General features: G+C 36.7%; 7 protein-coding genes and 1 non-coding gene across 9 annotated transcripts; 4 read left to right on the top strand and 4 right to left on the bottom strand.

Moving 5' to 3' along the window:
• Positions 1-1,692: 1,692 nt before the first annotated feature.
• Positions 1,693-4,844, bottom strand: LOC113713088 (uncharacterized). Of its 2 annotated transcripts, none has more exons than XM_027236810.2 (4): positions 4,137-4,844; positions 3,796-4,008; positions 3,002-3,205; positions 1,693-2,247 (listed from the first exon to the last, which is right to left on the bottom strand). In XM_027236810.2, exons 1-4 carry the CDS (start codon positions 4,140-4,142, stop codon positions 2,191-2,193), a joined length of 480 nt encoding a protein of 159 aa, XP_027092611.1. In that variant the 5' UTR covers positions 4,143-4,844; the 3' UTR covers positions 1,693-2,190. The 2 variants fall into 2 exon arrangements, with proteins under 2 accessions (XP_027092611.1, XP_027092612.1); XM_027236811.2 differs by having other exon boundaries at positions 3,002-3,202; positions 4,137-4,831.
• A 7,722-nt stretch (positions 4,845-12,566) lies between these two features.
• On the bottom strand, positions 12,567-14,077 carry LOC113713070 (uncharacterized protein At5g48480). Its single transcript, XM_027236792.2, has 2 exons — positions 13,647-14,077; positions 12,567-13,005 (listed from the first exon to the last, which is right to left on the bottom strand). The coding sequence occupies exons 1-2, from the start codon at positions 13,925-13,927 to the stop codon at positions 12,789-12,791; spliced, it is 498 nt and encodes a 165-aa protein (XP_027092593.1). The 5' UTR covers positions 13,928-14,077; the 3' UTR covers positions 12,567-12,788.
• Positions 14,078-16,468: 2,391 nt separating this feature from the next.
• On the top strand, positions 16,469-16,541 carry TRNAK-UUU (transfer RNA lysine (anticodon UUU)). The gene has a single exon. It is a non-coding gene; the product is annotated as a tRNA-Lys (tRNA).
• A 4-nt stretch (positions 16,542-16,545) lies between these two features.
• Positions 16,546-20,889, top strand: LOC113713065 (protein PEP-RELATED DEVELOPMENT ARRESTED 1, chloroplastic-like). Its single transcript, XM_027236780.2, has 9 exons — positions 16,546-16,972; positions 18,057-18,212; positions 18,571-18,639; positions 18,733-18,903; positions 19,364-19,507; positions 19,664-19,822; positions 19,921-19,986; positions 20,266-20,325; positions 20,634-20,889. The coding sequence occupies exons 1-9, from the start codon at positions 16,667-16,669 to the stop codon at positions 20,676-20,678; spliced, it is 1,176 nt and encodes a 391-aa protein (XP_027092581.1). The 5' UTR covers positions 16,546-16,666; the 3' UTR covers positions 20,679-20,889.
• A 5,273-nt stretch (positions 20,890-26,162) lies between these two features.
• LOC113713055 (fimbrin-2) lies at positions 26,163-34,120 on the top strand. The gene is made up of 14 exons (XM_027236769.2): positions 26,163-26,602; positions 26,715-26,888; positions 27,526-27,764; positions 27,860-28,031; positions 28,572-28,610; positions 28,828-28,896; positions 28,982-29,098; positions 29,865-30,076; positions 30,912-31,067; positions 31,256-31,455; positions 31,611-31,768; positions 32,306-32,402; positions 33,067-33,158; positions 33,580-34,120. The coding sequence occupies exons 1-14, from the start codon at positions 26,516-26,518 to the stop codon at positions 33,760-33,762; spliced, it is 1,995 nt and encodes a 664-aa protein (XP_027092570.1). The 5' UTR covers positions 26,163-26,515; the 3' UTR covers positions 33,763-34,120.
• Positions 34,121-41,097: 6,977 nt separating this feature from the next.
• On the top strand, positions 41,098-42,454 carry LOC113713046 (transcription factor IBH1-like). Its single transcript, XM_027236759.2, has one exon. It carries the CDS (start codon positions 41,635-41,637, stop codon positions 42,148-42,150), a length of 516 nt encoding a protein of 171 aa, XP_027092560.1. The 5' UTR covers positions 41,098-41,634; the 3' UTR covers positions 42,151-42,454.
• Positions 42,455-46,637: 4,183 nt separating this feature from the next.
• On the bottom strand, positions 46,638-53,921 carry LOC113713031 (probable sodium/metabolite cotransporter BASS3, chloroplastic). Its single transcript, XM_027236735.2, has 6 exons — positions 53,782-53,921; positions 49,651-53,352; positions 49,082-49,177; positions 48,655-48,961; positions 48,194-48,441; positions 46,638-47,652 (listed from the first exon to the last, which is right to left on the bottom strand). Exons 2-6 carry the CDS (start codon positions 50,232-50,234, stop codon positions 47,415-47,417), a joined length of 1,473 nt encoding a protein of 490 aa, XP_027092536.1. The 5' UTR covers positions 50,235-53,352; positions 53,782-53,921; the 3' UTR covers positions 46,638-47,414.
• On the bottom strand, positions 53,660-55,534 carry LOC113713040 (uncharacterized protein At5g01610-like). The gene is made up of 2 exons (XM_027236744.2): positions 54,809-55,534; positions 53,660-54,159 (listed from the first exon to the last, which is right to left on the bottom strand). Exons 1-2 carry the CDS (start codon positions 55,307-55,309, stop codon positions 54,097-54,099), a joined length of 564 nt encoding a protein of 187 aa, XP_027092545.1. The 5' UTR covers positions 55,310-55,534; the 3' UTR covers positions 53,660-54,096.
• Positions 55,535-60,891: the final 5,357 nt, after the last annotated feature.

The following is a 60,891-nucleotide window of genomic DNA, read 5'->3' as shown; positions in this document are numbered from 1 at the left end:
ATTATATATATGTATGATTTGAATTTTAAATTATGTGATGTGATCTAAATGTATATTGCTGGCATAGTTAGTAAATATTCGTATCATATTTGTATGTTACACATAACATTTAATAAAACTTTTATATTTCATATATTTCAAAATTACTCTGAAAAACAAACATACTTCTCAATTAACCGTACAAAACATATAGTAAACTTTTAAAGTATTATACTTCACGAATTATACTTCAAATTTTCAAAATTTTTTAAAAATTGAATAAGGATAATGACATAACTTTTGAGTTATACAACAAAAAAAAAGAGCAATATATATGATAAAAATGATAGATGCATACATATCTAAAATAATAAGGTGATAAATGTTTAATAAATTTAATGTCTTATTCATAAAAAAGAGTTTAAAATTAGTATAAATGTAGCATAGTCTTTGAAATCTATAGTACATTTCGTTAGTATTTTTAGTTCCGTAACTTTCAAATATATTCGTGTTGTTCACGTATGAATTTGTATACGTAATTTTGCTGAACACGTGTTTTTATGCCGTACTTTTCATCGTACTATTGAAAAAAAAAAAAATGTATTATATCTCGTATTATATGCGTCCCATACTTTACTAACTATGCTTGGTAGATGTTCTCAGCTGAAATTCTGAAGCCGATGCCAATTAAGTCTCAGAATCTAAAAAGATTCAATGACCATTAACTATTTTCCATAATTTTGTTGCTCGGAAAAAGAAATAATGGTTGAATGATGGACACGTGTGCGTGACATGGTAATAAAGATATGTGTTATTGTTAATTTTACAACCCAAACATGCTTATTAGTAGCTTCTTTCATTTGAGGCTTCATCTTGCCACTCTTTCTTTATTTTTGGTAAGCAAGAAAATTTTTGAATCCAAGGTATTCTACTTACAATAATAATATCTCTTACCTTACAATCCAACCTAACGCTGGCTCTCCCTCGAGCTAGCCACTTAGTTTAATACGGGCGAGAAAAATTTTTCTTCTCTTGTGCCCTTTTCATCATCACCTTTCTCCGGTCTGCATGGACAATCTTCTCCTTGTGTCCCAACCATACTGGTTAGTAATTATTTATTAGGCGCAGTATTAATCAGTGAGGTCGTCGTGAGTTTCCTCCTCTCACTAGTCACTGACTGCATTCCCAGTGCTCTACTAACTAAAGGGAAAAGGGCAAAAGGAAGAAGGTTATCTACTTTATGAAACCAGCAGAGACAGGGGGTTAGTTTCCAGATTCATGTGGGACAAAGATGAATTCCATTCTGAAAAGCAGCTCGTCATTCCTGTTGCTGCTGGCCTGTAGGCTGTAGCGTAGATAAAAATCTTCTTGGAACAGCACAAATATTTTACCATCAGAATTCTTGCTTCGTAGTTACTAATAATAGTAGACTAGTGTTTCTAAAGTACGTACTGGAACTGGAAGTAAATTGTTTTTGGAAGAAGAATGCGTCCAAAGTCATCTTGCTTTGCCCCAATCTCGGGTTACCACTTATTACTTTTTTTTTTTTTTTATTTAAACAAATAATAAACGCTAGTTATGCGTACGTAATGTGTGAATTTTCCATTAAGTTTGTTTATCATTACCATTTGCCCTTTTCGGTGTCCACTCAGGAGTAAATCAGAGCCAAGACTTCAGAACATATAATTAATTAAAACGTAAGTACGTCTTCACTTTCCACGGAAGCTTTCTGATCGATCACCATTTCCAATAGAAGAGTAATTTCCCAGCTTTTGAAGATCTGGAAAACAGTACCAATATACAACTACAAGCATAGAGGGCGGAGAAGGGCAGAACAGAACAGAACAGAACAGAGTAGGGGTCTTCCTACAATACAACAAAAGAGAGAGAGAGAAAGGGCGTGGTTCCAAAAAGATAAGGTAGGGAAGGAGCGATGCTCGCAGGCCCAGCAGCAGGGATAAACCGTTGGTAAGAAGAATGGTTATCAATTTATCATATGATCGATCATATGATGATGTTTGATAATGACAACCTTCCTTCCACGATTGATTCCATCCATCCCCGACCATACCATAGGAGCACTCATAATAAGAAGAAGACTCCTTCCCCCCTTTTTTTCCCCCTTTATATATATATATATATATATATATATAAATGTACGCAATGCCGCGGTACTGATGAGGATGATGATGAGCTTCTTCTGCAGCGAATTCAACGGACGCAGCTGGGTGGTTGCATGCAGATTGAAAAGAAGCCCCAGCCCCTCTTCTGCACCACAAAACAACAAACAACTAGCAAATTAGCCCTAAAACTAAAAGAGAGCAGATTTCAATTTAATCACAAATGGAAGTGCAGGCAGGCAACACATAGAAATCGACCCTCAGACAAAGCAGGCAGCATTATAATCACTTTTGGCCAGAAAACTTGAGAATTAATTAGTATATTCAAAAGGTGCAAATTAAAGGACTTTTTGTGTTTAGTCGTGTAGCCCTTTCTCCTTTTTGCATATCATATGATGATGAAGACAGAAGAAGGAAACAGAGGCAAAATTCCAAAGCAGTTTATCGAAGTTAAAACACCCCAGCTAGCCTTTTCTTCTTTTTTTCTTTTCTTTTAAACTAGTAGAGTAGCACTTTTCCTTTTTCCTCATCTTTCAAGGGGCCACAACTCACAACTTAAAACCATGCTTTCCAAATTTCTTTGATTTTTCTTTACACCCCCAAAGTAACATCTACGAATGCATGGGCTGTTATAAAAGATGGTCCAATTTCCAGTGAGGTCAACCCTCCATTGGCCTTTCCTTTCTTTTGACAAAGCGAAGGGATAAATTAATAAACCAGTAGGGCGTGGCAAGCATGTCAGAAACACACTGCTGCTTTCGGATTCAGGTCTAAGAGGTAGTGGGGGCATACGCAGAAAGACAGACAGTAAGTTAAACCACTAATAGTCTAATATCAACCACATAATAAATAATACAACTACTGCGAAGTAGTAATACAATAATCTCTTATCGGACTTTTACCTTTCGGGGCTGTGCTCGGAGGAGCTCCGGCGAAATCTTGTAGAGGTCTTCATCCACGGCTTTAGGAGCAGGAGGGGGAGGAGAAGGTGGCAGTGGGCTTGGTGGCTCTTTGACGTTGACCCCACATTCACAGTCGCACACCACCCAAGCTTCCCCACCTTTTGCTTCTTTCCCCTGCCGCTGGTAACTTGTTGATTTTACCTGCTAATCATGCACCACCATTTTCATTTTCATGCTTAAAAAAAAAAAGTGATGATGATGTGTGTGTGGCATCTTAAAAACTAGTACTCCATACAGCAAAAATTGAATGGCCAATTTGTGAAAATAAAATAAAATCCATTCAAATACTAAATGCTAATCGGCTGTAGCATAGCAAATGGGTGGGTGGACAGAAATAACCGCCACCGATCGGTCAAATCTCAAATCTACTACCCGTACTGGAGAATCTACCCCACTCCTGCATATTCTGCCGCCATACGATACAATCTGACAATTGTCAATTTGCTCTGTCAAACAAACCAATAGTCAATACCATACGGTATGGTGCTTCCACCACGTAGCATCATAATATCCATGGTTTCTGAGAGCAGTAGAAATTAATAAATGTTTTCACATGCCCAAAAGAAATCTGGGTCTGGGCTTGCACTTGACCGAAAAGTTGTTTCCAGCTTCAGTTGGTTATTTATATTATATTAGGGACAGAAATTGGATAGCCTCTTTGTTGGAGTAATGTGACAGAAACAATTGGATGGGGATTAGAGTTGAGGAAGAAACTAAGGATAAGTAAGCATTACCCTGCGACGAGGAACCACAATCATGGCAGGAGCGACAACATCATTCTCGTACAAATCACCAGCAACGTACAAATCACGATCTTCAGAGTAGCTATAGCGAAACAACCCAGTCTGCCTTGCTGTCTCGAAGCACTGGGTGAACGGAAGATCGTCATTGCAATCCCAGCTTCCAAATGCCGGGACGTGACCCCTCCTCCCGTTGAAGTAGTACTCCTGATAGTAAAGCGCATTACTTAAATCGATTAAAAGCTCAAAACAGAGCAATGTAATCATATCATCAAAGCAAAACGCCAATTGGTCTATATACCACTTGTCAAGAGTCAAGAAAGATGAATACTTACATCCATTGGTAGAAGACTACTAGTGGTAATAGCTAGCAAGAAAAGAGGCAAAATTGACTTGTCCAAGCACTCAAAAGGGCTTGAAATTGTGGCAAGTTGAATATGAAGGGAGGGTTGGGGCGGGTATAAAAAGGGCACAGGGGATGATGAGACTTGAGAGGAGTAAATGACTGGTTTCTTGCTTGTGACCTAACAAAAGAGTTGAAAAAACAAAAAGGTAATAATAAAATGTATAAGAGGAAAAGAGAGAGAAGAAATGAGAGAGCGTAAGGGGGAGATGGGGATCCAAAGCGGTGTAACTTCTGTTGCAATCTACAGGAAAAAGCTGGAAAGAGAGAGAAAAGAAAGGCCCCGGGCAGATATTATTATTGATTAGTACTGGAGTATTATTTATCATTATTGTTGGTTAAAGGAGGCATTGCAAATTTGCTATTGCAGGAGTACGAGTAGTAGGTACTCCTCAGACAGGTAAGGAGCACAGGAAGAAGATGAACTGAAAGAAGAGGAAGAGAGAAGAGAAGGGGATTGAATTGATTAGGTTTACTTTTTGCTCTGTATGGGGGGCCGGGGAAGGCTGTGCGGTATGCAGGCAGCAGGCAGGGTTTGAATTCCATCTCTTTCTATTACTACTCTCAACTCTTTATCAACTTTTTTGTGACGAGGGGTCGCTCTAATACTTTGGCTTGTTTGTCGCTGGCTAAGTGTATATTCCAATGTATGCAGATAAAAAGTAGTACTAGTAGTTTTCTTCCCTCTCTCTCTCTCTCTCCGATGATTCTCCCATCTCAAAGCAACCAGAGAGAGAGAAGATTGAAAGTGAAAAATGGCTTTTTAGCCCCACATGCGTCATGCTAAAATTGCATGGTGCTCTGTGCCCCTGCAAAGCTCCAGAGAGAGAGAGAGAGGCACAAATAGTCTAGGGATAATTGCATAAACCTCCCCTGAGGTTTCTGACATTTGCACTGACCTCCCTTGTGGTTTGAAAAAATACACTGACCTCCCCTGAGGTTTCTGACATTTGCACTGACCTCCCTTGTGGTTTGAAAAAATACACTGACCTCCCCTGAGGTTACTAATCCTTTGCAAATTCAATCCAAACGATTAAAATATTATTTTAGGGAGTGAAATTAGAATTTTGTACAATATTTGCCCTTTGTGCTACATATCCAATGAATGACAAAGTACTATAAATCAATTAACAATTAATAAATTTTAAGGAGTATAATTTATGGGCAAACACGCATTACTCATTTAAAGTACCAACTCTTTACGAGTATTTTACTTTCAAATATTTAATTTATGATAAATATATTAATATTTGTAAGAAAAATTCAAAAATTGTTATAGTAATATTCTTGCAAAAAAGAAATCGATAGGTTATTTATTTAATATAAATTAAATATTTTTTAAAAAAAAATAAACGGCCCATAAAGTATTAATTTTTTATGGCTTTCATCCATTACACGAGTAAAGTATTCGCTCTTTATGTGTGCATTTTATTCTGAATCATTTAATTTATGTTAAATACATAAATGTTTGTAACTAAAATTGAAAAAGTGTTATATTAATATTTTTACGGAAGAGAGATTGGTAGGTTTTGTATTTAACAAAAATTAAATATTTGAAAGTAAATACAAATTTGTATTTGAGCGTAAATATTTGTATTAAATTAAATGTTTGAAAGTAAAATACCCTTAAAGAACCGGTACTTTAAATAGTTACCGGCTCTTTATAAGCAAACACGCATTACTCATTTAAAGTACCGGTTTTTTACGGATATTTTACTTTCAAGCATTTAATTTATGATAAATATATCAATGTTTGTTAGTAAAATTCAAAAAATATTACAGTAATATTCTTGCAAAAAGGAAATCAGTAGGTTATTTATTTAATATAAATTAATTTTTTTTAAAAGACCCGTAAAGTATTAATTCTTTATAACTTTCATCCATTACATGAGTAAAGTATTGGCTCTTTATAGGTATTTTATTCTGAATCATTTAATTTATGTTAAATACATAAAATGTTTGTAACTAAAATTGAAAAAGTGTTATATTAATATTTTTACGGAAGAGAGATTGGTAGTTTTTGTATTTAACAAAAATTAAATATTTAAAAGTAAATACAAATATGTATTTGAGTGTAAATATTTGTATTAAATTAAATGTTTGAAAGTAAATTACCCATAAAGAGCCGGTACTTTAAATAGGTAATGCATATTTGCCTATAAACTATACTCCTTAAAGTTTAGTAATTGTTAATTAATTTGTAGTATTTTGTCATTCATTGGACATGTAATACAAAGGACAAATTTGGTAAAAAATTTTAATTTCACTCCCTAAAACAATATTTTAATCGTTTGGACTGAATTTGCAAAGAATTAGTAATCTCAGGGGAGGTCAGTGTAATTTTTTAAACTACAAGGGAGGTCAGTGTAAATGTCAGAAACCTCAGGGAAGGTTTCTGCAATTATCCCAATAGTCTAATGCTAAAGCTGAACAGTAGTACTAGTAGTAGTAGTAGTCCCAGATAGATAGATAGACAGAGTATTTGCAGTTTTGCATTGCAGTGTTGATGGGTCAACAACACTATAGAGGTATCAGCTGCAGCTGCAGGTTTTTAAACTTTGAATACAGGGATAACCAACTCCCTTTAACGGAGTTCGCGATCATTTTTAGTGTGGGTGGGAGGTTCAAGAGATCAAGAGTTCAAGAATTCAATTCTTATCTTTCATCAAAAAATTATCACTTAATGTAATCTTGCTTAAGATTGGTGTGGGTGTAAAGTAGGTATGATCCGATAGTGATTTAGTTACCGTCGATTTCCGTGATCATTCAAAACTCTTTTCTTTTAAGTGGAAGAATTTGAGTTGCCCGTGGAGTATCCGGTACAAACATGCAATTCTCCACTAGTATATATATAACTCCGGAAATCACTGGGCAATGGCTCAGTGGCCATCAAGGAGGGACTTAAATCCTTCCTTGGATTATAGGTGAGGATTCGAATTTTACCTGCAGCGAAAAAAATCTAAGAGTTGTGTCATAGCATTCCCTTGATCTAGTTGGATCTGTATATCCACTAACCCCTACAACAGTCTTCTTAGGCTCCCCCTCTCTCTAGATTAGGATAGAGTAGGTTATACAAATGTATCGTTGTTGACAAAAAAAAAAAATATATATATATAACTTCGTACCTTTGCATAGCAGCTAGCTACTCGGAGATAATCTTCTTAACCACCCATTTAATTGGCAAGAGATTCATTCTCTCTTATCTCGAGGCTACTACTAGCAAGTTCTGAATTTGAAAACCAAATGGAGCGGTAGATTGATACTAGTAAAGTCCAGCTTCATTGCGCTTCCGTCCCAAGAATTAATAACAATTAATATTTCCTACTATAATTGAACATTGGCGTGTTGCTACAGTCTAATTTTTGACTCCTCCTCGCCGATTTATTGAATCTCTTCCACCGGAGAATCCATGCATTGGACAACGAATCTTTATATAAACCTATCCATAAGAAGCACAAATAACTCCGTGTGATTCTCCACAAGAAATGCATTATTATTGATTGGTTGATCGGATCCTGCCCCTGTGGGATGACATTGCAGCACCTGAAGTTCATTCTACTGTAGCGTCTGCGTCGCATTGAGAACCGGGTTTGACTTTTACATTATTGATTCTAAGCTTAGCTAATGGGGAGACCAACTAATAGCCAGGGTTGCCTGCCCACCTCAACATCGGCTTCTCGACAAAGGAAAACGACCATTCAATTTCATCCATTATGGAGGGCGTCCCAGCCGAGTTTGCCCTTTGGTTCTTTCATTGTGCTCCGCACATAACGTATAGTCAAATTGGATACGTCGTCCTGTATACAGATTCTATCGGTCTGGTTAGTCGGATTTTTAGGACACAAGCCCATTGGCCCAATACCCATCGTCGTCCGAAGCCTGAAAGCCGTCCCATTATTCTAATTGTCTGGATTTGGGTCGTTAACGCTTGCAACGGCAAAGGTTTTTCTTTCGCTCATGGGTGGGTGGTTGAGATTAACTCTTCCTTTTCTTTCTTTCTTTTTTTTTTTTCTGTGCTGCTGAACAACAAAAGAGATGCCAATTTTCGGCTTAGGTGGCAAAAATTTATTGGTTCAGTTGGTAACACAAATTGATTCAGTTGATAAGAACGAGTCTCTTCCAATCGTATGTACGAATCCCACTGCCGGCAATGTGAGAGTTGTGTTTGTGGGTTATATGTAAGAATCTCTGTCTGTGTGATTTCAAATGCATGTCTCGACTTGAAAAAGTTCAAAATAGTTGTAGAGCCTTGAGTAAATTTCACAAAACGTACACAAAATAGTAAATTTGTAATATTAATAATTTAATTAAAAAAAATGTGATTACTCGAATGGACTCGTTGAGCCTTTAAACCTTTGAGTACTAGAATTCGGAGTTCGAGTTCAACTTGTAAACTCAAACTTGACTCGAGTTTGGCCAAAGTTGAGCTATTGATTGAGTTATTTGCGAGTTGAAATCGAGTGACCCGAATCTTTTGCATCCCTAGTATCTGCTCTACACTGCAACACCTTCAACAAACTATTTGAACGAAAATATTTAACATATGAAACTCGATGGGAGCCTAAACTATGACATAATTTCATTGCATTATGTATGCCAGGCCATGAGTTCATAGTGGAATTGCTAATGAATATGGAGAAGACAACTAAATCCTCGCTTTGTTCCATAAAACGATGATTTGACCATCCTAATTGCCAACGTATCAACAAACTAGGCCAATAAACTTAGAACTAACAAACCACAGCCGGATTAGAGTACATCCGGACTACAAGAAACAAACACACAAAAAAAGACAAACTCAAAATCATACCTTCCAATCTATTCCCGACATCTAGTAAAATTCCAGACCATTCTATGACCACAAAAATTCAATAAAGAAGATTGGTTCAGGAAACGTACCCAATTACCAAAGCCACAAACATTAGATGACCCCTCTGCATTTCACCACCCGTGACTCGTATGATTGTATCAACTTTAAAGCCGTTCGTGCCAAATTCTAAGTCACGGGCTCACACTTATTATTATTATTTTCGCGGAAGGACTCTAACACTCTATATAAATCTTCAAGACATGCATGTAAGTTAGCCATAAGCCACTCAAGATCGCAATTGAGCAACCAACACTAAAATAATGGCGGAGATGGGAAGTGGAATTGGAAGCAAAACAGTGGCAGTAGCAGTAATGCTGGTGGTGCTGGTGGGACTAGGATGCCCTGAATGGTCAAGGGCTATGAGCTTGTGTAACATGGACGAGAAGGGACTAATGGCATGCAAGCCATCAGTGACACCACCACCGCCCGACCCGGTCGATCCCACCTCCGATTGTTGCGATGCCCTCAAAGGGGCGGACTTGAAATGCTTGTGTTCTTATAAGAACTCCTTCACGTTGCCCTCTCTTGGGATTGATCCTGACCTTGCCTTGGCACTCCCATCCAAATGCAACCTCGCCCTTCCTCCAGATTGTTAAAAGGTCATCAATTAATATTCCTCCTCCACTAACAAGCCGTGGATCTCTAAGATATTCCATTCATCGAGCATGACTTAAATTTACTGAGTAGTATATAAAAAGAATTATAAGTTTTTAGACTATTGATCAACTTTTGTTTTGCATTCTTCCAGGTACGTACGAGGAGTATACATGCTGGCAATGGCCTTCATTATATGGATCACATATAGTTAATTGGTTGAGAGCTGGGACTGCAGTTTTATGGAGTAGTACTGTTTTAATTAGCATCGTCGTTGTACGTATATGGTTTGTAATAGCAACCTGAATTATAGCCGAATCAGCATGGAAGTCTGAAGATCCCTATTGTGGTGTTTGTTGTGTGGTGTAAGAATTAATTCCTCTCTTTTAAGTCTTTGACCACGCTTATTCTGAAACATGAAATCTGCGGCAGGGCAAATGCATGAAATGAATGCCTCTTTGGGTAAAGCTTACAGGGTAAACATACAAGATTAGAGTCGGTTAAACCTGTTTACGTAATAGTTATTATGTCTACGGAGTAGAATAAATGAGACTTAACATTACGAGATGCTAAAGTATTGTCATTTCTGTGCCAAGCTGTTTCTACTCTCTATAGACTGCTACACTCTCTTTCTTTATTGGCCAAATCTTTGTAACCGTGGCCGTAGCATGTATGAAGCAGTCAGGTCTATATGATTCTATGGCTCCTGAGATTTGGGGGGAGTCCATGATGGTGGGAGATAAATGACAATGGATCAATTACGGTTCTGTCCAACATTCGATTATTTTTCACCGAGGAGTGGCCCAAGTTCAACAACCCTGAATTAGTATCCTAGGACCCTGCCATATGCACAACAATCCATGCTTTTTCAACAGGCCCAAAAAGCTAACCACAGGGTCCAAGATGACTGACCCCCAAAAGAAAAATACTGTAGAAATTAATAACGGCGGCATTAGATGAATGTCAAATGTTGATTAAAAGGGAAAAGAATACATACAATTGGCTATTGGAAAAATTCATAGTCCGATGCATAATTCGGGAAACTTGGAAGTTCAGTTTTTATTCAATTCACGAAATCTGATTACATGCACAAATCTAGCCATTATGCGCAAGTTAGGAACATTGGGCCTGTGGAATTTCACTTTCTATGCTTCCGGTACTTTACCAATATCAATGCTGACATGTTCTTTTCCAAGTTTTATGTCGATTTCAATACCCAACCAGCGTTGCTAGCTGAGAAGCTAAAACGACTTTAGTTCGATGAGATTGTCACGTAAACTTTGTTAACACCAACAGGATTGTAGGTTTCTACTTTGATGTATTAAAAAATTTTTGTTCTCTTCATTTCCTTGTCCGTTGGTGTATGATGGATAGTTCACAAAATAACAAATACAGTACAGGAAAAGGGTAATCAAGGACGCTGATGAATAAAAGCTAAAAGCTTTAACAATCAATATACCCAAAAATAAAAATGACGTGAATAAATCAATAACTATAACTCTTCTTAGAATTAACATTTTAAAAGCAAAATTACACTAGAGTACTATAGGATCGGTGAGTCGTCATAGGAGAGAGCAGAAAGGCTAAAAGCTTTTTCTTTTTTCTTTTTTTTTTTTCGGGTGTCTAAGCAAAACGCTGAAAGGTTTGCTGCGTAAGATATATTCAGATTTACTTGGAAGCTTGTACCTTAAAAATATAAAACTAATCTAATACGTTTATTGTTCCGACAATCGAATGAATGTCCCTGAATTTGACTGTTGGTTTTGCCCAGGCAATCCCTGCATCAACAGTGGTCATTTTGCAGCATTCCGCATTTTTGTGCCCCTTCCCTAAAGATTAATCGGCCAATCCTGACACTAACCAATTAGTTTACTTTTAATGAACCTAATTAATACTCTTTTAGCCAGAATCAACCAAGTATTCTTCTAAGACGAGAAAAGAGAAACAATAGGAATACAGCATAATCGCGTGCCAAGCCAGTAGGGGGTAAGCTCGTGCGTCAAGCCAAATAAACAAAGCTATAGCTGAAACCGGAATTGTTAGCACCACCAACATTTATATTTTGTCAGCCATCAATTTTAACTCCCACTCTTTAACTTATGTCAGATGAGGGCTTGAGTAGACCAAGGGAAACTAGGAGGAAAAGTTCCTACCTCCCAAATCAAAAGACACAATACTACACACCTTTCAAATTTTATTGCAAGCGTAGAGATTAATTTCTAATCTGTGATCAAACCTGCACTTTATCTAATATAACCAATCCGCCTAAAGAGAATCGGTTCCACCCTCCCAACATTAACTCACGAGAAATCCACGAAAGGTTACTGGGACCACATCTCTCTGTTAATTTAACGGCCAAGCTCATACCAATACGCAGAGCTGCTCGCCTGAACGTAATTATAGTTTTGCGTTTTCAACGCTCTAATGCATGGCAATGCCTGCCGTTCGTACAACTACTAGTGCCCTAATTTTCAAACCCCCAGACCCCACTTCTCCACACTTCGGGCCCCCCTTTTTACCCCATCCAACCTTAACAACGCCGCCCAAGGCCTTTTTCATTCGTCGAAGTCTCCAACCAGTAATTTAAACAATATAATACTAATCCTTAATAATCATATCAAAGTAAGATACTATAGTCTTACAAAGTAACAACTATAAACCACCACCACCTAGAACCCGCATAACCCATTACACTCTCCAAGTCCAAGGACGTGTCCCTCACCATCGGATATGGGGTTGTCGAAAAGTCAGCACTACCCCTTATCCTTTCACCATAAAACCCTCATTCAAGCCATTAGTTGAGGTAGCTTTAGAAACATGCAACTAACCACAAAAGCAAATCACAAAGCACATAATGCAAGACCTTAACTACTAAGCCGTTTCAGCCGAGAGAGGGAATTAAAGTTGCAATGGATCATCAACATTGTTTCGAACCCAAAATACCATAATGATGTTTCTAAGCATCTAACCAGCTACTGCAGTTTCTGGTATTTAATAATACTAGCTTAATATCTGCAATGCTACCGGACTTGACTGTTTGAGACAAAACGATAATACGACTGGATCGAGTACTAGTAAAAGTTAGAGATGAGAGACATGATGGTTTAGATCCAACGCCTTTTAAGCCTCCACGTCAGCAGAGGCACTCGCAGGCGAGCAAACCAGCCAAACATTTCCGTACGGATCCTTGAGCTTCACCACGCGCCCATCACCACCGCAACAATCAGCCTCACTCACATCCTCCGAGATGGCTCCGGCACCCACAGCCTTCTCCACCGCAGCTTCAACCTCCTCAGTCTCCAGGCAGAAAGCCACTCCGCCTCCAACTGTTTTCACTCTGGACGGAATTAAAAACAGTGTTATGGTGAATGAAGTGAAATAAAAAATGCAAAAAAAAAAACGAACCCTAAAGCAATGAAAAGATCGCACGGAAAGCGAAAAAGTAAAAAACATACGGGAAAACACCGTCCAACCACAAAAAAATTGGAGAGGCGATGTAAAAGAGTTGAGCTCAAAAATTAAAAGATTAGCGCAAAAAATGTCGGTCGACTCCATTTACCCACGTAATTAATACAAAAAATAAGTAAAAAAATAATACAACTATATTTCAGAGGGGGAAAATGGTAATGACAACTAACGTTCACCGAAATATTATGAGCAAAGGACAGACACATCATAAAACTACCAAAACTAGGAAAAAAATCATATAAATGAAATTTTAGCTGTTAAAAAATGATCATACATACTTTTTATCGTTTTAGAATATCCTGATACAAGACAACCAACAACAGAATAATAACCACCTCAACAGAAGAACCAAAAGACCAAGATAAATTAAACAAACAACAAAATAACGTAAAATAAGCCTCGTTCATAAATATCGTTTTGATAATACAGATCCATCCAAACAGCAAGCAAAAAATCGTACGGAGATCATTTCAGCGCTAGCAAAAATTTAAAAAAGGACGGAAAACGTACGGAGCACGGGAGTCATCAGCAATGAGGTCAGAGACGAGGAAGGAAAAGGAACCAAGCTTGAGTTCAGCAGAAAGAAGGAGAGGAAGCTCCTGCTCGGCCTTCCTCTTAGGATGCACAGTACGGTTAACCTCTTCGGCTCCAAATGCCACCTTGTAAAACTGTACGGCGTCGTTCGCCTTTGGTGCCTCCACGAACAGCCACGGCTTCGCCACCTTGAAAACCACCTCCTTCACAGCCGCTCCGTTGGGTGCAGCGCCTGCGTTGTGAGCCTCCTGCGCCATCGCAAATGAAGAAGAGGAAAAGAGAGCAGAAAACTATAAAACCCTAAGTGAGAGAAAATGCGGAACAGAGAGCGAAGGTGAGACTTAGACAGAGAGGGAGGGAGAGAAGGAGTGAGAAAAGCGACTGAAAAAATGGATAAATGGAGGAACGTTGGGTCTGCAGATGTGGGGTCATTTATAGGAAGCGCAGAAGCGGAAACGGTAGTGCTTTAGTATTTTTATCGGGTTGGGGGAGGTAAATATCGGAACTAAAGTATTCTTGGAGAACAAGTTGACTGTTTGCCATTGCGTTTGTATTTTATTTCGGTAATGCCATGCATTCAGCAGTTGGGGGGCATCGGGAAATGGAAGGCTCGTCCTGTAAAATTGGGAAGACCCGATTAGCCTTTGGTTTTGTGGGTTTTACGGGGGATGCCATCTTTCACTGGGCAGAAACAGCCAAATCTCAGATGATTTCCTTGTCATAAGTTCTGTTGGCGTGTCAGTGAAAGGGAAATAAAAAAGAAAAATAGAAAAGAGAAAAGTTGAAAACCAGCATGCATTAATGAATTTGTCCGTTTCCCAGTGGTAAAGTTCATTGGAAGACTGGAACGACTAACAACACGTCGTAGTGCCCCTGCTTCTAAGTTCTAACGTGACGGGGTGCGTGACTTGAGGTTTAGGCTAGAGGGATGTACGCAGTACTACTACTAGCATGAGAATAAAGGGGGAAAATATCCTTTTACCACCATAGAAGTTAGAATTTTTCTAGTTGATGCGCAATAGATAATTGTTAAGATATCTAAATTACACTTAAAATATCATACCATATAGATACACCATCTATGAATTGTGACACTTTTTTAAATTAACTACATTTTTTTATAAAGAAATATAGAACTTGATATTCCTTTTAACAAAAACTCAATGGACATCCATTAAATGTAACGATAAAATTAATAGTCATACCATTTTAAGTATGTATTCATTTGGATTTTAGGAAAATATTTCTCGACGTCAGCATAAATAAAAAACGAGTCAGATTTAGATGAACTTCTATTTACGCTTTCAAATAATTCAATGATAACGTATGAAATCTTTTACCGTTAGTGATGGATTTTATCTTTAATAACGTGTATCCAATTGGCACTACGCCAAGTAAAGAAAAACCCTAATGAAATAGCCAATCCATATTTGGAAGAAAATGATGAAATATCCAACGTTCAATTATAATAGCCGCTAGAAATGCCATCCTTTTTTTTTTTTTTTTTGGGAGGAAAGGTCATCGATTCGAATCAAGTCTATGGCTTCATGGATGGTTCCTAAACGTTTTCACAAGGTTGAGAATTTAAATCACTACTGTATAGTGTTTGAAATTAGCACATATATATATATATATATATATATTTCATTTCTAAATTAGAGACGTGTGTTCTTGAAATAACTTTTAAATGTTGGTCTTAATTGAAGTATAGATTACGTCCCCCCCCCCCCCCCCCCCCCCCCCCCCAAAAAAATGGTCTTAATATATGTATTCCGGAACCTCTCAATCTATGGGTCGACATGGATTCTTGGAAACGAAATGGCATTCTCGATTCTCAAATCTCAAATGACATGAGTAGTGTCCTTATTAGCTACTACTTTTTTTGAAGTTTAATAAAAAGCGAAAGTTTTTTGCCATTCTTTTTAAATTACTGGCATTAACAAAATTAAAACGGAAATATATTAACCCAGAAAATGTAAAATGAGGAAGGCGGTGCTAAAACTGCGGCCATTTTTTCTTTTGGGCCTGTTTGCCGCTTTGTTTCTTGGGCATATCTCCACATTGGGAGGGTGTAGTTGGAGCCCATCGCCTTGACAAGGGGAATCAAAGTAGGAATTAATCAGCCATAACAAGGCCCGTCAATAAATAAATTTCCTTTTGTTGGATGTGTGAAGAGAGAAATGCGGCCCTTTAAGGCCCAATGGACTAAGTATTACTACGTTAAGTATATTATTATTAGTATTAATCACCACTTAACTCATAGAACTTCTACCTTGCATTCAAATCTTCGATTAATACATAGAAACAGTAGCAATAGAGGAATTGCTTGGTCAAAGGCAGTCCTACATTGGAATATTGGCAATTGTCCAGTTTAGAGTGCCGAATGTCAACTGTCTTAATGGGTGTGTTTGAATATCATATTATTTTAAATATTATATAAAATAATTATTATAATTTATGTGTGATATAATATATTTGAAATAAAAACTTAATTAAAAAGATAAAACGATGTATTAAAAAAATATGTTTGTGATACAAGCAAATAATTTTTTGATACATAACACATTGATTGTCTTTTACCAATTACCTCAACCAATGACTGTATTTGATTGTTCGCTATTATTGCAAATCGTTTGGAAATTGAAACTCACATAGTAATACGGCAATTTCAAAAGTCAAAGCAAATTTTTTTTTTTTTTTGGGTAAGAAAAGAAAAGATCAAAGTAAGTATTATGGACGTGACTGGACCTGGTAAATTCGTGGTTAGTCTTCCTAATCAGCATAGGCCACTGTGCGGGGCCGTCTTAGCTCAGCCGGTAGAGCGCATGGCTTTTAACCATGTGGTCGTGGGTTCGATTCCCACAGACGGCGTCGGGATGCCACTTGTTTTCTTTTCGTTGGCAGAAGAAAGAAAATCCGGGGTTTAGCGATGGGGTGACGGGTTTTTGGGCTCCAAGCCGGCATCTGGTAAACCCACATAGTCAGTTTCCTCCTCCATGGCCTCTTTCTCCGTTACCTCCGTCGCAGCTTCTGGGACGACTTATTTAATTCCATCAAAATTTCTCAGTACACAAAAATGGCGTAATTCTTTTCCCACGAAACCCAAGTGGCAGCTAAAGAGACGAAAGTTCTTGGCTCCATGCTCCACTTTTGAAGCCAGTGGAGGTTTTCCAGTGGATCAAGAAAGTAGCAGCAGTAGTGGTTCAAGGCAAGAAAACCAAAACTGGGGCCCATCCCAATATGAATCTCTACTCAAAGGTGGTGACCAGGTTACCTCTGTCCTAGAAGAGATGGCCAAGCTCGTAAGTTTTGCTCATTATTCCTTCTCCCAAGTCTCAAGTCCTAATTTACTAGGCCTTATCCTAATAACAAATTTCTTTTCTTTTTGGGTTGTGCACTTTCCTGTTCAACTGCCTTTTATTTTGGTGAAAATCTTGATTCATCTTACTTCACTAATTATTAATTGCTATTTTGATATTCCTTATCAGGAAAAACAATTGTATGATCTCAAACCTTCATTTGTTTTGGGAGTTAAAAAAAGTAGAACTTAGAAGTTAAATATTTAGTAGAATGAAAGCTGTAAATACTTAACCTAAACCTTGCTGCATTCTAAGGAGCCCAACAGGATTTACTGCTGCAAAATATATTATCGAAATGAATATGCTGAAATTCGTACCACTGCAGGATGGAGAGAGGTGCAATCCTGGAAAAAAAGTCTATCAAATTGAAATGTTTCAATCTTTTCCTATGTTATCTGCATAAAGGTGTTATATTTTTAAAGATGTGGATAATGTGATTGATATTTCCTCACAAATGATACAATGAAAAAGGGGGGATTTCGAGTGAAGATTCAGATGTTTGTTAAATAAGAGGAAAAAGATAACTATAGGTAAAAAGAAAACCACGAACCACATTCTGTTTCCAGAAAAGTCGCCAATTCTACTATATTTTTTATTGTGGCGATTAGCACATCAAATATGCTTTGATTTCACTCTCTTTGGATTTTAATTGTGTTTACTTGTAGTCTGCTTCCAGGTTTCATGTTGGTCGTAGAGTATGCTAGTCTTATCTTGCGTGTTAGTCGATAATGACTGCATGTGTCTTTGTAGAAATAGTTAAATCTTACTCTGCGGTGTAGACTTGTTGTTTCTGTACGTTGTTATAACTAAGATTTTGATCCAGACTATACACTTGCTTGAGTTTCTTCTTATTCCAATTCTTCTGCATGTGTATTCAAGATGTTAGACTGAGAGAATAGTTTCTATCAGCTGGAATGAAGTTTTGAATTACTGCATCTATCCTATTGATAAGCTCCTACTGTATTCTCAATCTCATATCTGGAAATTAAAGTTGTCGTATTTTTCTGATTCATGCATGTCGCAACAGTTGGAAGACATGAATATGGATGAAGCATCTGAGGAGGTGGCAGTACAATTGGCTGCCCAAGGAGTTATTGGGAAGAGAGTGGATGAAATGGAGTCAGGGTTTATGATGGCCCTTGATTACATGATCCAGATTGCCGAAAAGGACCAGGATGAAAAAGTAATGATTTAATATCTCCATTAGTGTTCCATTCTTTTGGGCTATTGTCATCTTGTTGAGTGAGTATTATCTGTTAGCTGTTGTATATGCCTTTCTAGAACAATGGTTTTGCTGTTGTTAAAACTATTTGAAAAATAGCAAGAACAACTAGCTATAGTTGCAGGCATTCTTAGTTGTGCTGAAGCTTTAGAGATTTATTTAATCCTTCTGTTAAACCTACCTATAGCACAATAGTTTTGACATATCGGCTGCCATTTGCAGTATCCTATGTATTAAGCTCGTCGTTGCCAGGTTCTATTCAAATGATTGATTCACTCGAAATAGTATATTTTGACCATTATTACATGTTTCTTTTCAGCGCAAGTCACTGTTGGAGGTGATCAAGGAAACTGTACTATCCCATCTTACCAAGAAATGTCCCCCTCAGGTGAGGATATTACTTGGATTAGTAGTTTTAACTATCTATTTTGGTTATCAGGCTAAAAGTTCATCTTGGCAGTGAATTATTTTCATGGTGCAGGTCCAAGTAGTTGGATTGCTCTGCCGAACTCCTGGAAAAGAAAGCAGACATGAACTTCTCAGGCGAGTAGCTGCAGGCGGCGGTGTATTTGAAAACAATAGTGGCACAAAAATCCACCTTCCTGCAGCAAACCTGAATGAAATAGCTTGCCAGGCTGATGACATTCTAGAGGTTGTGCTCTTCTCAAAACTGAAGGAAGCATTTGTCATAAAAGATGGTTTTTCTATTATTTTATTATGCTTGCATAAAACCCTATGAATTTTTTTATTTTGAGTGAAAGAAAAGGTGGCAAAGTATTAAACCTTCTTCTTGATGAGATTGGGACTGATTATTCTTGAGAAGATTCATTTATCATAGGGGAAGAAAACATCTGTTCTGGCATTTGAGAACAGCTGAGTAACTCAAGAGGGGGAAATCTTTCCAAATTTCATCTGGTTTTCAGTTATTGATTCTGAATTGCTTTTTTTTTTTTGCCCCCCTGGCCTAAGTTCCAACCAGTGATTTAGATTATCATATTCGTCATTACCTAATCTAAATTGCAAACTCCATTATACATTTTGCAGACAATACTGGTCAATGCTTCTTTGCTGATTAACTGGTTAAAACTCATTTTCTGATCTGCATTTTGCAGACAATGGAAACCCGTCCTGTTGTTCTTGACCGCAAGTTACTTGCAAGGCTTGTTTTGATACGAGAAGAAGCCAGGAATATGATGGGAGGTGGGATACTAGATGAAAGAAATGATCGTGGTTTTAGAACTCTCCCTCAGTCAGAGGTCCTTTTTTTCCTCTGAATTGATTCGTGATATTCCAGTTTTCATACATTACAGAGTCATTGCCTTATCAATTGGTAGTGTAATCCCTTGAACAATGTTATACATCACAGTTATTTTGGTATAAGAATTATTTGGTGTGATATTGTGATAATGCAGGTCAACTTTTTAACCAAGCTTGTAGCTCTGAGACCGGGGAAAACTGTTCGTGAGATGATAAAAAATGTTATGCAAGGAAAGGATGAAGGTGCTGATGATTCCCCTGGGAATGAGGAGATTGGCAGTGAGGGAAGGATCTCAAGTGGGATTGCAGGAAAGGTATGATTTAATCAAATATCTAATTATTGAAACAAGTCTTGAAAAACTATGTCTAGTTAGGATGAATCTATTTATAACCCTCTAATCTTGTTATTCAGGCTAGCGTTACTGGTGTGAAACCGTTACCTGTTCGCCCTGGAATGTTTCTTGAGACAGTTTCCAAGGTATCCAGTTGTTACATGGATGATTGTGGCTTTTTCAGATAAAAGTTTTGATAGGAGATTTTGTCAAATATGGGATGCATATAGACTGACGTTTTCTAATAAGGCCGGAAAAGTTAGAAAGAAAGAGTCATAATGGCATGTCAAATATTGAAGCAATTTCAGAATCAAATGTAATCAAGTTCATGGAAACTCATAGCACTTGTTGAATAAGGGCTTTCTACCAAAGAGAATCATTGAATCTCTATTTTCACTGATTCTTATCTTTGTTGGAACTTGTAGGTATTAAGTGGCATATATGCAGGGAATGTCTCTGGCATTACAGCACAGCAGTTAGAATGGGTGAGTAGATTTCTGTTTCTGAGTGCTTTCTAAGTTGGTTAAATTGACAACTTGCATTTGTTCCTTGGGAAAACCTAATAGGACCTTTTTTTTCGTCCTTCGGGATGTTAGTTAAATAGTGTTGGATAAATGTTCTAGTACCTTATAAGCTAATAGGTTTTTATGCTATGCTTTACAGTGGTGCGATTCACCAACCAATTTATTAGTAGGTTCTTCTGATTTCTGGTGCACTTTGTCAAAGCTTATTTACTTCTGCAGTTTGCAATTTTTTTATGGGCTAGTGCTGACTTCTAAGGTCTGTTATTCAGGTTCACGAGAATACGCTACAAATTCTTCAAGAAATTGCATTCTGATTTTCATTACAGCAAACAAAGATGCCGTACATAAAATTTTGAATAATGACTTAGGCTGTAGTGTTGTAGACATGTCAATGCTTGTAGTTGTAGACATGTCGATGCTTTTATGTGATATAGAACAAAAGGCATCACAATCTTTGTACATATGGACATATCAACTACATTTCAGTGCCCCTTTTTGGGTGTAAAAATATCTTCTTCCCTTTTATTCTGCATAGATTTACCTGGATGTTTTGCCCTTTGACCTTCAGCTGCTACAGATCCGTAATCCTGGGAGTCTTGCATCTATGTGTGCGCTAGGATATGTTTTGTTTCCCACATCTTGTAACTTAATAAGCATTCATTTTTTCTTGCTATTGGTGATTGGATTTACCTTAGGCTCTAGAACTGCAGAATCGCTATTCAAAGAAAGATGAATATGGATAAGCATTTTGCATCTTGCTCGGTTTTTTTTTTTGTCGGAAAGGAGCATTTAACTGTAGGAAAAAGAAGGTAAAGGATCTTATGATCATTACCTACGATCCTTTCCCGTTCCACAGTGTTTTTCTGGTTTGACTGCCTGTCATCAACCTTTTGGTGTGGCATAAATGTGACGAACTTTCTACTAGGATTTGACTGGTTTATGGTTTAATTAAAAGTTTCAACTTACTAATTCTCGTCATGATCGTTCTGATGAGAGTCATGAGACTAAGGATAAAGGCTTCTGGAAATGGAGATTCCATATGCTTAGAGACATCGAGTGTTTGTCTTTAGGGAAAATGACAGAAATGGTCCTTACATTTGAAATGATGCAAATTAGTTCCTCACATAAGCAAAGGATATAATAATAATAATGTTATTTGTACTCCATTTACGTTATTTGCACTCTCACTATTCCATTTTATCTTAATGAGACTGTATTACCCTTGCACTAATTTTCTTCTCCTTGCCCGTGAACTAACTTTACCAGATTTTCTCTTACATTCTAAAACTAATTAATTATTCCATTACACATTAAAATGGCTAATTTAAAATTGTCACCAATATGTATCATGGATTTTTTTTACAAAACTTTACGAAATTATATGATGTCAAAGATCAATCTAGCAATGCAATGTGAACAAATTTTAAACTTCAAGACAAAAAATAAATAAATAAATCTCAAAATTCAAAGATGATAAAAAATTGAGTACAATTACAATGTCTCATAATTAGGACACCAATGCTTCAAAAAAGTCTACTGAAAATAGCTCATATAGCCACTATAAAGGGAGTAAAGTTTTCTAATATACTTCAACAAAAGCATAACAACAAAAGAAATGAGGACAGGGGCAATACGGTTTCATTAAGATGAAAATGAAATAATGAGAGTGCAAATAATTTAAGGGGAGTGTAAATAATATTACCCTAAGCAAATTGCACCATTTTATTCCTAAAATCTATTTAAGGCAACTTTTTGGCTTGAAATTGTCACGCGACTATCACATGACCAAAAAATTTCAGGGACAAAAAAGACATCATATGCCCAATCCTACACCAATACGCTATATTCTAATCTGTTTATTTAAGCATTATTGGAATTAATTAATTAAATGATTGAATAATTAACCAACACGTATCTTTTTAAGAAAATAAGAAAGAATTAATTAGCATACAAATCCTTTATTCCGTACAAAACAATCCAACAAAGAATTTCCCAAATTGTTTCAAACATATTTGAACTCAAAATCATCTATCTTAATTAATAACAATAAAGAAGACTACGAAAAAAAATGAAGCACATTGATCTTGTAAACTTGAGATTGCCATGGAAAAGAAAATAAAAGAAAAAAAATTTAAAAAAACGGTAATGATAAATCATGAGTACATAATATCTTTTGTGCGATTGAAATCATAATTAAATCGTGGTCACATGATGAATTGAAGTGAAAAAATTTAATGAAATAGATTTTGGGACTAAAATGGTATATGATTTATATATGTAAGGTTCGAATTTGTATCATTTTACAAGTGAATGACTAAATAACTATAAATGCAGCATGCGAGGTGTTGTTGGTGTCCTTTTTTCTTATTTTGATTCTTTATTGAACTGTACATATTCTCTCAATTATCTCAAATCAAACACTCGTCCTTTTTATTTATTGCTACATAATGTTAATTTTTTTTAGAAGACTATTTGAAATTTACCACTTATTTAATTTCCTATAAGCGGTGCTAATGTTCCTAATTATTTAATGAATGTAGTTATATCGTGCACATTATGTTTCAGGGTTTTTTTTTTTTTGGAGGAGGGGGGGTTTAGAACTATGATTTGTACTTAAAACTTAATTCAAGTGTAGTTAAAACTTAAACTAAGGACGTATTACTATTGGACTCCATTCATACCCAAAGCTTCAGGCACTCCTTTCCTTTTCTTCTTTTGCATAAGCTGAAATTTAAGGAGTGTTGATATTATCGATTGAATATTTGTGTGTACCACATATTTAACTATTTGACACAAAAAATAAGTGGAAATTATGTACCATCTCAGTACTCAATAGTAGTATATTTCTAGTAAGTGAACTCTGGATAAATTCCGAGCATGAGTCGAACCATTCCATGCCCCCGGGGCTAGAGCGGGTGATTGTAACCTAGTTGGGCGAGAGCCTCCGCGCACGTTCGGATCCCGGGTAAACATTGGTGGGATGATGCTGGGCAGCCTCTCTCTCCATCCGTGAGATTAGTTGAGATCGTACGGTATTATCAGTCCATGAGTCCCAGATACCCACTACGAGGACAAAAAAAAAAAAAAAAAAAAGAGTCGAACCATTCCATACTTCTTTCCTATGTCCAATCAGTAGTAATGATGATAATGGCACTCAAGATCAAAAAATCACCAAGACGGGAAACCCATGTGTTGATTGGACCTACCTGTCCTTTAATGGTTACTGTGATCTCATAACTCAATAATAGTTGTCCTTGTACCACTCAAAAAAAAAAAAAAAAAAACGCTTGTATATCCTCCGTCCCCCATACTAATATGGGTTGGAGGAATATATTTAAAAAAAGAAGTTGCATAATAAAAAAGCAAGAAATGCTGCATATGCCTCCAATAATTTGTAGTAGTAGTAGTACTTAAACCCCCCCACCATTGCCTTTTTCTGTAGAGCAACGCAATTGGGAAGTGCTTATAGCAAGTGGAAGGGGCAAGTGCCATGGACTTGGGATTTGACACGCTCCACTCTACAAGTCTTTGGCACGCTGCCAGGGAAATTCGAGATTGCCCACGTGAGGTCCTGATTTTCGTATAATTACCTCACAGCCAATGTACTATATACCCCGACTGAGATTCATAGCGATAATTGAAGTATACACTCCACCGCTAAGAACTAAATAACTTTTTCTTTGGTATGACAGAACTGAAATACTTTAACTAAAATCACTTGGCATGTCCAAAGAGCAATCATGTTAATGCATCCAAATCAAAATTTAAACCCCCCTCCTCCTTAATTAATTTATCAGTAGTTTTTCTGCAAAAATGTAAAATTTTTTTACAAAAAACTGCAATCCAAAAGGACAAGTTCTCATGTACAAAATTCCCTCGACACTTGTCTCTCCTAGGTATTAAAATGACACAAGTATTAGTGACGCAACATCTTCCTTGCCCTTTATATTACTAACTAGATCTTCTGTCATTTTTGTCATATTTGTAATATTTTGTTAGAAAGCATGGAATTTTCAAAATCGATAATCGAGACGTGGGATAGAAATGTGACCATTTAGATAGACGGTCATGACCGTAATTTGATGTCACACGCTTTCAAACGCATCTAGACTAATAATTTGTCGTCATATGTTTCTGATTCAATCAACTAATTTAGGAATAGTTAAAGTAATGCTAATGGAAATGATGCTCGGCCAATTATGGGTCCAATGCGGACAGCCATGAATATCCTAATGCAGCAAAACATCAAAGCGGAAGGTCACGTCGTGTCTGGGTTGTGGAGTATTACAGTTATAAACGGAAGGGAGTAGTCTGGTTTAGTTAAGCCTCGAGCAAGTCCATGTTCTGTGAAGCTCTATTTGAATTTGTACTCTTAACGTCCAGACCAAAAAGAGCCGTTCTCTAATCAATTCAAGCTTTTTCTAAAGCCTACCAAAGCAAATCGTCTTTTTCTGCGTGGACCCGAACCTTCGCTCAAGCAAATGACCAAGCTATCCCTCATCTGCTATCATGACGACTCCGTGGCAGCACTTGATTTCACACTAGTGATCAACTGCAAGACTCAGTATACCTGCGTAATATTTCCTTGTTGGAGAAGGAAAAGCTGCAAGAGATTTGGAGTTACCATTAGGGCCTTTTTTTTTTTTTTTCATTTTGTTTTGAATTTCTGCTGTTGATAAAAATAGAGGAGTTTGCAATATTAGGTTCACTAACAAATGCACCACATTTGCAAATATATTCTGCAAAAAATTTCTGAGAAAAATATAAAATAGAGTCCAAACTTGCTGTGTCATGTGAGTCATCTCGACCAACCTTGCCGCATTGTTACTAGAATCTCGATTAATATGCATTTAAAAATGGAGCAAATCTTAAAGTCACACTAATAAGATTGTTTAAGAGTGCTACTATATGAAATCATAAAGTTCAGTATCAAACCTACCACTTTTTCCACCACCACATCGGGACAAATTAGTACTGGACTAATTAATTACCCCATCCTCCTCATAATCCCAAAAGTAAGTAAGGAGGAGCAGATTTCCAAATTTCACCGCCCAGCTAAGAGTACAACTACCGTGAAGCGTTAATACTCCCCATCCTCATCCATGTGACCGCAATTATTTTAGAAAAAAGAAGAGAGAAAGTTGCGGTTGCCACTTGCCATTACAATTCTCTTGTTAGTGTAGTAAACTATAAGTACTCCTTCCATTCTATTTTGAGAGTTTTTAATTTTTTTTCACATAGTTTAAAAAAAAAGTAGTTAATTTTGTTGAAAAATAAATTTAGATTGCTATTTTTTTTAAAATATCCTTACATTTAATAGAGTACAACTTTATATTAATTATTCATGAAAACTTGAATTGATGGTTTATGAGAACTTAAATTGATGGTTAAAAAAGAAGCAATCCTTAGTCATTTATCAATATGTTTTGAAAAATCTAAATGTATTAAATGGGATATGTTATTTGACAAAAAAAATGTGTTAGGTTACATTCAATAACAATCTATATTAAATAAATTAATTTATACTAATAATAACTTATATTGAATAAGAATATTTTAGAGTAGTTAAAAAATAACTAAATTTTTAATTAAAAAGTGGTCTATAATTTGGAGCAGATAAAAAAAAAGGACTATTAAAGTGGAACGGAGGGGGAAGTAGTAATTTAGTAGTAGCATTAACCAACTTTTCACCTTTTTAGCAGCTCGCCCGAGCCCCGAGTGGAGCCCCGATCCTGTTAGGTAAATACCACAGAGTGTAATGCTCATTTATTAATCAAACAAATTGAGAACTGAGGGGGAGAGAGAGAGAGAGAGTTCATTCAAAAAAGCGGGGTAATGACTAATGAGCTGAGTCTGACTCTAATAAAAACGGTTAACTACAGGGACAGTATGGTCATATTTTGAATTCTATCCGGAAACTTACTCTCCAGCCCACTTTCTCCTCCTCCCCCCACCCCACCTTGCTTTCATTTCACTGCCAGCTCTACCCCGTCCCCATTGTTTGTTAGAGGCCTTCTTCCTTCTCCTCTTCCTCTGTTTCCTCACAACTCCCTCTTTAGTGAGAGAGAGAGAGTACACAAACCAAAAGTATCAATTCACTTCCGTTGGACAAAAGAAAAAAACAGAGATCCTCTGTTTGAATCGCAAGAGAATGGCTGGTTATGTAGGCGTGTTGGTGTCGGATCCATGGCTGCAGAATCAGTTCACTCAGGTGGAGCTTCGGAGCTTGAAAACTCATGTGAGTGTCTAAAACTTGTACTACAAATTATTGGTGTTTGAGAGTTGAGTTTCAGTTGATATGATGCGGATTACGATTCTCCGTGTTCTGATTTTTTTTTCTTTTTTTGCAGTTCTCGACGATCAGAAGAGAAAATGGAGGAGTTTTGAAGGTGGCTGACCTGCCGGCGAGAATGTGTAAACTGAAACACGTTGGAGAGAGTCTTACCGAAGAGGAACGATCTGCATTTCTTCAAGATTCGTACCAGAACTTGGATGAAGATGTTGATTTCGAGCTGTTCCTTCGGGTACGATTTTCTACTTGTGAATACTGCTATATGCTAGTGAACTCATTTATGTACTCAAACTACTGTTGGCAGTTGAGCAATCCAAGAGGATTTCCAAATTATATTTTAAAGGTAAAATAATGCAAAAAATGAAAAACAACAAGTTCGAGAACTGACGTCTGCTCTTTAAGAATCTCAGGTCGAGCAAAGTTAGATATTGAAACTCGTTGTATGTCCTATTTAGACATAGATATTCTCGTGACACTTTCATCTTTAAAACGTGAATGCAGAAAATTAATGAGCTTAATGTTTTGGGAGTTACTCAAATCTAATTTTCCAATTTTATTGGATTTGATAAATTTTTTTCCTCAGCTTTTTTGAGCTTTGTCTCCTAAAAGCGTCCGTACTGATGTATCCTAACAAATTTGCCGAAATTATGCTTCTGGAGTAAAGCTACTGGGACGAAAAACCAAAATTTCTTTAACATTCTCCGATTACACATCAGTTTAATGTTTTGTGTGTTTTCAATTGAGGACAGTTAAAATTCTGATTTGATTCTAGTTTTCATTTCTTTTTTTCTTTTTCAAAAGTTGCTAGGATGTGTTCTTTGATCTTTTACTTGGTTTGACTCATGAGAGATGTTTTAAACTCATGGCAGGTCTATTTAAAACTTCAAGCACATGCCTCTGCAAGAATGGGAAGTGTAAAAACTTCATCTGCTTTCCTCAAGTCTCCCACTTCTACCTTGCTTCACACAATCAGTGAATCCGAGAAGGCATCCTACGTGGCACACATTAATAACTATCTTGCAGAGGATGAGTTCATAAAGAAATACCTCCCCATTGATCCTTCAACTAATGACCTGTTTGAAATTGCCAAGGATGGAGTTCTTATCTGGTGATTGTAGTGTGTTGCTTGCTTTACTAGTCTACGTGTTGAATACAGTCAACTGGATGGTGATATATTCTCTTCCTTTTCATCCTCCCGTGCAGTAAGCTCATTAATGTGGCAGTGCCAGGAACAATTGATGAGCGGGCAATAAATACCAAGAGATTACTCAATCCATGGGAAAGAAATGAGAATCATACCCTTTGCCTCAACTCTGCCAAGGCAATTGGATGTACTGTAGTCAATATAGGAAATGAAGACTTTATTGAAGGAAGGGTAAGTACATGTTGAGCAAATGGTTGATTATGGTTGTGAAATCATAAATAAGCATTTAAAGCCTAGATAAACTTCCGCAACTTAACCAGTTTGTGTGGACTTTTCATGCACAAATATGACATTCCCTAGTTTAGGAAAGTGGTGTTATTTTGCTCCATCAAATGGAGGTTCTGTTAAGCTCATTCAAACTGTGAGGTTGGAAAGCGAAGAATTTACTTTTACTACAGAACAACTTGTGGAACATTTTGAGGCTTCTGGTTCTGATTCAACAAATATTTGACTAGTCTTCCAATTTTGGTTGGCCTTAGAATCTTATGCGTGACTAAATTGCTAGTATTAGCATATCCTTCCTCAACAATTTTTTAACGCCACCTGAATAAATTGTCTTTAGTTATGATCGAAGTGATGCTCCACCTGGTAATTCCACGGCTGATCTTGTTTAAATTTGTCTTCACTCTGTAAACTCTATTTCTTCTTGTTTAATTTCTCTTTTATGTCCTCCTGGATAACGGTTACTGACATCAAATTTTTGTATCGCAGAGGCATCTTGTTCTTGGATTGATATCGCAGATTATAAAGGTATGTTCTGTCCAGAAAATAGTTATTTTATTATCTTTAGCTGAGAAGATTCTTACTCTGATGTTCTACTTCTGATGAAAGGGCTTCCTATGTATAATCCTCCTAGGGGTTATTATAACTTCTAATGTTTAGCCTCGACACCGTTGTTATCAAACCAATTTAACTTCTTGTGGTCTTTTAATATACTAAAGTTTATGCTGCAATTGTTATGCTTTAGATACAACTACTGGCGGATCTCAATTTAAAGAAAACACCTCAATTGGTGGAATTGGTTGATGATAGTAAGGTGAAGATCTTCCTCCAGGTTTATGTTTCCAACAATATCAATTACTTCCCATGATACAATCCACTTTATCTTTTGCAATGCCCAGGACATTGAGGAGTTGATGAGCCTTGCTCCAGAAAAAATTTTGCTTAGGTGGATGAATTTTCAGTTAAAAAAAGCAGTATACAAGAAAACAGTCACAAATTTCTCTTCTGATGTAAAGGTATATGCATTATCTAATATTCAAATTTTAGTGCCTTTCAGTGTACTGAGGCTTTGTAGTTTGAATGCAAATGAAAATTATACTCCTGAAATGCTCTAGTTCTTTGAACAATCGAATAACTCAACTTTTTCACAACCATGTGTTTAAACTGAGAAAATTTTTTACCTCTCTCAGGCTTTCATTTATTCACGGTATAGAATAACTAGAAGCCACAAGTTTCAAGTTGCACATTAGGTTTCATCAACTCTGGTTTGCATGGTAGGCAGATGGAAGTCTCTTCTTCTACCTTCTTAATAAACAATGCATCAATGAAATGGCTGATAATTTCGTAAGCTTTAGTTATACCATGTTGAAACATTGCACAAGGAAGTTCCTACGCAACAAGTAGTTGTTGTTGCTGGATTAGTTCTTTTTCAGCAAGAGAAACATTTTTCATGTCTTGTTAGACGCTTGATTCGACTGCCTATATAATTTTTAAGGTGGTAACATGCTGTCACCACTTGATGCAGCCATCTTGTGAACTAAAATGTCCCCTTTAGCAAGAGCCTCTAGTTTCAAACTTTTTGCTGGCTGATTTTCGTTGTTTTTATCTAATCAGTCTTACATCTGGTCAACAGAACTTGGTAAAGAGAGTCCTTCTGAAATACTGTCATAATGAGGAAAAGTTTCTCCTGTTAGTTGTTTCCCACTTCTTTGAAAATGCATGTACTTGTTTTATGGTGGGATAGCGCCTGATACTTGAGGTTTTCATCTGCTTCGGCTACAGGATGCTGAGGCTTATGCTTATCTCTTGAACATTCTTGCTCCCGAGCATAGTAGTCCAGCTACATTAGCTACAAAAGATCCTTTGCAAAGAGCAAAGCTCGTTTTGGAACATGCAGATAGAATGGGCTGCAAGAGATACATAACACCAAAAGATATTGTGGAAGGATCTCCAAATCTTAACCTTGCTTTCGTGGCACATATTTTCCAGCATAGGTAAGGAGTTACTTCCAATATGATGAGTCCTTGCTTATTTGCTAGCAGATACCAATTTTCTTTTGGTTGTAGCAAGTACCTTGACCAAAATGAAGTTGATGTATTTTGCCTTGGCACAAATGATGACCCAAGTCAACAGTAAATAGCATGGTTTTAAAAAGGGTGTATTGAAGTAAAAACATGCTTTGATTAGTGTAGTTTCCGTGCTTTTTTCTCATATTTTAGCGACATCTTTTATTCGGTACCTTTGCTCCATAATGTTTTGGCACCAGGCCAGCCATCTACTTCAAAATTTAAAATGCCCCACTCTCCAGTTGCCCTAGTGGAGTGTGGGAATAGACTCTAGAATTGGAAATGTGGCACTATGTCACTGTTATTCTGATTCATACTCAACTAAAGCTTCAAATGCTGAAACATGTACTTGTTGCAATGCATGACAACTTTGAAAAGTTTGTTTATAGAGAAAGATTTAACGTTGTGCTGCTATGAATCTCATGGGAGCCAACCTTCTGAGCTTTAGCTAAGGAGCCGACCCCCTGAGCATAATGAAAAATTTTGAAGAATTTAGAACCCGGCATCGTGGATCATCAACCAGGAATTCCTGTAGCTATGACAATGATTAAAGATCAAATGTTTTGAAAGTTATATATGTTGACAGATCAACTTGTTCTATTTCTGGGTTGTTTCCAAATGAAACTGTCCATTTGAAGCTGTCTGATTGTTCTTTGATAGATAATGCATTTTAGGACGGTATTTGTGCTTTCCCTTCCTTTGTCTTTGCTTTTAATCTGTCAGTGTTAATTTTGTAGTAGCTAAGTAATGATTCTGCTCGCAGGAATGGTCTCTCTACACAAACAAAACAGATATCTTTTCTTGAATCATCGCCAGATGACACCCAAATCTCCAGAGAGGAGAAAGCATTTCGATTTTGGATAAATAGTCTGGGAACCTCAACATACATAGACAACATTTTTGAAGATGTCAGAGATGGGTATGTGACCCTGCTCGCAGTATATATGCTGGATCTTTACAAACTTGTCAACACAACGGGATGAAAAAGTTTATCCTCAATAGTGCCATTTTACTTTGGATCTGCAAAATCACGTAGCGGTCACATACTATTGCAGGGATTTGGGTTTATCTATTTTCTCATTCTCTGTAGCTTCCTTGTGCCTGCAGATGGGTGCTTCTAGAGGCGCTCGACAAGGTGTCTCCGGGTATTGTTAACTGGAAAATCGCTTCTAAACCTCCAATCAAGATGCCATTCAGGAAAGTTGAAAACTGTAACCAAGTTGTCAAGATTGGGAAACAATTGAAGTTTTCGCTGGTTAATATTGCCGGAAATGATATTGTTCAAGGAAATAAGAAACTGATTCTTGGTATGTGCTTTTCCACATTTACCTCTTGGGGACTAGTCTTCGACACGTTAAACAAGTCCTTCCATTAGATGAAGTTTAACCGTTCACTTCTTGTTTTACTAACTTCCAAAATATTTAATCTATTCTAAAAACAAAGTTTTGGACTTCAATTTCAGCTTACCTTTGGCAGTTGATGCGATGTAACATGCTTCAGCTCCTGAAGAACTTGAGATTCCATTCTCATGGAAAGGAAATAATGGATATTGATATTTTAGAGTGGGCTAATACCAAAGTCAAAAATTCAGGAAGCAACAGTCGTATGTGCAGTTTCAAGGTACCATTGCTGTAGTTTGTTTCTTTCTGCAATTGTGATTCTTGGTACCTGCGAATGTAGCAAACTAAATTGTTAAAGATTTCTTGAGGATTTTTTCTTGCTTATTTACTGAACAAAGGCATATTTCCTAGAGCTTCTACATAATAATAATAATAATTATTATTATTATTTTCTGTTTTTTTTTCAAAAAAATTTTGGGTCAACCTCTCTCTCGCTCTCTCTTCTTCTTTTTTTTTTTTTGTTTTTGAAAATTACGTGTCTATACCTAATTTTTTGGCATAAGAAGCACAAATGGTGTTGTGAGAGTAACTCCTAAAACAATGAAACAAAGACTTTCACCTCTAGAAAAAAATTACGTGTTCTATTTTTTGCTGTGAACTAGTCTAGACTTGGATAGGAAAAATCTTGTGTCTGGAATAGATCGTGTACGCTCTTTATTTAGTCAAAACAAACTTGTGTGGGCCAATTATTTTTGTAACTTGTGTTGAGATTAGCTGAAATTCAATTAATAAGGTCATCACTGTGTCTGACTTGCAGGATAAGAGTTTGTCTGATGGCACATTTTTCCTTGAGCTGCTTAGTGCTGTAAATCCTCGAGCTGTTAATTGGAGTCTTGTTACAAAAGGAGTAACTGGTACATTCGGTTCAGATCTCTCTTGATGTTATCCACTTGCTGCTTGTTTGCATCTGATTATAAATAATTAAATATACAAGCTCTTCTATTATGATCAAGTGATAATTCACTTGATTTGACGAATAATACCAGAGTCTAGTTAAGAAATGTGAGCTGTTGCCTAATGCACTAAATTTCCGAAGTTGACAGAATGTTGTGCCTGTCAAAGTACAAAGAATGAACAAGTAGATATCTTTACGTTGTTATGTGGAGTCAAATGCAAGTTTTACCTGCCGCTAATCCGATCCTGTAGCTTCCTTTTATTTTCTCTCCCTCTTCCCTTTTTTTTTTCTGTAACAGTTTGTAGCATCTAGATTATTTATAGAAGTTTGTCTTGCAAAAACTGGCAATCTGGTAGTCTGGTTAATGGTAGTCTCCATTAATGAGGATTATATTTTTGAAGAAGTTTTGCCAACTTGTTACTTCTAGTTTTTCGATTTATTGAATCGAAGTTCTCGAGATTGGTCCCTTTTAGTAGAGCAATATGAGTTATTAGCTTAACTAGTTAGAAGTACATTACATGTTCAGAGTTTATGCTATCATTTTCTTCAATTTCAATCGTTGGAGTTCATAAAGCTACTGTGATATAACTCATTGCAAATTTCTGTGAAATGTGCCCATATAGAGGAGGAGAAAAGGATGAACGCAACCTACATTATTAGTATTGCAAGGAAGCTGGGATGCTCTATATTTCTCCTTCCCGAAGACTTAATAGAGGTAAATTTTTATTTATTTTTCGTGTTTATTTCTATTTCTAATGTCCAAGTTTTCCCCGTTACTATTATTTTAAACGAATTTTCTCCATTTAGCTGCAAAGTAATAGGTCACATTCATTCCTCCAATAAGTGCCAGAATATGCCTTTTAGCATTTTACTTGACAATATATGAGATATCTAAGTGTGAGTCGACTAAGGAGCAACTGATATCCGGAAATTTCGTACTGGGGCTGCTTCCAACTAAGAACACGTAAACAGACATGAACAGCTTGTTATCATGCTTCACTTAAGCTAAACATCGTTGGTATCATGCATATCTTAGATATAAGTTATATCACATTGTCCTTTCTTCTTTTAATTTTCGCTGATGGTTAATTTACATCTTTTAGTAATACTAATAATACGATGACATGTTCTTTTAGGTGAACCAAAAGATGATCCTGACACTGACGGCAAGTATTATGTATTGGTACTTGAAACAACCTACAGAAGACCAAACATCATGTGGATCATCTGACAGCGAAAGCCTTCTGGATACAACCTCAAATTCTGCAACAGATGATACGGCTTCTGAGTCATCCGCAGATGAAAATAGTAATAGATAATTCGGCTCTTTTCATAAAGTTCTATGTTGCTATTGCATTGTTTTGATATGAGGTTTTGAAGGCCCCCATCCCCCACCTCCCGAAAAGGCAAAACCAAAAAAAAAAAAAGAAGAGATTTTCAAATTTATGGTGACGACCCTTTACAAATCAGTGTATTGGATGGATGTTCTCTGTCTAAAAGCAAATGCCCATGTGAATAGATAGGAATACGTATTTGTACTAGAAGAAGAAATGCTATGCTGGTGATTGATTTTTGCCTGTTGGGAATTCTGTCAAAACCACTATTGAAGTTCTGTACTTCAACAAAGAAGTATGGCAAAAATGGAATGCCTTATCGTGTAATTTCAAGTTGTAACAATCTCAGAGAGTCTCTTCCTGTCTTACTGGGACGTATGTTTTTGGTTTTCCCTGCTGTAAGCGGTCATGTAATTGTTCTATGTTGCATTGACTAAAAGCTATTGCATATTACCCCCCCAAAAAAAAGACAAGGATCTATAACAAATATTATTTGATTAAGTGCCCATTTGAGATTGCGGTAATTTATTAAAAGGCACTTCAATCATTAGAACATTTGATTAATTTTTTTTAGTAGGGAAAGGGTGAGATTTAGGAGGCAGAGAGGGGGATAGGGAGATTTGAATTTAGGACTTCTAATTTCTGGAATCTTAACCTTAATCACTAGACAAAGGCTTCCTCGACTTTTGATTAAAGTACCAATTGAGTGTTTAGTCATATTGTTTGGATCTATACGTGCATAAGTGATTATTCCATTTGATAATGCATAGTTTTGAATTTTGAAACATATTTATCTTTTCATTTAGTTCAAAATTTATAATAAAAAGGTTAAAATTTATTTTTTTTCAATTTTTTGAAGCATAAAAGTTGTTTTGACAAAGTTAATTTTGAACTTGTGCTAAAAGTGCTTTCGGGAGCCAAAAGTACTTACTTCTCCTAAATTTAAAGAATTATGCTAACCACATATTTTAAAAAAGTTTTTACCCTTTAAAAGTATTTTTTTTTTTTCAAAAAAAAAAAAGCAAAAGTGGTACCACAGTTCCAAACGGGGTTCTAAAGTGCAGGTGATATTTGCGCTCTAAGAATAGTACCTACGACTCCATTTTAACATTTGTTCATGTGAAGAAAGGTGAAGTGCAACAAGATTAGTTTGGAATGTAAATATCATTTTGACTAAAATCACCGCACATATAATAATAATATTGGGTGTTGGATGCCAGAATTTCCTTGAAAAGTGACAGAGCTTCAGATTGCTAGATGCCAGTCCGAACGCGCAAACTTTCAGCAAGCGTGGCGCATAGTGGATTTGAGTGCGTGAATTGGGAATCTTTCTTGCACCTGTGTAGGTTATGAACGAATACTAATAATGCTTCCATTGCCCTGGTTTTTGTGAACTAACATGTTACTTGAAAGCAGTAAGTAGTAACAGTTGGTAGGTACTACGCGCAAATTGTCGTGCTTAAAGGGGGGCCAAAAAATGTCCTCAATTATTTTCGTTTTCATTTGTCTCTAAGGGGTCCTCGAATTTTCATGGTAGATTGGCTGTCACAATTATCTCTACAATTATCTTAGTTCTTGGTTTTAACACTTGTGCAATGGCGAGCATATTGCGGGATCTGCACTGGCAAATTTTTTCTTGTTGGTATGACACTGACTCGAGTGTCTTTTTAACTGTAAGGCGTCCACCACACCGCTAATTCTCCCAATAGGATGGGACAAACTTAGTGAGGGAGAGCGACTGAAAGTTGCAACTACTGCTGACTGATGTTCAATCCTTCCTTATTTTTATTGGTTCTGGCAAAGGAAATTAAAAGCTAGCTGCGGCGGAATTGAGAATTTCTTATTCGAGCAAATTTTTCATCTTCAATCTATTTAAAGGACAACAATAATTCAATGGATTTTGACGGAGGTCAAGAACATTGATTAGGTTACTAATAACTAATTGAAAAAGAGGAGATAGCTAGGAATCCTCCTCCTGCTCATAGGCTTTTAGCTAGATAAATTATTATTAATCCACAGCCCTTGTCTTTGGAATAATAATGTAACAACCTACCAAATTACTACGAAGAAAAATTAAAAAAGAGAAAAATTGTGACTTGAAAAATCCTTCTTGTTCTATTATTGCAAAAATTTCTTTATGGACAGTTAGATGCTGATGATGATTTGTCATATTGCACCAGAATTCCAAAGCATAAAGCATGACATTAATTTGATGCGATAAAACGTTCTTATATATATGATCTATAAAATCTTCTTCTAGTGGCCGGTCTCATAATAAAAAAAACACATTTCTTGAACAATTACTAGACTTCATCATCAGCGGGGGTCTTTATCTCCTCCTTCCACTTGCTGCGCAAAGTTCTCTAGCTTGGCTACAACTACATTCCTTTCAATCGCAATACTCGTTTATTTTGAAACTTAACCAACCATGTGTCGCGTGTCGCGTGTCGTGTGTTTTTTTTTTTTTTGTTTTTTTTTCAATAACGCTTTTATTATGCAAAATCCCCAAGAGAATATTTTTGGCATCGGAGTGTAATTATATTCAGTTTCACAACATAATTAAATTGAATTTTTTTATTTAACAAAAAGAAAAAGAGAGAGAGTGAGTGAGTGAGGATGGAGGAGTAGTAGTAGTAGTTGTTGCTGAGTCAGTGGGCAATTTAGTGGTCCTAATGCAAGCATGTGGATGGTTGCTTATCTGAAAATACTTGTCTAATTATGAGATTAGTTAAGGAGTCCTATTTTAAAAATGTTTGACATGTATGTCATCCTCTAGGCAATTGGACCTACCATGTTCCTCTTTTCCTATTGAAGTATTCCTCTTCAAGAATGGATCCAGCCAAGCGTGCGTTTTCCATTTGCATGTCTCTTTCTTTCTTTTATACTACACACACATATATATATGTATGTATATGTATATATATATTTCTTCAATTTCATCCAGAATAATTTTGATATATACTCATCATGAATGAAGATTACAGCTAGCAAGATACATTTGTATATATCTTAGGACAAATTCGCATGTTTCCCTAGAAACATACGTATATTGTTGCTGGCAGTTGCACTAAACATTACGTTTCCATAGATATAGATCTTCTCCTTCAAACATTCGTCCTTTCTTGGGTAATTTTTGCTCTACGATCGATCGACTATATATCTTCCATGCAATCATACCAATAAACGAAGTAAATTCTAGAAGGATTGAACGTGAAATATGTAGAGTATATATATGTAGGGCTAGCATTAATTGGTTTGATTGATCGGGGAACTAGCTATAATCATGAGGTTTGGGCTTCGTTTCTTCTATTATATATATACTCCTCCCGTGTATAGGCGTCAAATTAAATTCCTTTGTCAAAGAGTATACTGCCAGCTCCTTCATGCTTCTAGTGGCTACAAAAATTGTCCTACGTCCAACAACAACTACTACTACTACTAGCTATTACACACACAGAAAGATAGATATAGATATAGATATATACACACACACACACAGAGACACACGTAACTACTCACAGACAGACGTGTATATAATTAAATTCATTGTACTCTATATATACAGACATTCATTGCCATATCCTATATCGCTTTTTTCACTTGTTGGTTTCAGTACGATAGCTGACTAATGCATATAATTCCAAGGCTTGGCAAACTCAAAAGACTGGGCTAACTGATGATGAGCACTGACCGAAGGGTTAGTTGATCTAAGCCTATCAAGGAAGAAACCAAACCCAACCGAGAGGGGATTTAACACCACTAGCTAATTGCTAGCTATATCGCCTTTGTCTGGTGGACAAGAAATCTCAACTAGCCAACATAGATTGATTGGTGATGCTTAATTATGCAAAAACACACACGCATGCATACACAGACATAACTCAATTTAGTAGGAAGGAACGAGATATTTTTTGCTGGTGCAGGCTGTAACCCTTTGAATGGTTGACGAGATGTGATCAGAAGTCAGTCTGCACATAGAATAAGGATAAGGAATTAGATAAGGTTTCATAGCTTAGCACCAAAAGATTGATGTATCACGCTTCACCTTCACGTTTCATGAAGTTTAGCTTTCGTACGTAATCATAATTTTGTTGGATCATTTCATGTGGATACCTTTTGATCATACTGTCTGAACATCTTGTTTCGGTTTTCTCTTTGTAAGAAGCGTATATTGATCAACCGGCTTTGTTCAGTTAATCTAACTGATATTCGGATAAGTCCAGAATTGTAATCAAACACGTGATCATCCTTCTTGTAACACTTGGTAATATTTAAGACGACAACCTTATGTTCACATTCCTGAGCATTTTCAGCGATGGAGAGACGAAGCAAAGAACCTCCAAAATTCTTGGGCAACTTGACCACGGATTGTGAATAATTGATGCCTCAATTATTTCCAATAATTCAAGTGATTGAGGTTATCCAATTAGACGTACGAGATATTAATTGATATTTGGGATTTCTTACTTTTGAAATGCATGCATGATCGGTTTTTAAGTCACATGATATCTTGATAAAATATGGAGATATCCCTATTGATTACGAAATTCCAGTCCCTGATCTTCGTAGCCATGGTCGTAAAGAGAAACCGGAGGGTGCCCTCAAAGTCATTGACGCATCCAGAGGGAGACGGGAAAGGGCAGTTCTTCTAAGATAAACAAAATCTACTTTGACCTCTTGAAATTTTACCCCTCGTTTCTTGGAAAAGAAAAAAAAAACCCTTTTTAAAGTAACTATGCCCACACAATACTAGTACTATAACATTTTGTTTCCCTATTATAAGTACAATATATATTGGCCATATAGAGTAAATTTTGGTCTCAAAGCAAAAGTATCTCCATTTGGGGAAATGAACCAAGGAGTGAGTTGGATGTCTTCAACTCCGAAGTGTGCCCTGTGTGCTTGAGCGTGGACCTTTAAAAGCATTCTTGAGAAGAGGATGCACTGAAACCAAAACAACTGAACTGGAGTGATTGTGATGATATATGAGGATTTTACCCTAGTCTGTTTGATGCTTGAAGTTGCATTTCATTCTACACTTATAGTTAGTTTGGGAGTTGAGGATAGAAAAGAAAAGAAGAGAAAGGTTAAGTTACGAGAGAAATGAAAGGATAAGAAAAAAAGAGAAGAGATTTTAATGTTGTTTGGGAATTTATGAAAGAAAGGAGATGATTTTGGACACATTGATTAATAAAAATTTCATTTAATAGCTTTTCAAGAATAGAATGAGCAACTAAAAAAATTTTTTTGGTGGCTTTCCTTTGCTTGCTATCCGATTTGGAATGGAAATTTTTTAAAACTGTAGCTCCTCTCAAATCAGTCCAATTCTTTTCTTCTCTGTTTCACTAAAACTCTCAAATGTTGGAAGCACCTAATTTTCTCTTTCCTTCTTTTCTTTTCTGCTCAAATCCCACCTCCCAAACTAGCTATTAAAGTTCCAGCCTGTGTGTTCTACAATATGATCAAGAAATCATTAGGAAGGGGTCACCCACTACCAACAAGAAAGCGATTCGCTTTTAACTCCCTACACTTCATGATATTTGCAAATTAGTTCTAGGCTCTAGCAGTCTTGGTACCAGATTAAAATACCAATCACATCAGTAAATCTCTCACAACAGTAGTAATAACTGGTACGATGTCAAGTGTTAAAAGTCATCGATGAAAACTCATGCGTGGAAAATGAAATTGTCCATTTTCTTCTTCAGAGCCAACTCCTCTTGTACTATAATTATTAAGGAATATCTTACCAGAAATTAACATTTTCTGTTTACAGCATCGTCTACCAAGCCTTAAGGCTTTGGTGGGTGGGAGGCAAGGGTTCCACCAATATGCCACTCTTGTGGCTCTGCTTCAAATCCAGACAGGTGCGTAGTGCACTCGTCTGGTTCGGTGGTGATTCTGTCCCCATCGATCTCCATAAGCTCAGTTGAGCCTCCCCGTAGATAGAGTAGGAGTAGGAGTAGGGTTGACAATTGATAAAAAAAAAAAAAAAAAAAAAAAATATTATACGTCTTCTTCTTCTGACAGTTCAAGGGGAGAAGAATCACAAATGTACAGACGAGGGAAAGAGAAAAATAGAACATATAATTCGCAGGATATATATTATATATATGGTGTGGACGAAACTATACAATTTGGCCAAGTGGTTCAATAGAACATATGCCAGCAGATCAACGACATGTGCTTGGAATTTGGAAATCCGTTAGTTAATTGGGCATAGAGATTAATCTAATATTGTAATGCGAAAGAAAGAAGGTTGTGTTCAACGTCACGTACGCTAAAGAAACGAGAAAAGATGGCTGTCAAAAAAAGACAACAGTGTTCACTTGCATGTTAACATGTAACAATTTCAACGAAACACTTTGTAAAAGTCAAAAGCAATCATCGATTTGAACCGACTTTAATCTTTACTATTCGTCAAAACACAGAATCATGGAATTATTACTTGCCCAGCTCAACACGAACAATAAGCTAGCTAGCTTTGGAGAAAATTAATAAATTTAATGACATCGGTCGATCGGTCCTACTTTTCCTAACAACAAAAATATATATAAGCACCAGATTAAGTACGTAGCACAATTTTAATCCTCTCATTCATTCATTCATTTTGCTATACGCACGCCGCTGCTTCCATTGCCGCCAACCCCCATTAACTTAGTTAGGAGTTCATATATAATTGTGATGGATCATATCATGACCCTTCTCCTCCTCCTCAAGGTTACGCGTCTCGTCTCATGTTGATGTATTGACACGACACGTGCCTTTCTCGAGATTTATACTCCACCTAATTAGTAGTAGTACAGTGTTATCGTGATAGTTTTAAGAAACACTACGGGTCTCCATATCATATGTCAGAGCGGGCGTGTAATACCTAAAGACTGGTTGTCCATCCCTGGAGCCGCCAATTAAAAACCTCTCCGGAACTGCCGGTGCAGCCGATCGAGTCCATATGATCTCATCTCTTATAAAGTCACCGGCCGCTACTTCTTTTTCTTCCTTTTGGGGTTGAGTCCAGTAGTAGTAGTGTCTCTCTGCCTCAACGCCCAAAACAGACAAATTGGAGAACATAGCAAGAAGAACATGAGGGAAATATATACTTTGCAATAATGGAACCAAACTAAAAATGCCCCACCATTCAAGTGGGTAATGGAACCATGTGCGATCATATGGTGGTTGGCCCTTTCAAGGCCCACACCCAAAAAAAACTCTCTTTTTAACCCCAAAATCTTGAAAACGAAAGATGGAGGGAGCATACAACTATAATTCCTTTTTTTTTTTTTTTGTATTTAGAAGAAAATGTTTTCAATTCTATGAAAAATACAACCAACACAATAAAGATTGATTCCCTTAAGTCGTCTCTCCTCTTTCTCACCGCCCATTCTTAATCTTCTCTTCCTAATCTTCTTTTTCCTTCATTCCCTTCACACGTTGCTTCCTCACATTTCCCAATCTCTCCCTCCTCACCTTTTCCTTTTCCTTTTCCTTTTCCTTTTCCTTTCTTCCTCATATATGTTATGTAATTAGTACAGTAGATAACTAGATATTGTGTCAGAAGTCAAGAAACTTGTTAATTTCCCTTTTGTCCTTCTGAGCAAAGAGGCCCCTTTGTGTCAGAAGAAAATCTTTTATCTGCAAGTACATACCCTCCCACCACTACTAGTATTGCCTGTTTCTCTTTCAATCCCGTCCCATGAATCCAAACCAAACCAAACCCTTCCTTCTTTCGTAGTTCGGATCATCCTATATAACTAGTATATATTTACTTCCTAGAAAGCTACAAGTGCAACAAGTCAAGTACCCTCAGAAACCCTAAATTTTTCCCACCTAGTTCTTGACCCTGTCTCAGCATTCTTCTCAATGAGCCCTCAACACATGAACATCCCTTTGAGTCGTAGGTCGATCAGAACCAGGTTAGCTTACCGGTTCCTTCGAGCCCTGAAGAAACTGAACAGGCAAAGAACCGGTGCTGTAACTTCTTCAACTTCGTCATCTATCAGAGACACTTGTAGACGCTATCATATGGTTAAGATGGCTGCTTATGCATCCATGGCTTCTGCTGTCGGATCAAAACGAGCATGGAGCCGTGCTTTGCTCTCGAAGATTAGGAATCGAGGGCTGAACCGTTGGCTTGTCAAGCGAAACAAATCTCGTGCATTAAGGGGAAGAAGCTCATCAAATGCTGTAGCAAAAGAAAACCCTAGCAAAGGGTCAACAGTTGGTCTTGAAGAAGCTCATCAAGAACTTCGGAAGCTCGTTCCGGGAGGTGAAGTTATGGATGTGTTGAGCTTGTTCGATGAAACTGCCCATTATATAAAGTGCCTCACCTCCCAGGTACAAATCATGAGAAATATTGTGGATTTTTATTCGGATTGATGATAAGCCAGCTGTTATGGTTATAAGCACAACAGTACATCATCATCAACAGCAGTTCATCTGATGCATAGATCAGAAAGAGATGATCCCGTCTGGGGGTGGATGCAGAGGTAAGTGCGTGCCAACGATGACCAAGGAAAATAAGGTGGCTTTTAATTAGGTTCATGTTTCATACGAGTAAATCTGAGGTACGACTTTTCCAACAGTAAGATGTGAGGGTCACATGTATGATAAGATGAAAAACTGTGTCACTGTTATTGTACAGAAATATTCAGGAGTTATTGTGTGTCTGTTTTGGTGCTTATATTCCCACTCATTCTTCTCTTCTCTTATTTTCTCTCTTGTATCTGGTGTGTGTTGTGTGTGAGACTATGACGATACTCTTAGATCTCTTGGAAGATATTTGCAGATTTTTGGCTCAACCGAGTGCAGCCCAAGATATGAAGCAAGTAAAGTATATATAATGATGGAGGTGAGACTTGTTCTGTTTGCCATGAATCATTATGACTTTAATTCTTTTTGTCTTCAGAAACCCGCAAAACAAAGGTGTTGTGAACTTTCTAATTTTGGAATCAAAGATAGAGAAAAATGAGAGAACTTTTCGAAAGAATTATAAGAAACTGATTTTGAGTAATAGTAACATGTATGGTTTAAGTATATACGCATAATTTCGGTCCTCAAAATTTTTTTTTTTCTGGGAAAATACTGCTGCAAATATTTTTCTCTGTCACCTTCTTCTACAGTTATTATTCTGTCTTTATTGTTTGATTTAGGAGCTAGCTTCTCTAGACTTGAGAGAGTTTTCATTTACGATCGATAAGCAGAACGTTCCACTTCGTATACATGCATCTGCAAATGCGTATTACAAAACTTGGCCTGCAAAGAATATTCCAGCTTTCCTGCCCGACTTTGAAAGATATTAAAGTTTTTCTCAAGAATCTTCTTCCCTTTTTATTTGAGTCAAATATTTTTCTGTTCAACAGAGTTTTGTGCACAGTGCACATATTATTTGAGAAAAAAAAAAATTGCAGATCGCTCAGTTTTTTTTTAATACATATATTTATTTTCCACTAAAGTTCCAGATGCAGGGTATTGTACTTTTTTCTCCCCATAAGCGAGAAGCTATTCCGTTGAGTGAATGTCTATTTTCTACTTCACATTGTCTTAACGTATTACCTTACTTTTTGAAAGGCAATAGAATATGCTAAACCCGAATTATGGAGTGTGCTAAAGTAACATCTTTCCTCGGTCTTAAAAATTTCCATTTCTAAAAGTTTCCCAAGTAGGATACTTGGATTACCTTCGTGCATCCAAATTAACACGTTTTGGGACTCTGTGACCTCATATGTGTGTGTGTATATGTATATATATATGTATGTATGTATAAAACTACTGCTGCTTTTGAAGAATTGAAGAAAGAGAATTCGAGCAAAGATTCAGGTGTGGTTAACATCCATAGCACGTACAACCTACAATTTGGGGGGATTTCGATATGGATATGCTACTAGCTTGTAAAGAAGACTTAACCTACATATGGATTCTTTTTCTTTAAGGCTTATAGTACTACTCATGCAGAAGAACTTGCAAAAAATAGTTCTAAGATTAGGATTTGGTAACGTCAAAGGCTTATTGTGTTGTGGGATCCAGAGAAATATCTTTCTATTAATCTGAGTAGAATAAAGAGTGAGGATTTCAAAAAGTTACTTGCCATGAACTTTGGGTTAGTGAATTTTGTGAATAAAACAAAACGTAACTTGCTTACTTATGTTACACATTAGAAGGAATTGTATGGTACAATTTGTTAATTCCTACGACTTTAGGATTTTTTTCAGTGTTATTTTGTTTCAGTAGTTTAGGATTCAAAAGTATTCAACTTGGTGGACTTTAGAATGCCATAAAGAGCTGTATTAGTGTTTGAGTTCTATTATTATCGTTATGTCTAATAGATTCCGCATAATGTTAAAAAAAATTTAATCTCATAACAAACAACTTTGGTTCATCAAAAGGAAGGGATTAAAAAAAAAGAGTAGAAGGAATTAAATTTTAATCCCAAGATCTCCTCTCGCCAAGTTTTCAATACTTACTATTTTCGTATATTGATTTATTTCAATTCCTATGAAAGAAAGAAATGATTTTCATGAAAGAAATAAGAATAGAAACAAATGATTTTCTATTGTCATTGTTGTGTCTAATATATTCCACATTATTTTCAAAAATTTTATCTCATAATAAAAACTTTAGAGCTCGTTTGGGTTGTTATTTTGTAGAATTTTTGTTGAAAAATATACTGTAAGAATCTGATGTATGTAAAATAAAAAAGCGATTGAAAAATGTATTCATAAAAATTTTTCAAGAAAAATGGCAGTCCAAATAAGGCCTAGATTCATCAAAAGGATGAAAAAAAAAGTAAAGGAAATTATACTTTGTCCCAAGATCTTATTTTCCCAAGTTTTTTTTTTAATTAACCCTCCTTCACCTCTGTACCCCATCCCTTCCCCAAATTGTCAGATTCAAAATTTCATCTCCTTACCCCATCTCTTCCCCAAACTGTTAGATTCAAAATTTGAACTGTGAACCTAGCTGTTAGACTCAAGATTCGAGTTCCAAATTTGACAATGGAGAAAATTATAAGATTCTTCCCTGACCAGTGGGCCGATCCTAGTGGTTTTTTCCCAGGTTTCTATACTTATTATTTTCTTATATTGATTTATTTTCAATTCCTATGTAAGAAATGATTTTCATGTTCTTATTTTGGAAGGAAATAAGCATGAAGTATTAGTAAAATACTTGAATTGCAACATTTTTCATTCTTTTGAAAATTTGAGTTTAAACTATAACAATAAATTGTAACTAATGCTCAAAAAAATAAATTGTAACTAAAACCTAATTCCAAAATGGTAGGTATTTAAAGGAAAAAAAAGACTAATGCTCTTGTTTTTTGGACCATTTTTCATAAACATATATTAAAAAGAATTCAAACACATTTTCATTTATTGTAACATTTTTAAATAGCACTCTAAAAATAACCGTAACCAATGCAGCCTACTTTAATGTGCTCTGATGATCCAATGGACCGTAATAAATAGAACAATTTATTAAGAAAGGGTAAGAGTTTCTTGATGTGAAGGTGTAAAACAAATATAGATACTTGTTTTTTAACCCTCTCACATTTCTCCACTCCCTTCCCACATTCAACTATTTGATATAGGATTCGAATTCTAAATCTAAAAGTAAGAAAAATCCTAAAAGCCCTCCTGATGCAAAACTTAATAGGATATAAGACTTTCCTATACTATATATACATTAACAGGTTTATCTGTGTGTCACATATACAAAACTTAGAGATCAAATTCAATTTTTGCATATTTATCATACATTCAAACCTATTAGTGTAAGAAAAATGATCAAAACTTACCTATATTGATAATACCCATTGTCATTTTGATGATCATTATTCCATAGACTAGTAAATTTTAGCGGAGACACTATTAAGAAAGTAAAATAAAAAATCGATAAAAAATCTAAAATATGAAGAGAGCACAAAAATTAAAAAGTAAATCTTATACAGACTGACAGTGTATATACTATTACCATGGGATTCATGACATATGTGTAAAAGTTAAATTTTAAATTCAAATTTTGCATAATTATTATTTATTCAACGCTGATAGTATATAAACTGTCGGTGTAGGAAAGATTAATCTAAAATAAAATATACAAGCTCTTGAGGATTTAGGAAAGCAACGATAAGAAAAATAAAAGACAATTCTTATTTCTTATTGGGAGAGACTTAGCAGAAATTAGTAATAATCACTCTAGATACAAATGACCAAGAAAATAAATCACTCTAGATGCTACTATAACAAAGTAACCAACTCGATGCTAACTCCATCTATAATAATTCACAAATATATCTCAAAGTTGACTTTCTCCAATTTAATTACTGATGTTACGTGCAGCTAACATAAGTTTACAAGCATAAACTAGCAATGATTAGCATGCATTACCATAATCAGAGAACTTCATTAATCCAATTAACTACCTCCACTTTGGAACCCTAATACACTTTTAGTTTTCGGGGATGCCAACTATAAAACTGTAAAAAATAAAACTAAAATTTTCAGATAGACTATAATAAATTCATAGTGTCAGCATTTTAGCAAATATTAAACTTCGAGCTATAATTATGTGATGTTTGCGGGGAATCTTCCGAGGAAAAAGATGAACAACTCAGAAAATCCTAAAACATCAGAACGATACTATCCAAATGTGGTTGACAGGCATATTTACATCTTCATGTGGGGTTATATATATGTATATATATGTATGCATGTTTCATGTAGGGTTGTATAGTTTGATCTCCTCCGCTTACAATTATGATCGTTGTGCTCCATAAAACACTACACTAATCGCCCGAAGGCACAAATGTAACGCACCCAAACACATAATGCAACAGAGAGAACGTAATAATACTTACAAACAAAGAATTCAAAACCTTGCATACGGCGCCCTCTTGGGCTTTATGTATGGGTACCTTGTGTCCAACTTTTAGAGAACAACTAATTCCATGTAACTTGTTTTGAAGCTGACAAAACATAAGCTAACAAAACATAAATCGGGCACGATGTGGCCCATAAACCTCCAAATCTTCAATCAGGCAGATGATGCTGACTGTATCAAAGAATGATTCACAAAATTCAACTTTAAACCAGCCCAATCCTTTTGCTTCTTTCTAACTCGGAGTATTCACTTCCAATCCCAAGAAACTGAAACTCCAGGGTGTTACTTTTTTGGGTAAACTTTGAAGTCGGCTATAATGCAGTCAAGTTCAAGAGAGCGTACACTTCGTTAATCTTTTGCACCTGTATGAGAGAACTGAGGAGAGGCAAATCGTTCACATTTCAGGTGCCTTAGTAATCTGATTTACGTCTTGTCCGTATAGACTATACACAAAAGTAAACATTAATGGGGCTTGCAGATTTGAAGCCAAGGGCTGCAAAATACCAAAAAACTGTACAAGGAATATACAGCTTTCCCCACTTTCGCTTCGTATCCTCCAATTCTATAGGTGTACTGCTATCTATGGTTATGCTGCTCTACTTAGATTACGATCTACTCTTCTGCTGCCTATATATTGGATGTTCAATTAGCCTGCTGATTGTCCAAAAAAAAGAATGAGCCACCTTTCTGGGCCTCGACAATTCCACCAGTTTATGGAATAAGATGCGTGGTGAATCCCAAATTCCAGTAAGGAGCCACTTTTGTCAAGCCTCAACGGTGCTACCCGCTTGTGAAATTAGTACAGAGGGCAAGTCCCTAATCCGACGTCCACTCCCCCAGAACGAGGCTAGACAGAGGCCCATGATAGCCATGGCAACTACTGAGCATGCAGGAGGAACTGCTTGAGTGCTCCCAAGGAATTGAGTTGCAAGCAGCCCTGCCAATGTAGAACTCTGCATTCCTGTACACAATGAAACTGTCCGGCTGACTTCTTCTTCTAACCTGCCACAACAGCAAAGTCGTCAGATTTCGCTAGCTTGAAACTCTAAAATAGATATTACTTTAATTTGCACGCAAGCAGCATCTAGTTTCAGATCATCTTGATCAATACTGGCTTTACTTGTGAAAACAACCTGGTTGAGCTAGTAATACCAACATTAAATCCCAAGAACAAGCGAACTCCAATCACTAAGATTTGCAGAACTAGATGCAATCAAGGCATCAATTAAAAAAAAAGAGAAGGTTGCAGCAAGTAAACACTCTCTTACTGGAAATTGTAAAGGCTAGGCTACACACTCTACACGAGTAATTTTGCAACCCGGTTGAAGAATTGAAAGAGGCATAATGTGAATTACAACTGAAAGATGGTTAATGTCTTGTCTCGTTCAAAATCTACAAAATTTGGGTTAATACACAATTTGTTGCCTCTCAATGCATCACATCTTATACCTTACGTGTAAGAAAATGCTTCAACACAATCTCGTCCAAAATGAAAGTGTTATCACTGATAATGAAGAGCTGATAACAGGAGCAAATATGGTACCTGAAAATTGGGATTTTGGATATCCAATAACCCAAAGTAAATGCCACTGCATGAAACGTCAGTACAGGAGCCACCAATCTCAGACCCTCGGGAGAAAGTATTTGGCTACGATTAATTGCAAGAGGACTGCCAATACACATTGAAGTGCAAATCATTGCAACGAATGGCATCACAGGTTGAAGGAGATAGACAACTGGTTTTGCATATGTGTTGAGGACTAGGCCAAGTGTTACTGGGGCAAGAACAACCTGGTAAGGCAATTTAATATTAAATGAGAAAGTTCAATGCATCCAGATCTGGTAAAAGCTAATCAAAACAATTAAGAGATCATAATTACTCTCTCCATCCAAACACAAGATTTCAAATTTGGGAATTGTTACTTTCATAGAGACATGTAAAATACATAAAGATGATGAAGTACTAGAGCCAGCTCACTCATGTTTTCTAACTGAATTACGTGCCTGCAAAATTGACTTTGACATAGCAACTGCATCAACTGGAACAACAGAACCAATGAGAAGGCCTGTTAGAAGAGGAGTAACGAGGACTGAAGCAATGGTTGATGAGCTGGTCAAAAGAATGCTCAAAGCAACATCGCCTTTACTCAAGAAGCTGGCATAACTAGACAGCTGAGCCCCAGCAACACAAGACATGAGGACAAAACCGGCAAAGAATATACGAGACATTCCAAATGCTCGCGCAACCAACACTCCAAGTGCTGGTTTCAGGGCATATTGTGCAACAAATCCAATAGACAGAGGGACAGGCCTGGTTAAGGGAAAAAAGTAAAGAGGTATAATCAGAAACAAAATCCATTAATCAATCAATATTAGTTAAAACAAAAAAAAAACACATAAAAATTGATTGAGGTAGTGAAAAAGTTGCAACCTTTTGAATGCCAGAGCAAAGTCATCAATTGAAAGCCTGATCCCAATAGACAACATGATTCCTCCGAGTGCAGGAGCATAGAGTTCTTTTGACACCCTGCAGGTTCCTCTATCATTTACAAAAACAAAACCAAGACATTTGTATAGCTTTAAGTATCAAGCATCTTCATAAAGTGCACATGGAAGACCAAGGAGAAAAAAAGACAGAACAGATAAATAAATCAATGAGTAAATAAAGAAAACCCATTTGCCTCACTCTGGACTGACGATAAATACTTGAATAATAAAATCAACCCCATAAAATAATATAAGGACCACCCAGAAACTCTCTGATATTTGCATCAAAACATATGATTTGATCAAACTATGCACCTGAGTCACAGTACTAGATTCCCATTGGACAAGTCTTGAAACACAAGCAACACCCCAAACTCCTGAAAATTTATATATATTCACATGATTGAAGCATAAATAAGTTAAGCTAAATATAAACCTTCAGAAACTCCGGATTCGATCAAAAGCCCCGGAAGATTTCTTACCACACAGAAAGAAATTGATTGGAAATCTTACCAAGTGAAAGTAGAAGGCTGAGAAAGAGCAGAAACTGCAGTGAGGGCCACCACAAAAGGAAGCATTGCAGACAAAACTTGGGAAGAATCCGCCTTTTTATCAGCTTCCATCACGCTTTCATCGAGGCTTGCACCAAAAGATAAGAGAGAAAAATTGCCTTCTCGCTTATGCCACCCAACCTTTCCAATAAACGGGGACGACGTCGTTGAGCAGGCTATGGCAGATAAAGAACCAAACCCACGGAAACCCTTGTTCAAAAATGGAAGAAGAAGAGGCCTTTTCGTGAAAGCGAGGGAAAAAGAAAGAGAATTGGGATTCGAAGTAGAATCGTTGGGGAGGAAGAGAAATGATGTGGGAGCTTTCGAGTGGCGGGAAGTGAGGGTTGGAGCAAGGGATATAGATGGAATAATAACTGACATCTCCAACTGGTTTACAGAAAGTAACCGTTGAAGATGGAGTGCGGGCGCCGGAGGAGATGGGTTTTCCTTGTCCGGGCCAGGGAGCGAAGAAAGAGAAAGGAGAGGAGTAGAGCGAAGGAGAGTAGATGACGAAAAGATAAACAGATTAGGAAAATCCCTTTGCATTTAGTAGTAGTAGTAGTTCGAGTACTAGAATATTTTTGTTTTTTTTAAAAAAAAAAATTTTGTTACTACGTAGCACATAAGAGATTTTTCTAGAATGTTCAACGGTTGGGAGGAAGACTTGCTAATGTGATTGTGATGTGAGACTTTTTGGGGTTTCGATTGAGCGATTTGACGGTCCGGATTTTGTTGAAATGTGTCGCATCCACTCAGCAGCTCATCCTCGTTCATAATCCTTGTTCAAGATTTGCACCCACAACCCCACATCATTCTTCATCCTCAGGTTTGGTCCCGTGTCTTTCCTTGATTTGCAAGTCCTCTAAACCTTTGAACCATTTCCAGAATAAGTTCATTCTGTACAAAGTGTGTTGTGCACCGGGTGAATTAGGCACCTTTCGTCTCCAGTTGGTAATGAACAAAACCAACTTCTATTCTAATCTTGCTATGATGTTACCAATAATTTCTTTTGGTCGGAAGATCAAAGGCCCGAAAACAGAACAGGGAAATCTGTTGAATCTGTCGCTGCTAAATACTAATTGAAGGCGCAGCTAGGCCCGAAACAAATGTATGGTGCCGTAGGTTTCTTTTAATTACTACTACTAGTTTAGTATACTTTATACAGCATCTGGGGGACTTTTCACATTTGACATTTTCTCCCTATTAGTAATAGTATGAACTTTGCCTGGAATAATTGCAACACTTAAATGCCACCCCAGTGGCCATCAAACTGTATGGGAGACTTCTCCAGTCAATGATATCATCATTGTCCGTCGGCGTCCATCTATAAAGCCCGCCGTGGGTCCGACAGACATCCTCCTAGTATTATAACAGTAGTACATGCTGTTACACAAAATCAACCACAATTTCACCCTTCACTGCGAAAGCTTTTACAGTTTTTGAGTCTTATTTAAGTTGCAAAAAGGAAAAACTTCTGTTTTGCACAAAGAAAGAAAGCCTAGAATTCCTTCACATCTGCAATTTTATGCCTATTTGGTCGAGTGGTAAACCCAGAGAACAATCTGAATCATTCTCATCGGTCTAGGATGAGGATGTTGAGTGGCGGACATATTTTGTAGGAGTTGTTGCTGGTGTCTTTTGTTGGCAGTAACGTCCAGCAAAAGAGAAAAACAACAAAAAGAAGAGAGCCCTTGAGGAGCTATGCTGCCCTGCACTCGGATTAACTTATCTGGCCAAAACTGCAGAGACCTAAAGGTGGAGACTTTAGATGATATCAATGACAATAATAGAGGGGGTGGTCCATTTCCATTTGAGGGACACTCAGGTGCTGGAAATCCCATTCATAGAAATCTGCCTCCATGTGCATATTCACACACTTGCTGGAAATCCATCCATACCACGAAATCTCTACCGTCACCAGTGATCATTGTCGAGTACAATGCATGCATTAAGATAGTAAATGTATACACTAGCCTGTACTCAAATACATAGCGCCCTTACCCAGCATATGCCATGTGAAAGTCACTCTTTGCCAGCTTTTCATTATTTAACATCAAAAAGACAATATCCCAATACAAACGAAGAGATTTTAAAAGGACTAAATATATGTCAGACTTAACTTATTTTTTTTTCCCTAAATTTGTCCCTTTTCTCATGGTCAAAACTCATACTTTAAAAAAAGAATGAAATAGTTAATTTTCACGCCACTATTGGTATTTTGTTTTTCACTTCACCACATGCATGCTTGCAAGTGGCAGCCCCGTTCGGGCCAGCATCATCAACATATTTGCAAAAATGAAAGATTTTAATGAGCTCTTGCTTATCTTTCACTCTCTTTCCAGTGGCAATATACAATTCATTAACCTGATGATTCATTAAAAGGTAACAATCCCATGGTATCGATCCAGGGGAAAAAGGTTTATACTGAAACCCACTGCTCATAGAAAAATAAAAGCTTATTAAAATGCTCCTATTGTTAAAGTAGGCAACAGAAAGGAAACAAGACAATGAACAAGCAAATCAGCTAAAATCCAATCAATGGACACTATAGAAGAAAATGTAACATTGCTATGAGTTCATCAGCAGCTGTATGGGAATATGGGGCAGAAATACTTATTAGTATACGATAGTTATACATGTGGGTTTCCTTGGATACCAACAGTCCAGGAACACCTGTTGTGAAATCGGTACCATGCAAGAATAAAGCCAAAGATGCTTAAAGAATTACAAAATCTAGCTGCAATATTTGAAGTCATAAGGTAATTCTCACTAAGACATTTGACCACTTTTCCCTGTCATCAAGTTTTCTTTCTTTTACTCGTATTCTCGTTCATGAACCTCACTACAGTCCACTTTAGGACAGCTTGATATGTTTAAAAGAAGTGTGGGCAGGTGCCGGATTATAAATTTCTCATCTTGATCCCATTACTTGTAAATAAATCATTTTTGAGAAGTAAATGAGACAACGTATGGAAGAGTTTAGTCAAGTGCAAAACTTAGGTCAATATGTCGTTCTCTCCCTCCTGCTTCCCATTCCACACAGATCACAAGAATCCCAGGAAAATGAAAAAAGAACATATGTTAAACAATTCTAAGAATTTACATGTTAAACAAAACAAGTCATAGCCTCTACATTGAAATATAATTACATCAATCCCCCACTGGAATACTGATTTCCTCTTAAGTGCAGAAAGAACAGAAAGCTTTGGTCTTAAGCTATTGACAATTTTGATTTCCCAAATTTGAACGCATTATAAATATCACAGAAAAGAGAAGCGAATTGCTTGCATGATGTAAACAGGTAAATCTTGTTAGCAAGCATGTGAGAATTGGGAAAAGACCATCTAACTATTTCAATACATGGCCTTGTAAAAGAACACAGCAAGTTTGATAAGGAAGACAAAACTAAACAGAGGCAGAATCAAGATTTGCAGGTAGCAGGTTTTCTAAGCTTAGGATTCAACTCTGGCCCACTAGATTAGAGAAATTCCTGAAATAGTTTCAGCCAACATTACATTCTTCTTACAAGAGAATGTATGTATCTTACAGTCGAAAACTGGACGAGGAAAACAAAACAAAAAAAAAACTTGGAGCAGATGCGTACCATTGCTCATGCAATTTTTGGCAAAAATATGCCGTCTTCAATGAATCCAACTTTCTTAGCCTAATAAAAAAAGACAAATCTGTAAATTCATTCATATTGAGTTGTTCCAGAAAAAGTAAGAAGTATGAGAAGCCAAACTGAAAAGAATTAAAATGAGAAGCAAGACGAGAAACTAAAGTTTGGAAAAGAACTAAAAGAATCATATCAGGCTAGTTGCATATGCAATTTAACTAGAGATTTCTTAAGTTGTTTAATTCTCAGAAACTGAAAAGCAACCAGCAAGTACAATGTAGTGGCATCCAAAAAGCAAAGGAAGATCACAAGCAGTGGCGCAGTTAACTTTGAATGAGACAATAAAGACTACAAATTTAAGAATCAAAATAATATAGATTTTATTTCTTGCATTTATGTATATCTCATCAACTACAAAAAGAGAATTAAGTAACAATCGTATTTCAGGTTTGATATGAATTGAACGTAGTTACAAACCTCTGCAAATCTATCACAAGTAATTTATGTAGTGCTCCTGTATCTTTATATCCTCTCTCTCATAGACACTCAAATGAAGCATCAATATATCCTGGCTTTCTCTCCTCATCTCGGAGTCCAATCACAACCGTCAAAAAGATAGGAGCTGGCATGATAGTTTGCAGCACTATACATGAAACCGCAAGCAAGCACACCTGAATGAAGCATATGACCACTAAACCAGACTTTCGGCAGACATGTACATAGAATGAATAATGGAAGACCCATGGTCTGATTGAGCTATAGTGCAACTTGACCTCTCCTGACTAGCAAAATCTACAGAACAGTCCTTACAAAATCTCCCTGATCAAGCTGATACCGGAGCTTCCCCAAGAGACTCTGCTCACAAACACACATGCATCAGAATCACTTATAAGGAATATAACGTTATCAAGTGAAGTGATAGGAAAAGGAAAAAGGCATCGGAAGATATATTTTGTGGTTATGTAGTCACAAGATCTTTATATCCTGTTGTGAAAAGAACTTTAAAGAACAAAAGGAAGTATTGCAACTGTAGCTAATTTGAGTAGTAACTGAGGGCAAAGTTTCCCATAAGAATCCAATAAAACGTTGGACAGAAATAAAAGTCAAAATTTCACTCTATCAAAGTTCAAACTCAATGAAACAAATTTTAAGAAATCAACTAAAGCATCTATCTGGAAGCAGCGGTCTCATTGTCTCAAGCTTCCAAATTTTGACCGTGGCTCTCCATATTATTTGCCTATAGAGTCAGTTTAAGTTCGGAAATTTTAAGCAAACATCTCTGCTACTACAAAGCCATAAAGTTTAGGCGATCCAAAGACAAAAAACTATGAGATTTGGGAATAAACACGAACAACATCTCTACCATCTTCCAAATTTATAAACCAACATGCCAAGCAAATTAACAAGCCACAAGCCAAAGAATTCTACAGGCACATAAGTATCAGTTGACGATTGAATTTCAAAAGACAAACGAAAAGAGATAGGCGGAAACAAAATGAGGGACCTTTGAAACAGCCTCTAATATGTGCTTCCCATCTTGAATCTGATCCGTGAGCTGAACAGCAGTACAATCCCTCGGTGTCTCAAACGAGGACAAAGAAAACTGCTTAGAAACCACCCCAACATCAAAATAAATCAACCCGGAGCTAGGTATATCCACCCTGATTTCCTTAACGGGAAACCACAAGAACAAATCCTGTGCTGAAATTCCAGCCAGCTCACCGATCTGGCCGTAGCTCAAAGTACCGGAAACATTTGTTTCGTAGTGCAATTCGTTTTCAAATTTAGCATTGCAAGCTTGATCCAAGTGCACCTCAAATTTACCAGAATTATCCAAAGTGAAGTTCTTGACTCCCTTAGGGAGTAAGCCCATTGGCAAGCCATGGCATTTTAGTACTTCATAGATTGAAGAAGATGATTCCAAGTTCGATTGTACTGCTGATGACAGGCAACAGAGTACAAGGAATAGGCAACTGAGGTGTGAGAAAGGAAGCATCTTTTTCATGTATGGGATGGAGTTTAGAATGGTTTGTGCTAAAGCATGGAATATGGGAAAAGGGGTTTAGAATCGCATAAGGGTTTTAGGAAATTTTGGGGTTTTGGGGAAGGGAAAAGAAATTAGAAAGTGGGGGTGGGTTTTTGAAGAAGAAGACGAGAGGAGGGAAGGACGGACGTATGGGAGAAGTAGGAGGAGAAGACTGCTGCCAGCAAGAGTCCAGAGGGGATTAGGAGAATGATCAATTATTGGTGGTGAGAGGTGGGGTCTTGCTAATGTACAAGTGATTCTGAGGTGTAGCCACTGGTATTAGTCCACGTGGAGAGAGAAAAGGGTTGAGGTGGAACGGTAAGAGACGAGACAAGTTTTAAGTTTTGGCACGCGTTGGGTTGGGACTTACACACACAAAGGATGGCGGAGACATCGGAGGCGCGTGAAGACACGCCGTTGCCTTGGCGGCTGGGGGAAAAGGTTTATCGTACCATGCATACCACTTAGTATGATGTGCATGAAAATAGTGCGATAAGTACGAGAGGAGAAGCAAGAATGACCTGGCCGAATAAACCACACAGATGGGGTGGTGTGGTTATGTTGGCAAGAGTGGTTAAAAGAGCTGGCAAAACGCTCTCAAACTAGGACAAGGGGCTGAACGGTTATCAGGAAATCATTCGGGGCGATTTTATGCAGATTGCAAATGGCGTAATTTATTTTTAATAATTTATAATTATAGAATAAAATTTTATGAACTTCACATATGATATAAAAAATAAGATACAAGATGAAATTTGAATCTTACATTTTATTTTTTGGCCAAATCTTGGCCATGAATTGCCAACAATTCATGTCCCTTTTCCCTCAAACTATTAACTTGGTTGATTTCTAGACCAGAGTGTAAAAATATGCACTTAATAATTAAAGGATAAAAAGTTGATCAACTGTATATATATACATATATATATATAAATTAAGGGCCATCCAAATTTTAGATTTTTTTTTTGTCCTAGAATAGAAGAGCAGTGAAGAGTGAAGACTTTTAATTTCGATAAGCAAACGGCCTGTCCTATAGGGGAAAAATTTACTTTTCATCCCTAAATTTTAAGACAGGGACACATTTCATCTCTAAACTTTTAGACGCAACACATTTAGTACATAGATTAATGATTTTTGACCATATTTAGTCCAAAAATAGTAAATTGTTCAATTTGGACGATAAAGGCTCACGTGTCTAGCACGTGACCGTTAAGTAAAATCAATTTCTCAATCAAAATTAACAGTCACATGCTAAAAATGTGAGTCTTCTCCGTCCAAATTGAACAAATTAACGTTTTTGGACTAAATGTGATAAAAAATTATTAATTCATGCGCTAAATGTGTTGCGCCTAAAAATTTAGGGATAAAATGTGTCCCTATCTCAAAATTTAGAAATATAGAGTGAATTTTTTTTCCCGTCCTATAGCCAAGGAGAGAGGAAAGAAGTGGGAACTGGGGATTGCGGAAGTTAAAATGGTCAGAAACGGTGGCATCCAAAGTCTAGACAAGCCCCAGCTGCTGGAAAAAGCGTACAATAAATCCAAGAATCTAGACGTATAGCTGGAGATGTCATGTGTGCATAATTGGAGAAAACGGCATGTGAAAGAGTGTTTTCTTGGGCTGAGGCTGGAACGGGAATGATGATAGATAGCTATATGATTTTGTCTTTCCCACACACTTGATACTACTACCCTGTACCAGTACCACTTTTTTATATTACTTTTCATATAATTTAATAATGCTGCGACGAATCTTTTCTTGAGTGGTGATGGAGAGTGTTCCCAGATTTACCGGATTGGTATATGTATATATATGCATATCCCACCGTTACTTGTTTAAGTACGTTCGTAAGTATAAACTGAGGCTGCCAACAGCCTCTTCGGAATAGGAGGTTAATGGTTCAATCCTTGTCTTCCACATTCTCACTTAATTACAACTGTCACCTAATTATAGTTTCCTTCGACAGAAAAAAATTCCGACCCTTCCTCCCCTTAGATTAGATTAGAGTAGATTATACAAATATAAAAATCGAGGCTCAAAAGGGCGGCAATCGTGTGTACGTAGTTTAATTATTGCACCGCAACATCAACATTAACGTACGAGTGTATATTATTGTTTCCATATGAATACTGGGTTCAATGAAAATCTGTGGGCAATAAAGCCTGGAACAACGTGCAATTTCTGCGGCTGCTGGTGGTAGCATATTTCGGCGACGAAGGGCAAATTTCTGCGGCTGATGCTCCTGAAATAAAATTTCTTGAAATTTTGTCCTTGTTTGGAATCTAAAAAGTTTTTTGTCAAGTTTGTCTGTAACAAATTTTTTAAAAACTTTAACTACAGTAATATCAAAAAATTTCATAAAGATTTTAAATTATACACTTCAAAATATTTAAAAATCTACAAATTTTTAAAAATATTTAAAAATTTTTTACAGTAAATTATAGTAAAATTTTAAATAAACTCCCAAAAAAACTACGGCGTCTTGTGACATGGAGGCAGCCACCACAACACAAACTTCTCGCCCGTGTGCTGCTGTGCGGCAGCGCGGAATGGGTCCGGCATTTCTATCTCATTTATGTATCATATGTATGTATCTACAGCCTCTCGATTATTTGTTTAAATAAAAAAAAATAAAGTCAATACATTAGTAGTAGACTAGTAGTAGTATTTGATTATTAATTAATTAATGTGCGCCCAAACTACCATCAGCATTACTTGATAACTTGTGTTTTTCCGACAGGAACGCAGGTCTAATGACACCACCATTAGATTAGCGTGCTGCTGCTGCATTCAAAACCATTAATCCACTTTGATGCCAGAATAAAGGGCAAAACTGACTAAAATCCCAAGTGCCTTTTTTACAACCAGAATTTAAAATATTCCATGCTGCACTACACTTGTTTCATTGTCCCACCAAATTAAGACTACTACTAGAATTTTACAGCAGTAACCATTAATATTTAATTCTAGACAAGGGATCTGTTTACTTACCCTGTCTAGCTAAGATGGTCTCCCCACTCGGTCATCATTTACCATATACGTAACTTCTTTCGTGTATATGCACATGCTAATGCCTATAATATATTTTAACGAGTATTCAATAGATACACATTAGACAGAACTTTGATCATGATTTGTAGATAACAATAATGATGGGGAACATAAATTGAGACTGTAATTTCAGTTTAAACTTTGGTTTTGGATGAAAATTAGGAATAACAATTAGACGGAAAAGTGGGTTTTCTTTTTTCGGAAAATTCACTATAAATAACCCCCCAAAAAAAAAAAACTACTATCAAATATCAATAACAATTACACCTACCATGCTGCTTTTTCCGTTGTAGAGTCATTTCAGTCGGCCTCCCAGTCTCCGTTGCCTTTGCATCAAAATTGTGCGTGCATGTCAATAGATTGAGAAATTTAACCATGGCCAACAAAATGGTAGAAACATGGGAATATTCTTTACCTACCTAGTCCATACTCCAGATTGAGATAACGGTAATTCATTATTCATTAGTTAACGGTACATATACATACATACATATATATATATATATACACGCATGCTTCTCATCATATTCCGATATGTTAGAGCAACAAATATTGTACTAATAATTACTAATGCTTAGTTTTATTGTGTCAACCTCGAAGGCGTCGAAGGGGTCAAATGGGTGAAGGGTAGGCCTGTCTTCATCACGCATTAGGCTTCGGGCATTGCTTCTCAATGACTCCTCTAGATTTTATTATTTGCATTGCTTCTCACCAATCAAGTTGTTTCCACAGAAAAGTGAAAACGGAACTTTTGCATAAAAGTGAGTTAGATTCGGGAACATTATTGTGTTGATCAATTATTATAGTTGCCAAGTTTTATGTTTTTGCTCTTCTTCTTTTTTTTTTTCCAAATTTGTTTCAATATACAACCCAAAATCTCCTCATTGAAAAAGATTCTAACCTTAGTGCAAAGAATATTTTCGAAATCGGAAAGTGCATACCTCTATGTAAATGTTCGATCTAAACGTACAGAATCATTGAAGATGTGCAAGTTTTGTCCTTTCAGGTATAACATGTCTTAGTATCGAAGCTTTTATTATTTTCACACAACATAAACGCGCCATTTTAGTTTAAACTGTGAACAAACTTTTTTATGGTTGAACGGATAATTAATCACTGCATGTGGCGAGAAGAACCCATCAAATTATCACAGTACTAACGTACATGAATGAATAATGAAGGATTGTAGCGGGCCGGCCACGGTGCCAATGGATGAGGAAGACAACTTTTCCGGCCCCAGGACGATGGAGCAATTGGCTTTGTAGATAACTGGCTTTCCAGTCACAAAAGGTCATGTGTTTAAATGCGGCTGTTGTCGACGTGAGAACTGTATTGACTAGCGATCAGTATAAATTCCTGCAAACGAGTTGTAAACATTTTCTAATTCGTAACTGTGAATGGAGACTATGAATGGCGTCGAATTCATTCAAGTTCTTATTCCCATAAAGCGCAAAAAAAAAAAGGCCTTTTAGACAATAAAAAGGAGTCAAGAGCTGTACTATGTGTGGCAAAATGGAAAATGACTTCACCAATTTTCTTCCATGGTAGCAAGAAATTGAATCCTGATACTCTACTATTTCCATGCATTACGCGAAAATTGGAACGACTTCTTTCAGATTTTGGGACGAAAGGACAAATGCGCTAATGGGTGTCACTGAGTCAAAAAGAGATGCAAAAGAACCAACTAACCCACCAACTAGTATTTGATTTTGTGAGATTTTTGCTACTCGCTTCAATGGAATTAGCAATGGAATCAAGCTGTCCCCAATCTGATGTATCAAAAAGCACCACTCCAACGTGAAAGACGTTGCTTCAAGTAATTTCAAATCACAATCTCCACATATCAATAATATTTTTTTAAAAAAAAAAGAAAGAAAAGAAGAAAAGCATAATCATGGTAAAGTTTTTGATAATCCCTTTGTACAGGAATGGAAAAGAGAATTAAGATGCTCCTATATATATATATATACACACTATATTGGAGAAAAACGACAGCTCAACAGGGTTGCCAACAATAGAACCTCGTGAGCACAGTAGAGGCAAGTTCTGTATTCACTTTAGGAAGAGTCAACCGGGATTCTTGGGTTCTTAATCAAATTCACCGGACATCAAAGCTCACAACTATTATTGGTTGTGGAAAATGTTCAATTTGGAGCCGTTTTAAGACCTTCTGGATCTTACCTTTGCTTCTTCTAGTTTTGAGACCATTGATAGGGTTTTCTCCCCTGTAACTTGTTTAACGCCATCACACTCTAGCTAGTGGTATGAACTGTTTAACTGCAAAGTACCGGGTCCGGGCTGAAGTTATAAGACACCAAAATCCAACCCACTCCCGGATCAGAAACACTTCTGCTGCTATTAGCACATTTTTGACATGATTCTGCGATCCATTGGGCCAGAGTTCCGAACTTCCACTTTCTATATCGGGATACACTGGCCCATTTAAACTTTTAAGCCAATTCCGATATGAAATTGTTGGTTCATTAAATTCTCCAAATCTGCTCAAATAA

This window comes from Coffea arabica, chromosome 1e (genome assembly GCF_036785885.1).
Source record: "Coffea arabica cultivar ET-39 chromosome 1e, Coffea Arabica ET-39 HiFi, whole genome shotgun sequence".
Classification (NCBI taxonomy): Eukaryota; Viridiplantae; Streptophyta; class Magnoliopsida; order Gentianales; family Rubiaceae; genus Coffea; species Coffea arabica.
This window is presented reverse-complemented; position numbering and strand designations above follow the sequence as displayed.

What these genes read in the sequence shown, in the direction of transcription:
- LOC113713055 (XM_027236769.2), top strand. Translation starts at nt 26,516, where the DNA reads ATGGCTGGTTATGTAGGCGTGTTGGTGTCGGATCCATGGCTGCAGAAT. An exon ending in TTCGGAGCTTGAAAACTCAT is followed by an intron (nt 26,603 to 26,714) that starts GTGAGTGTCTAA and finishes CTTTTTTTGCAG; the next exon opens with TTCTCGACGATCAGAAGAGA. An exon ending in AATTGGTTGATGATAGTAAG is followed by an intron (nt 28,897 to 28,981) that starts GTGAAGATCTTC and finishes TGCAATGCCCAG; the next exon opens with GACATTGAGGAGTTGATGAG.
- LOC113713046 (XM_027236759.2), top strand. Translation starts at nt 41,635, where the DNA reads ATGAGCCCTCAACACATGAACATCCCTTTGAGTCGTAGGTCGATCAGA.
- LOC113713031 (XM_027236735.2), bottom strand. Translation starts at nt 50,234, where the DNA reads ATGCAAAGGGATTTTCCTAATCTGTTTATCTTTTCGTCATCTACTCTC. An exon ending in TGTCAAAGTCAATTTTGCAG is followed by an intron (nt 48,442 to 48,654) that starts GCACGTAATTCA and finishes TTGCCTTACCAG; the next exon opens with GTTGTTCTTGCCCCAGTAAC. An exon ending in TCCAAAATCCCAATTTTCAG is followed by an intron (nt 47,653 to 48,193) that starts GTACCATATTTG and finishes CTGTTGTGGCAG; the next exon opens with GTTAGAAGAAGAAGTCAGCC.
- LOC113713040 (XM_027236744.2), bottom strand. Translation starts at nt 55,309, where the DNA reads ATGAAAAAGATGCTTCCTTTCTCACACCTCAGTTGCCTATTCCTTGTA. An exon ending in TATTAGAGGCTGTTTCAAAG is followed by an intron (nt 54,160 to 54,808) that starts GTCCCTCATTTT and finishes GTTTGTGAGCAG; the next exon opens with AGTCTCTTGGGGAAGCTCCG.
- LOC113713070 (XM_027236792.2), bottom strand. Translation starts at nt 13,927, where the DNA reads ATGGCGCAGGAGGCTCACAACGCAGGCGCTGCACCCAACGGAGCGGCT. An exon ending in GCTGATGACTCCCGTGCTCC is followed by an intron (nt 13,006 to 13,646) that starts GTACGTTTTCCG and finishes AATTCCGTCCAG; the next exon opens with AGTGAAAACAGTTGGAGGCG.
- LOC113713065 (XM_027236780.2), top strand. Translation starts at nt 16,667, where the DNA reads ATGGCCTCTTTCTCCGTTACCTCCGTCGCAGCTTCTGGGACGACTTAT. An exon ending in AAAAGGACCAGGATGAAAAA is followed by an intron (nt 18,213 to 18,570) that starts GTAATGATTTAA and finishes GTTTCTTTTCAG; the next exon opens with CGCAAGTCACTGTTGGAGGT. An exon ending in TTCTTGAGACAGTTTCCAAG is followed by an intron (nt 19,987 to 20,265) that starts GTATCCAGTTGT and finishes TGGAACTTGTAG; the next exon opens with GTATTAAGTGGCATATATGC.
- LOC113713088 (XM_027236810.2), bottom strand. An exon ending in TTGTGGTTCCTCGTCGCAGG is followed by an intron (nt 3,206 to 3,795) that starts GTAATGCTTACT and finishes GTGCATGATTAG; the next exon opens with CAGGTAAAATCAACAAGTTA. An exon ending in TCCGAGCACAGCCCCGAAAG is followed by an intron (nt 2,248 to 3,001) that starts GTAAAAGTCCGA and finishes TTTGTGGTGCAG; the next exon opens with AAGAGGGGCTGGGGCTTCTT.